At 41.3% G+C, this 53,966-nt stretch overlaps 4 protein-coding genes, 1 long non-coding RNA gene and 1 other non-coding gene across 6 annotated transcripts; 2 read left to right on the top strand and 4 right to left on the bottom strand.

The window, feature by feature from the left end:
- Positions 1 to 7,833: 7,833 nt before the first annotated feature.
- Positions 7,834 to 23,681, top strand: LOC131243634 (short-chain dehydrogenase TIC 32 B, chloroplastic-like). The gene is made up of 8 exons (XM_058243127.1): positions 7,834 to 7,993; positions 14,730 to 14,961; positions 15,433 to 15,512; positions 18,351 to 18,504; positions 19,109 to 19,187; positions 19,797 to 19,881; positions 20,707 to 20,753; positions 23,236 to 23,681. The coding sequence occupies exons 1-8, from the start codon at positions 7,876 to 7,878 to the stop codon at positions 23,407 to 23,409; spliced, it is 969 nt and encodes a 322-aa protein (XP_058099110.1). The 5' UTR covers positions 7,834 to 7,875; the 3' UTR covers positions 23,410 to 23,681.
- LOC131244889 (U6 spliceosomal RNA) lies at positions 12,702 to 12,803 on the bottom strand. The gene has a single exon (XR_009170660.1). It is a non-coding gene; the product is annotated as a U6 spliceosomal RNA (small nuclear RNA).
- On the top strand, positions 20,761 to 22,551 carry LOC131243638 (uncharacterized). The gene is made up of 2 exons (XR_009170145.1): positions 20,761 to 22,219; positions 22,277 to 22,551. It is a non-coding gene; the product is annotated as an uncharacterized LOC131243638 (long non-coding RNA).
- A 6,950-nt stretch (positions 23,682 to 30,631) lies between the features above and the next one.
- Positions 30,632 to 31,350, bottom strand: LOC131243636 (histone H2B-like). Its single transcript, XM_058243128.1, has one exon. It carries the CDS (start codon positions 31,265 to 31,267, stop codon positions 30,812 to 30,814), a length of 456 nt encoding a protein of 151 aa, XP_058099111.1. The 5' UTR covers positions 31,268 to 31,350; the 3' UTR covers positions 30,632 to 30,811.
- Positions 31,351 to 33,994: 2,644 nt separating this feature from the next.
- Positions 33,995 to 42,433, bottom strand: LOC131243637 (glycine-rich RNA-binding protein 4, mitochondrial-like). Its single transcript, XM_058243129.1, has 4 exons — positions 42,240 to 42,433; positions 35,155 to 35,223; positions 34,932 to 35,041; positions 33,995 to 34,159 (listed from the first exon to the last, which is right to left on the bottom strand). The coding sequence occupies exons 1-4, from the start codon at positions 42,394 to 42,396 to the stop codon at positions 34,112 to 34,114; spliced, it is 384 nt and encodes a 127-aa protein (XP_058099112.1). The 5' UTR covers positions 42,397 to 42,433; the 3' UTR covers positions 33,995 to 34,111.
- A 1,797-nt stretch (positions 42,434 to 44,230) lies between these two features.
- On the bottom strand, positions 44,231 to 46,317 carry LOC131243633 (histone H2A). Its single transcript, XM_058243125.1, has 2 exons — positions 46,029 to 46,317; positions 44,231 to 44,701 (listed from the first exon to the last, which is right to left on the bottom strand). Exons 1-2 carry the CDS (start codon positions 46,236 to 46,238, stop codon positions 44,459 to 44,461), a joined length of 453 nt encoding a protein of 150 aa, XP_058099108.1. The 5' UTR covers positions 46,239 to 46,317; the 3' UTR covers positions 44,231 to 44,458.
- Between the last annotated feature and the right edge of the window lie 7,649 nt (positions 46,318 to 53,966).

Genomic DNA, 53,966 nt, shown 5'->3' with positions numbered 1-53,966 from the left:
TGGGCCATATCCCATGAGCCTTTGAAGACATCACAATGGGCCTTGCATATATCAGGATGGGCCTCAACAACAGGCCCCAAATACATCAAGGTGGGCCTCCTCAAATGGGCCTTATAAATATCAAGGTGGACCACATCGTATGGGTCATATGCATATCCAATGGGCCACACCCAAATACAAGTGGTGGTAATGATTTCCACCACTAAATTTCTAAGGCCCACCCTAATATTTATTCCTCATCCAATCTGATTATAAGGCCTCACATACCTGAATTAAAAGGAAAGACCAATATCATATATGGTCCCAAGCTTAGTAGACCAAGGGTCTTAATGGTGGGCCTTCAAACCCACTGCTTTCTATAATGTGGTCCACCTATTCCTAGATCTGTCTCATTTCTTTGAACTCAGGCTATAAAATGAGCTTTCAACTGGTTGGATGACTTGGATGCAACACATGCATCATGGACCATGGATCTGATTCATTCTTCAGCTCATGCTAAAAAAAATGAGCTTTCTAGATGGTTGGAAGGCTGGACACCACACATGCATCATGATGGACCCCACTGTCATGGGACGGTGTGGATAAAACACATGAAGGGGGGTCCCACCGTCTGCCTGGACGGTGTAACTAAAACACATACATCACCTGTGGCTCCAACCGTCCACTGCCTGTGGACGGTATGAATAAAATATATGCATCATTGTGGGTCCCATGTGGGGCCCACCGTAATGTTTGTTCACCATCCAATCTGTCCATGTGGTCACATAGACCTGGACGAAGAGTAAAAACAATTTTCAGATTGATCCAAAACTTCTGTGGACCCAAAATGGGTTTTCAAAGGTATATGTTCAATCCCATTGTTTCCTTTGATGTGGGCCAACTGAGTTTCAGATTGGGTCGATTTTTGGAGGGGGGCCACTTCAAGCAGGGTCCCACCTAATGGACGGATTGGATGGCAAATATACATCACTGTGGGGCTTAGGTTTGGGGACCCACGGTCCCTGGCCGCCCGTCCAGCGCGGACGCCGCTGGCGCCCTCTGACAAGTCAGAGGCAGCAGCTGCTGCCTCTCTCTCTTAAAAAAAAAAATTTTGAAAACCCATTTTTCAAGGGTTTTTCATACGTGGGGCCCGCATCAGGTAGATCTACCGCAGCCATTGGTCTCTACGGACCATAACAAATCCGTAGAGTCCAATATTGGATATTTTTTGGCATGAAAAAAAGATTCAAGTGAATTTAAACGGTGAAAACCACTGTTTTGAAAGGTATGGCCCACCAGATGCTTGGATCGGCTTCATCTTTTGGCTCAATGCCTAAAGTGATTTGAAAAATGGAATGGACGGTGTAGATTAGTCTCATACATCAAGGTGGGGCCTACATGTACCACCCTCTCCATGGCTTGAGAACCAAGCTAATATTTTTTTTTGTTTTCCCACTCCACGTCCAGACGCTGGACGTTTTTGGGCATGCAAATATATTTAGAGTGGGCCCTGCTTAGGTGGGCCATCACATGGCTGGGTGGTGTGGAACATACACATACATACAGTGGGCCTCACCTATCAATGACTTGGATCCAATACATGCTTCGTGGTGGGGTCCATTCAAATGGGCCACACGGCCATATCATCGCATACAATTAAAAAAAAAAGGAGAGAGGGAGAGAGAGAGAGAGAGACGGAACACGTGTGATGGAGGGACCCCGGCACTATGGGCCCTCCCTTGCATAATTTAAAACATACATCAAGTGGGTCCCAATACATGTGGGCCTACCAAATCAAGGATCAACGGTGGAGATCCCTTCTCCACTCAAATGGACGGTCCAGATGACCTCTTTTCAAGTTAGAAAATAAACATCATGATGGGGTCCATGGGGAATGGCCCCATCATGGAATGATCATGAAGATCAAGATGGGCCATCGGCCACATCTTAGGGTCCAAAGTGAGATCCATACCATTGATCGGTAGGCCTCACTTGGCCCATCATAAAACATGAAAAATCTAGTCTAATAAGCACCCACCGGTCAATCTTCTCGGTCCGTTGGAATGCCGATCTCCTTAAGCTTCACTTTAACGGTGGAAGATGGGAAATGAATGGTTAGGATGGAGGATTTAGGGATGGGAAAGTGGGCCACACACATGCACTCTCTCACATGGAGAAGCTTGGACGTGAGCTCTCTCTTTGGTTGCTTGGAATTGATTTGAGAAATGAGAGAGAGAGAGAGAGATGGGATGTAAAGAGAGAGAGTGATGGGTGTGAGTGATGGGTGAGGTGATGTGTACTTGACTAGCATGGGTGTGTAAGAGAGAGGGTGAGAAAGGGTTGACTTTGGAGAGAGAAAGCATGGGTTGCTTGTACTTGACATGAGGTGATGGATGGGATTGATTTGACATATTGTAGAGATTCTCTTGGGATTGCGAACGCGCGGCGTTTTCTTTGAAATAAACGCCGGCTCACATCTTCCTGCCAGGGTATCGGATTGGTGCACGAGTCGCGGCGTTGGAACCGCGGCGACGATGCGGTCGCAAAGGTACAAGTCTTGAATTAAGCCGACTCAAATCTACAACATACGACTTAGGGTCGATCGCAACGTCAATAATACGTCACAGGTTGCCGAAATTCGACAAGAAAGATCGCGGGATTCGACGGAACAGTACGGACTAGGATACGGGTCTTACAGCTTCGGTCTTGGCCCTATATATATGTTTTCGGATAGGTTTTGTGGAACCCATTGCAAGTTTTTGTTGAAATCCACTCTAATCATTCAAATGTACATTTAATTTTAGGACATGGCCCTAAGATGAGAGAAGAAGACATCAAGGGTAGACCACATTAAACGAAACAACTCAAAAAAAGAAAAAGAAAAAAAGAACCATTGTTGTATTTATTTGGAGCAACGAAGGTCTAGGACGAAGATAAAATCAAAACCCTCCGAGGTCTTGGGATGCCCCCGATTACATAAATGGATCAGGTCTCTCAATAAGTAGGCTCAAGCATAGTTAGTGGGACCCATAATTCCTCCTTTGAAAAAACTTTTCCAATGGCATTTTTATCCTCCTTGAATTTGTCCTACTTTAGGGCCATTGTTGGTAGAAACCAACTAAGTTTTGGTCAATTCTTAAAAGTAAGGCTAAACAGGGACCGAGGTCGAACAAAGAATTAAAAGCGTATGACTTAGAGTCAATACACCCCTTTCCCCGGGGGCTGTCATTTTCTTGTCTTTCTTTATAGCGGCAAACTTATGACGAGCTCGACTGCGACCCCGGAACAGCAATGTCGATACGACCCTGATCGTAGGGCCTAACCAGATGCATGAAATTTATATCCACGCCGTTCATATACTTTTTCATATTATTTTATATCTTCATCATAAAAATTAATAATATAAAAATTTCAGGTGGACCACACCACAAGAAAGAGTGGTTGTTGAACACCCGGCATTAAGCACTTCTTAGGGTCCACCGTGATTTTTTTCTGGCCATCGAATCTTTTGGTAATGTAAAAAAAACCTAGATGAAAGAAAAAAAATATTGATCCAAAACTTTTGTGGCCCACAAAAGCTTTTTAATGGTCAATAACTACTGTTTCCTATGGGGTGATGCACCTGAAATTTTTATCTTCTTCATTTTTTGTACAAAGCTATGAAAAAAACAGATGGACGGCATGGATATAAAATTTCATGCGTATAGGTGGGCCCTACGGTCAGGGTTGCACCCACATTGCTGGGTGGGTCGTAGCCAACTCGATCGAGCAAGAAACTTCGTTCTTCATCTTTGAAGAATCTCCGACGTCGGTGCTGGAAAAGATATGTGAACCCCACAATGGTGTATTTGTTTTATCCACGCCGTCCATACATTTTTCTAGCTCATTTAAAGTATATTTTAAAAAATGAAGCAAATCCAAATCTCAGGTGGACCACACCACAGGAAAAAGTGGTGATTTAACGGCCACTATTAAAACCTTCGTAGTGCTCGCTATAATGTTTATTTTCCATCCAACCTGTTGATAAGGTCACAATGACCAGGATGAAGGGAAAACACAAATATCAGGTTGATTCAAAACTTTTGTGGGCCCCAATAATCTTTTAACGGTGGGCGTTCAATCACCACTGTTTCCTGTGGTGTGGTCCGCCTGAGATTTGGATCTCCCTCATTTATAGTCTCACGCTGTTAAAATGATCCGGCAAGATGGATAGGCGGAGTGGATAAACCATATACATCATGGTGGAGCCCACATAGCTTTCCCAGCATCGACTACCGTATCTGAATCGAGAATCTGCCGTTCTATGATAACTCTAGACGACCTAAGAAGTGGGGCCCACAAATGTTTTATCCACTCCGTTCATCCGTTTCTCCAGCTCATTTTAGTGTATGAAACCAAACATGAGGCCGATCCAACCTTCAGGTGGTCCACACTACAGAAACAGTGAGGATCGAACGCCCTCCATTGGAAAATTCGTGGGACCCACAAGTTTTAGATCAAGATGATTTTTTTTTCACAATCGAAAATAAAACATCACGGCGGGCACTAGTTCCGTTTTAACGGTGGAGCTGGCGAAACACATGCATCATGGTGGGCCCCACATATCTTAAGGCTGCAGGAATCTTCCCGCAGGCAATCCCCATCCAAACTCAGTCAAAATTCCTTTGATTGCAAAATCCCAACCATCCAATAGATGAGACTTTTGTCCAAGAGCGGAGCCGTTGCTGACTGGATCCGGTCCTTCAAAAGCGGAAGGCCCTTCAGGCACGGTGGAAAAGGGCGAATCCCTGAATGTGGGGCCTACCTTGATGTATATCCCTTACATCCATGCCTTCCATCCGTTTTGAAAGATCATTTTAGTAAATTATCTCAAAAATGAAGTAGATCCAAGTCTCAAGCGGACCACTCTACAAGAAACAATGGTTATTGACCATTAAAAACTTATTGAAGGCCACAAAAGTTTTTCATCAAGTATATATTTGTGTGGTCCCTTCATCTAAGTTTTTTGACCTTACCAAAGGGTTGGATGTAAAATAAAAATTCCGGTAGGCCCCAAGAATTTTTAATGGCGGGTATTCAATCACCAATATTTCCTGTGGTGTGGTTTATGTAGGAATTTTATCCTGGATCTTGCCTAAAATGAAATTTCAAAACGGATGGAAGGCATGGATGTAAGGTACATAAATCAAGGTGGGCCCCACAGTCAGGGATCCACCGAACTCGAAAGACTCGGGATCCACCGAAGCCACGTCTCGGTGTAAAAGCGTGTCGCAACTGTCAAGGACCGACTTCACGTTTAAGAGGAATTACAGTGAACTTGGTGCATGCGTATGTTAACAGTATCCAGATGCATCCATATTGTATGTTGTATGTAAGGGCCCATATTTCGATGATCCAAACCGTTGATATGATGGAAACCACAATGGATGGCTGCATTCTGTAATTTTTTTCCAATATCAAAATCGTAATCCTATGATCGGTAACCTAAATACACCGCGACGGACCGAAATAATGACGATTTATTGGACAGATAAGAGCCAAAAGATATTAAAGTGTATTTATTCATCGTCAGTCCGCATGTGAGCCATTATATCAACGATCATGAGAAAAAACACGGGGCAGATTGAAAATTAAAGTTGGCCACATGACAGTAAAAAGTGGCTAGGGAAATAACTACCGTTGAAATCTCCATAAGTCCACAGCGATTTTTATATTGCATACATCCAAACCGTTCATAGGGTCATTCCTAATGGGGTAAACTGAAAATATGAAAATCTTAGTCAACTTCTGTGGCCCCATGAATGTTTCAACGGTGGACAATCAATCTTTATTGTTTTCTGTTACGTGGACTACTTAATTTTTGCATCTTTCTAATTTTATTTTTTTTTTAATGTCCTGACATAAGCGGGCGAAACAGATCAACGGAGTGGATTTCTCATCAACATCACGTTGCCCCCACGATCGCAGGAACTTCCTGTTACAGGGGATGCACGAGGACGGCCATCCATTATGATGGAACGCGGTAGATCACTTTGGGCCCACCTTGATGCATTTATATTATATCCACGCCGTTCATCCGCACCCCCATCTCATGAAACCTAAAATGAAGCAGATCCAAATATCAGCCAGAGCACAGCACTGGAAACAGGGTGATTGAACGCCCACCATTAAAAAATTCTTGGGGGCCACCAAAATGTTTATTTTACATCCGATCTGTTGATAAGGTCACAGAGATGTGGATGAACGGATCACACAAATATCAGCTTGATCCAAAACTTTTGAGGCCTACGGGAAGTTTTTAATGGTCAATCACCGCTGTTTCCTAAGGTGTGGTCCACCTTAGATTTGGATCTGTTGAATTTTTGGGCTCGTGGCCTAAAATGAGCTGAAGAAATCGACGGATGACATGATTATAAGACAACATCACGGTGGGCCCCACAGTCAGCGATTCACCAAAGTCGCGTCCATTATGATCCTGCACGCGTGCGCGCACCTTTAATCTGACTGGAACGGATTGGCTACTCCCCCTGACACCAGCCAATGGCTGGTGGTCGGTGCTCTGTGGGCCCCATCATGATGTATGATTTTCATCCATGCCGTCCATATATTTTCACAGATAATTTTACGGTATGAGACCAAAAATGAGATATATCCAAATCTCAAGTGGACCACATTACAGGAAACAGTGTTGAATGAGCGATGACCATTAAAAACATTTTGGTGGTCATAAAAGTTTTGGATCAAGCTGATTTTTGTTTTTCCCTTCATCTGAGCCTGTATGACCAAATCAACAGATTGGATTTCAAATAAACAGTACAGTGGGCCTTAGGAGGATTTTAATGGTGGATATCTAATCGATATTGTTTTCATGTGGTGTGTACCACCTGAGATTTATATCCCTCTATTTTTTAGGCTAAAGCTCTAAAATGATCTTTAAAAATGGATTAACAGAATGGATGAAACACATACATCATAGTACGGCCCACATAGCACCGACCACCAGCCACGGGGCTGGTGGCTGGGGGAGTAGCCAATCTGTTTCCTAATCTGACAACTAGCTTGATACTCTGGCTGAGTGTGATGGATGACACGCAGGCAGTTAGAAATTATTGCGAAATTACCATCGTGTCATAAAAAAAAATTCAAAATAAACCATCCAAATTATGTATACCACGGGTGTATCATGTTCCGAAAATTAGTTAGATTGTTGGACATCTATTGGACGGTTAAAAACTAAAAAACAAAAAATAAAAAATAAAAAAATCCAATAGTATTGTTTAAGAACCAATTATTAAATGTCATCTATCAAATGACCCCCTTGTAGAGTTTAGGATTATTCAATCTAAGGCTCTCCACAGCCGTAGGTTCCAATAGTATATTTAAGAAAAACAGGTCTTACGGTTCAGATTTTACTATTTTCTTAACCAATCCGATTTTTCCGCCTGTGCAATTTTTAAGTGCGGGCGTATCAAGTATCATACGCAACCGGAGTATCAAATAACTCCTTTGCGTAGATTATTAAACCAGGAACTTTGGCTCCTGGTAGCGGTAGGTTTCCCGATTTATTTTGAGTTAATATTTTCCACGTGTCAAATTTCTGAGTGCCTGCGTATGAAGCGTCCCACGCAGCCAGAGTAAACGAACTCCGCCTACAATTCCAACTCCGCATTTAATTCCCCACCGCTTTCGAACTACTACCCAACTGTAAAATCTCATACGTTCTGCCCCCTCATGCATTTGATTTTTATTCTCGTGAGTGAAACGTCATCATCTTCCCATGCATTTTCTTTCCTTCAGTAATAGTCTTTATATCTAAAGCTGGAAGAATTCTTTATAAAAGGGGTTGTGTGGTTGGCTTTTTCTTTCGTGTGTTGAGAGAAAGAGATAGAAAGAGAGATGGGGTTATTGTCACTAATCACAGGGATGGCAGGGCCAAGTGGGTTTGGATCTGCTTCAACAGCTGAAGAGGTTACTCAAGGGATTGATGCCTCCAATCTCACTGCCATTGTTACAGGTTTCTTTCTCTCTTTTTAATTAATTAATTAATTTTTATTTTTTATTATTAACCAAAAGATATTATTATTCTATTCGTTGTTATTGTCGCTGTTGCTGCGCTGCTGTTTTTCTCCAACCCTTATTGGAATATACACCAATGCTTTCAACGGTTGTTTATACAATTATAGAAAGTTTGTATTGGTCCATATCCAGAAATGGAAAGGATGGTTTTGGTATCTTGATTTGAATAGTCACAATCTGAATCATGAAGTAAGATAGGACTAAAGTTCATACCTACACCAAAATTCAATTCAGTCACATCTTACTCACATGAGAAAAATACTTTCCATATGAGTAGATTCGCATCGTGCGATTACTCTTTTATAGAATCGATTCATGATCGAGCCCTACCCATTTGACGAACTCCTCACATCTCCTATATCTCCCAGCCTTTCCCCTCGTGGGAGAAAACCGCCCCCAAATTCACTTTATGAGTACTATATCGTTCTATTACGGTTCCACACCATTGCTACCACATGGTGATTTCTCACCGTTGGTTCTGGTTACCTTGGAAAAATAAACCCTTTGGAGAATATATTTCCATTCGTTTGGGCTGAAGGGAAGGAAGCGGATTGGCTGGTGTACCAGACACCAGCTATTCGTGTGGTGCGAAGACGAGCGCCGACGCTCCTCGAGCGTCGAGTTGTACGAACGGTTCAAATGAGATCAAAGTTACATGGCCCCCGCAATGATGTATTTTAGAGTATTAGACAAAAAAATAAAAAAAAATCATATCCAAATCTTAAATGGACCACATCAAAAATAGTGGAAAGGATAATGATTTTCACTGTTAAAAAATTTGTAGGGCCCACCCTAATGTTTATTTTATTTTCCATCCAAGGTCAAAAATATATGGATGACGAGGGAAAAAACATTTCATATTGATCCCAAACTTCTGTGACCCCGAAAGGGTTTCAATGGTAGACGTTCAATACCCCTACTTTTTTCTTCTTTTTTTTTTTCATTGTGGTGCACTTGATCTTTAAATCTGTCTTATTTTTAAGGTCAAGATATAAGACGAGCTCGCCAAATGGATGGACGGTTTGGATATAACTCATAACTCATGATAATACCCATAGAACTTATTGACGTCAGTACATCAGCTACATAGCTGGTGTGTGGCACCCCAGCCAATCCGCTTCCGAAGGGAAGTGGTTAGGTTGATTGAGTAAAAAACCATGTTTGGGAAGAGTCCCACCAATGCCCGGCTTTTCAGGTACTTTTGTCTGCTATAAGATTTTTATACGACTATATCCATGTGGAGACCACTAAATTATTCATTTTGTTGGCTTGACCTGTCGCAATCTACTTTATGTGAGTGCCACGTATAGCTCATTCCAACCTAGTGTATTTAATAATAGGGATAGAGTCAAGAGCTTTGTTGTGGTTGTTGCTGCGGAACCATTATCTACTGGGCGCGGGCGGATTAGATACTGACAAGGTCAGTATCCAAATCGCTACTGAAGTGACGTCACCAAGCTCTGTGGGAATGCATGTGTTATATCCATACCGTCCATTCATTTGGAGAGATCGTTTTATGGGATGATAAAAATAATGAGATAGATCTAAAGTTCAAATGGACCCACTATAGAAAACAGTGGGGATAGTGACATCCACCGTTCAAAACTTCTTAGGGGCCACAGAAGTTTCCAATCAAGCTTATATTTTTGTTTTCACCGTTGGGTGTATTATTAAAGAAAGTATCTAGTGGTCCATATTCAAAAGTGGAAAGGATGGGTGTATTAATTAATCAAGCTGGGGCCAATGGAGTTGTTGATGTGTGGTGGTGAGGTTTTCTAAGCCCATATGGGTGTAGAGGTCTTCCCCTCTGTAGTCGAGCAGATGTGCCATATGGCACGTGTGTGAGATCAGAGATTTTAATGAGGTGGGCCATACTGTTTTGATGTATTGGCTCTTAAATCAGATTGTTTCACTCGTTGGGACAAATTACGAATGGATGGTTAGAAAAAAGAAATTTGTTTGAGGCCCACATGATGGAAAGCTCGGATCTGTCACAGTCGCTTGGGTGTAGAATATGGAAGCGGATTGCGTAATGAGTAAACTCTGTGGGGTCCACCGTGATTTATATATTTTATTCACTCCGTCCATCCATTTTACCAGATAATTTTAGGATTTTAGCCTGAAAATGAAGTAGATCCAAACCTCATGTGGACCACACCATAGGAAACAGTGTGAATTGAACATCTACCATTGAAAATTTGTTGGGGGCCACAGAAGTTTTGGATCAAGCTTTTATTTGTGTTTTCCTTTCATCCATGACTGTGTGATCTTATGAACATGTTGGATGAGAAATAAACGTTACTGTAGGGCCTAGAAAGGTTTCGACCGTGGAAATCTTTATCCCCTCTGTTACCTATGATATGGTCCACTTGATCTTTGGATATGCTTAAATTTTGATCTCAACCCCTAAAATAAGATGGAAAAAAGATGGACGGCGTGGATAGACCAGATACATTCAAGGTGGGCCCAACCCAGTTTACTCGGTACGATAAACAGCGTATGAGTAACTCAGTACGCAATCCGATTTCGTAGAATATGTGCGCGGATTGCGTCCTACCACTGCCCGGACAGTAATCCGTCCGGGCAGGGCTCTCTGGGCCCACCGTGATGTAAATGTTTTATCCACGCCGTTCATCTCTTTTTCAAATCATTTTAATGTATGATTCCAAAACTGAGGTAGGTACACAGCTCCAATGGACCAAAAAGTGGGGATTGAACGTCCACCATTAAAAAGTTCATGGGAGCTATAGAAGCTTCGGATCAAGCTTATATTTGTGTTTTCACTTCATCCACGTCTACATGAACTTATTAATAGTTTGGTTGGTAAAAAAAACATTACATTCGCCCTTAGAAAGGCTTCAATGGTGCGTGTCATTATCACTGCAGCTTCCTTTGGTGTGGTCCACTGGAGCTGTAGACCTAACTCATTTTTAAAATAATAACTTAAAACGGTCTGATAGAAGCGATGAACGGCGTGGATAAATTACTTACATCGTGGTGGGCCCCACAGAACCCTGCCTGGACGGATTACCGTCCGGGCGGGAGGGCGGGGGTAGGACGCAATTTGCGTCCGCGGCTTAGCAACTGAAACTGAGTTGGCTACTGAAGTGACGTCACCATGTTCTTTGGGCTCCACCGTGATCTACGTGTTGTATCCACACCATCCATCCATTTGGAGAGATCATTTTACGGCATTATACAAAGAATTAGGTAGATCCAAAGTTCAAGTGGACCCCACTACAGAAAACAGAGGCCCACCATGATGTTTATTTGAGATCCAACCTGTTTATAAGTTAACAGACATGGAATAAGGGAAAAAAACAAATATCATCTTGATGAAGAACTTTTTAATGGTAGGCATTCAATCCCCACTTTTTTGTGGTGGGGTCCACTTGAGCTTTGGATCATGCCCTAAAATGCTCTCCAAATGTATGGGCAGTGTGGATACAACACATACTTCATGGTGGGGCCCACAAAATACCAAGTTCCTGGAATGGTGAGATTTGATTGGGTTATGTGCAGTGTGAGACGAAGGCATTCAAAACATGTTTGAAAGTTGTTCAGTCGATTATAATACACTTGAGTTAAAACATTCAAATCAAATCTTACCCTGTAAGAACCTTACGTAACTTCTTGTTTCTCCGGCCTCAACGAATCCTTCCTAATAACCATATGGACACACCCATCTTCCTACATTTTCTAATTACTAGCATAGTACCAGAAATGAAATTCTAAAAAACACGAGTAGGAATTGATCAGTTTGTACTAACCATTCTCATGTAATCCAGACCATTGATGTGTTAGGACCGATGTCGACAGGGGTTGGCCAACGTTCATCGGGATGGAGTGGCTCTAACCATTCCATTTGCGGCCCACAAGTAAATTGTTAACTCAAAGATTGAATTAGCTACCATCTTCCAACAGGGAGAATTATGGGGAATCAATGGCCTGGATCATCGAGCAATGGGCCCAAATACTCCATACTCAAGGATCAGAGATCATATGATTCCTCATCAGGAGTGAATGTTCTTGTTTGATATGAATCGGGGCAGCAATGATCCAATTGGATTTAACCTTATATTGAGGTGGGCCATTGAATTATAGGAGGGACCTCTGGATTTAACCCAACCTCAATATTTATTTGATAGGAATTCGCCACTGTTGGATCAGGATTATATTCAGTTTTGAAGATAAATGTAGGAAATGTATGGAAAACGTGTATTAACCCGCGATCCATCGGTGGCCCACCTTCTGATGAGGGTGATCTTCAACACATGAAGAATCTCTTGATCAAATATTAGAATTAGACCATATGTGTGGCCAGCAGAAGAATTATGTTAATCTGCTTTTTTAGAAAAGAACAACCAGCATCCTCATTCAACAAACATTTGTCCCACCTAATGAATGGACTATAGCCTAATTCATGCGCAGGGGATAATCACAGTGGGTCCTACCTGATGAACAGTCTTCAGATATTGCACATGTGCAATGTAGGCATTTGGTGATTCATGTCTACAAGTAATATCCCTAGTTTAAGTTGGATTTACCTTTATATGTCCTCCATCATTGGTAATTCTTCCTCGAAGCTTTCCTTGATCTTTTCGAACTCTTATCGAAGCTTCCAAAAGATTTCTACGAGTATTGTTATGCTCTGATAGCATTTCTTGATTTGTGCATGTCATCCTTGTGTGGAACAATGCTAATCTTCTTTGTATCATTCCAATTTTATTAAATGTCTTTGAAGAGATAATCGTACTCTGATACCAAATGGTATAAACCCATATCATTCCAATTTTATTAAACGTCTCAGAAGAGATAATCTTACTCTGATACCAAACGGTATAAACCCAAAATAAAAGATGATAAATTAGAAATAGACCATTAATTGATAGAACAACCACTTTGATGGAACTAACCTGCTTACAAATGATCTAAAAATCTCCTTCCTTCCCAAGTCTTTTTTTTTTTTTTTTTTCAGATGGCATCAGTAAGGGGACTTCATTAAACTCAAGCTCTCAAAGAGGCAGACATACAGCCCAACCAGGGAACATCTAGGAACAACACCTTTGCTCACATTACAATAACAACCAGGACCATTCCCTACAAAACTCAATATTAACTCCTTAGTGATTGTCTGGATACCTATAAGTTATGTAAGTGGGAAGTGACTTAAGTATAGAGCTGGGCATCGAGTCGAGTCGGATTGAGTTAGGGTTGACCCGACTTGATCCGGTTTTGAAATAGGCCTGACCCGAACTCGATCCGACTCCGTACCAAGTCCAGCATGCCTGACCCGATCTGAGACTGGGTCTGGCTTGGACTGATCCGGACCGAGTCCAACCCGGTCAGAAATACCGAGTTAGGTCGAGTTGGCACCGAGTCGGATCAAGAGATTGAGGGAGGGAGTGAAGAGAGAGAGAGAGGGGGGGGGGGGGGGTGGAGGGGGGGGGAGGAGGGGGCGGGTGGTGGGTGGTTGCCGGGCTTGGAAGAGGAGGAGGACAAGGGAGGGAGAGAGAGAGTTTGGGATTGGGTCGGGGTCGAGGTCGGGTGCGGCAGGTAGGGTTAGAGATAGTTAGAAATTAGCTTTTATATATATAAATATATATAACCTGAGTCAAGTCGGGTTTCGGATCGAGTCGAGTCGTCCCGTGCCCAGCTTCACTTACAACGTAAGTGGTGTTTATGGAGGAAATTCACTTATAAGTCACTTACAGGCAAAACTACTAGGAAGTTTCACGGGGCTGGAGGTGAGAAGTCACTTCCCTGTAAACAACTTACAACTGTAAGTCACTCTCAAGTGAAAGTCACAACTTACAGGTATCCAAACGACCCCTCATTGTAAGTCACTTACAATTGAAAGTCAAAACTTTAAAAACCTATAGGTATCCAAACCACCATTTATTGTAAGTAATTTACAACCGAAAGTCACTTTTAAGTGAAAGTCACAACTTAAAAACTTACAGGTATCCAAACAAACCCTTATTATAAGTAATTTACAGCTGAAAGTCACTTTCAACTTACAAGTATCCGAACAAACCCTTATTGTAAGTAATTTACAGCTGAAAGTCACTTTCAATTGAAAGTCACAACTTAAAAACTTACGAGTATGGAAACGAACTCTTGTTGTAAGTAACTTGCAACTGAAAGTCACAACTTAAAAACTCACAGGTATCCAAATGATGCCTTATTGTAACTTACAACTAAAAGCCACTTTCAAGTGAAGTTACAACTTTAAAACTTACAGGTATCCAGACGACCCCTTACATGCAATGTCCTTCCACACAAACTATCAGGAAGCACAACTTCCATAAGCTAGATGATCAACTCTTTCTGCATCCATCATACACATTCAACAACCATTTATGATGGTTTTTCATCTATGTTGCAATGATGCACTGTCAGCACCTTGTCTGGCCTACCAAACACTGCCACTCTGGGGGACCGTTCACCACCCATGGCCAAACCATTGGGACTACCCTGTCATACAAGGATTAGAGAGAAAAGCTTCTTCCTCTTGCTCTAGAAGACCCAATAATCTTACTGAATTTCCCTCCTCGTTCGCCGTTAGAACAATTCCTAATGTTGTTGATCATGATCAGAATGCTAGCTATCTGAATTCTTCCACACAAGTAAATTCTAACCATTTTTCAAATGAAAATGATGAAACAATCCAGGTGGAGCAAGTGGAATTGGCGCGGAGACAGTGAGGGTGTTGGCACTTCGTGGGGCCCATGTGATCATGGCAGCAAGGAACATTGAGGCTGCAAATGAGATGAAACAGCAGATCATCAAGGACAATGGAGCAGCCCGTTTGGATGTTCTGAAACTTGACCTCTGCTCTTTGAAGTCAGTCAGGGCATTCGTGGATGATTTTAATACCATGGATCTTCCCCTCAACATCTTAATGTAATCTTTCTTCCCTTACATTGCTTATTCTCTTCGATCGTAAAACAGAATTGCAGATGTGGATGCATAAAAAAATCTCCCAGTTTTGGAGATCCTAACACTTCAATGCATTCCCTAAGAAAGAAAATGTACGAAAATAGGCCAACAATTGTGGGGTTGGGATCTTTCCATCTGGGATATTTTTTGGGCTTCCAACATCCATGATGGGGACATCAGATCAATGGTCCTGATCACCAAACCATGGGCCCCGCATGTTTATAATCCTGCGCTTAGCAGAGTACACATTTGCTAAGGCTCATCTCCCTCCATTTCCTCTCACATGAATGCTGTCTGTCTTATATTGACATGAAATAAGCCTGGTTTTCAATCTTCATACTTCCATAGCTTTTATTTTGTTTGAAATGATCATGTACGTTGGATCGGTTATGTTAATTTTGAATTGAATCAGAACCTTATTGGCCTAATTTTCAGAAACAATGCTGGTGTCATGTTCTGTCCTTACGAACTCTCCAAAGATGGAATAGAAATGCAATTCGCAACGAATCATCTCGGTGAGTATATACAGTTTAATTACAGTATTATGAATTTATTCCCGAATGAGAAAATCAGTTTCGGATATCAAAGGTATGGACTCGACTCAAAAATCTGTCAAGCAGAGTAACTCGGTCAAGTATTTTCAAGTCTTGAACACCAAGACTCAGTAATAATATTTAAATTTTATAAATATTGTTGATCTTGATAAGTTGAGTAGAGTTGTTTCCTGTTTCAACTTAATTGTGTTAGTTCATAGTAGTTTTGCATTCATCACATTCATCTTGAAAGTCATAACAACTAGTAGTCTAGTTAGGTAGAGTTTGGTTCAAGTCTTCATTGTATGCCCACGAGAAGAGGTAGAGGTTTCGGACTTCAACCTACCATGAATAACGAGCAGTTATCTGAGCAACTTGCTCAATTGATACAAAAGATAACCGCCCTAGAAGCGGGTCAAAGGCGTGAGTTTGCCCGCCTTGAGAACCAAATTACCACTACTATGACTAAAGTGGAGCAACTAGAGGCGTCCCAAAAGGAAAACCCCGCTGTAGGGGAAGATGCACACTCTCAAGTCGAAGGAATCATTGAAGAACGTGCTGCCACACGTGGTGGAAGTGAGGATAGAGATCGTGGTAACGGTCGTGGTGTGGTGCGAGAGGCACGAGCCACATGTGGTCATCAAGACCGCTATGATCCAGATGAGCGTGCCATGAAGAGTGTGAGAGTTGAGGCCCCGAGTTTTGATGGGCGCTTGGATCCCAAGGCGTTCCTTGACTGGGTTGCTGACATGGACCACTACTTTGAGTGGTATGGCATGTCGGAAAACCGTCAAATGCGGTTTGCTAAGATGAAGCTTGTGGGTCAAGCCAAACTCTTTTGGACCAACACCAAGCGTAGGATAGAGAGAGTTGGTAGAGCCCCTATCACACATTGGTATGAGATGAAAGAGAAGTTGAAGGAGAAGTACCTTCCTCTCTCATACCGTCAGAAGCTCATTGACCAATGGCAATCCTTACGCCAAGGGTCAGTGCTACTACATAGACTGTAGAAAAGTCAGGTAGACGCATGACAGGAGCTTCCACCATCTTCCTCTTAATTTCTTTAAAAGCCTTGACGGCGGCTTTAGACCACACGAACTCTCCCTTTTTCATGCACTCGGTAATGGGAGTCATGATTGTGCTAAAACCCCTAATGAACCGACGATAAAAAGTTGCTAGGCCGTGAAAACTTCGCACCTCATGAATGTTCCTTGGTTCTGGCCACTCAACTATGGCCCTGACTTTTTCAGGGTCTGCACGCATCCCTTCAGATGACACTATAAATCCTAAGAACACAACTTGGTTAGACATGAATGCACATTTCTTAAGATTAGCGTACAACTTTTCCTTCCTAAGGACACTACAGACCTTCTTTAAATGTTCAAGGTGTGATTCCTTAGTGGTACTATAAATAAGAATATCGTCAAAGTACACCACTAGGAATTTTTCCATGAACGGCCTCAAAGTTGGTGTCATCACCCGCGTGAAAGTACTGGGTGCGTTAGTCAAGCCGAAGGGCATGACCAACCACTCATACAGCCCATCTTTCGTCTTAAACGCCGTCTTCCACTCATCTCCTGGGCGTATACGAATTTGGTGATATCCACTCTTGAGGTCAAGTATTTTCAAGTCTTGAACACCAAGACTCAGTAATAATATTTAAATTTTATAAATATTGTTGATCTCGATAAGTTGAGTAGCCGAGTTTTCTGAGTTTTGTCGAGTGGAATCGACTGTGTCAACCGAATCTTGGAGTCTTGACCGAGCATGGTTTCAAGACTCGCCCGATTCGGGTGAGACTTGGATGAATTGACTTGGAATCAGCACTACCCAATCTGGTTTGATACCACAAGTCGCCCTCCCTGAGTCACCCCCAACTAGGGCAAGTCGGGCCAATACACACCCTGACTTGGGCGATTCATCCGAACGAGTTGCCTGAATCTCCAAGTTTAAAACCCATGTAATCAAGCCGTGACCAAACCGAGTTTTTCAATCACTTGGTCACACATACCAACAGTTCCATGGAGGAGACTCTTGGGCACTGCCCATGCACAATGGGACCTATCAGATCAACAGTTTAGATCATAGTTTAAAGTTCCAAAAACTTGAATCAACTCGATGTTCATTTGGTTTGGGTCAGCTTGAGGACTGACTCTACTCAACTCGATATTTAATAATAATAAATAATTATATTCATAATTGTAAAAACTGACTAGAATAGTTAATTCAATGTAAGTATTATAAAATGAGATATCTAATATCAAAGCATTATGTGGCCCAGTGGTAGAGAGTGTTACTACTCTTAACACAGGTTCATCAATTTCACAAGCCAAGTGGTTGGCTTGAGTTGACCGTTTCATGAGTCGACTCGACAAGTCTTCCCCAGTCCGGCAAAGTCAATTTCATGACCAAGGTTCCTAAGGACTCATCTCGAAACCTCAACAAGTCAATTGAGTTGAACAAGTTTGCAAGTCGACTCAACGAGTCTTCCTCGGTCCGAGCCAAGTCAATCTGAGACTGAGTTTCCTAAGGACTTGGCCGAGTTTTGAGTCAGCTCATAGCCATTTAAGAGGTTTGTGATTTGAAATTTCCACTCTTGAGTATTATTTTTCAAGAATTTCCAAACACCACTCTTTTGTGAATTAATCTTAATTGAAGCAAACATGATTTTCTTTTATGTAATATGTTTTGTAATAGAGAAGTCAGGGCCACCTCCGCATAAGCTGCACGACATTGTCGTGCGACCCACCACCACACACCATCTATTATTTTGCAGTTGAATATGGAAAAACTCACCTCCATTCCTTCCTTTGATATCAGGTCATTTTCACTTGACAAACCTTCTCCTTGAGAAAATGAAGAACACAGCTAGATCCACTGGGACTGAGGGACGAATCGTGAACCTGTCATCCATTGCGCATATTCACACGTACAATCAAGGGATACGATTTGATAATATCAACGATCAGTCTGGGTACGTCAGTTCTGAAAAGATTCCATATCATTGGAAATAAATGGGTATATATTCATGGTACTTGTGTTATAAAATGAATCAATTTCTTACATTAACAGACTTATGTGGGGCTGGAGCCATGTCTGTGTCATTGTAGCCCACATCGCATACATGATTGAAAACATTCATTTGATGGGTCAAACAGTAAACGATCTGTAGACCTAAAATCATACTTCAAATGGACGCTAAAATGCAGAAGTTAGCAACGGCTGACATTCAGTGAGAGAAAGGTCCATTTATCAGATGGTTAGAATTTCTTTTTATTTTTTTAGTGGCCAATCAATAGCAGAATCTGCAGCATGCCTGGTAGAAGTCATCGTACCCATCTCATGTGGATTAAGGTATTCAAAACGGTTATGTAACAGCCGTAACATAATGGTAACAGTTGAACCTACTGCGCAATACAGGTTTGTAACGCCCCATCTGAAAATTGGCTGATAACAGGCATGTCACGGCTGTAATGGACATGTTTCAGGCCCACGTGAGGCCATAAAGGGCCAATACCAGCCGATAACATACTAACAAATCAAGGAGCTGAAGTTTCTGTTCTGTTTTCTTTAATCAGATATTCGGACAAAAGGGCATATGGGCAATCTAAACTAGCAAACATATTACATGCCAATGAATTATCTCGACGTTTACGGGTAATGTTTTTTATTTTCTTTTTTGTATTTTTTGATTTATTATTTTGAGCAATCCTCAGGAAGCTTTATGACAATGCTGTATCTCTTTAGTTTAGATGGGAGGGTTTTGTCGAGTGGGCCCACCCTATAGATGAAATGGCCCAGAAATCAGGCTCGTCAATTCATCAGATGGACCTCACACATACAAAAAGGATAAAAAAAGGGATGATTTAAAGAGAAACTCCAAGTGTGTTCGACGTATTTCAGTCCAGGTCATCTACTCAGTGCTGTCAACAGGATCATGCCTTAGCAAAGATCTCTCTTGGATGGGAATCACAACACTCTTTCTGCTATTCAAAATAATGAAATGCGGTACAAAAACTTATGGGTCTTCATCCATTGGCTCGAGTGATTGGACCCACTCATTATCAGCTGTGGACTCATTCAATACGATAGTCGGTCCCACCACTTCAGAAAATTGAATCCAAGGACTCCCATTCTCTACCTCTCCATTTGTTTAAGTTCTCCATTTGTTCATTTATCATTGGAAGTATGATAAATTCTTGATTTTTTATATATATATTGGTACATAAGAACCTACTGACCATATTTCCATCTATCCGAAAACAGGCAGAAGGCGCAAATGTCACTGCAAATTCTGTTCATCCTGGATTAATAATGACGAACCTCATGAGACATTCCGCCCTTCTAATGAGTATGGGGTTTTTTTTTTCTTTTCCTTTTTTTTTTCTTATTCAGTTTTCACTTACGGCTGCATTTGGCTTGCTGTAAGCAACATAGTTCACAATATTTGGGATTTCTACTCTTAGTATAATTTCCAAAAGTATGAGACGATGCTCGTGTGGATGTCGAAGAGCTCTTTGGTTTCAGTACAACACAAAAGAGCCCATTTCTTGATTTTTAGGAACTCTACTAAAGAGTAGGATTCCTGAATCACAGACATCTTCAGTAGCCTAATGCAGCTTCTTGAGAAAGCACAAACAACTGCAACTAACTGTGATCAATGCTGTAAACAGTTTGAATTCGAAGTGAATCTATGCAAATCCAAATCTGATCAGATTAAGAATAACAGATATCTGAATTTGAGCCAATATCTGATGGATCCTAAAAAACACTATTCGTATTCAAATTCATTAAATATTCAAAAATTCAAATTCGATCCAGCTTAGACTGCTAATGCATTTTTCATTTTTTTTAGTTACATAATCCATTAGTGAATAATGGATTTTTTTTCCCCGTGAACCTCCCATCAATCCTAACTACACCTTTAAAGCATCACCATTAAAAATAGATCAGATCAGATCTTTATATATGTGTCGAATTGGATCTTTTTTTAATCAGATCATGCTATATCCAAATCCGATCCAATTATAAACGATCCTGTTTTCTGGATCTGAATTTATTCCGATACATTCGATTAATGATTCAAATCCAATTCAATAGGATAGATTTTTGAATCGGATCCAGTTCAAGATTCAATCCATTGACAGTTCTAACCATGATGTTCTACTTCTTGCAGATGTGTTGAAAGTATTCACAATTTTCTTATGGAAGAGTGTGCCACAGGTATGCAAGCACATGCTCAATCACATTTCATGAAATTACAAAGAAATTCATTGCAAGGATATTCATAGTATATCCTTAAGCATCAATTTTGTTCAGATTAGGACCAATGACTCAAGTGATCCAGGTCATTTATCTGATATGCCCGGAGTTGATAGACCATGTCTCAGGAATTTCCCAGATTGGATAATCCTAGCCATACAACCTCTGGTCCTTTTGCCATCATGAGTGGACCATTGCTGTATTTTTTTTTCTAACTTTCTATTCGTGGACCACCAATCAAAGGGTTTGGGTTGTACGGGTGATTTTGGTGCGTCCCCTATCCAAGTTGGGTACCATCAGATCAACAGTTTGGATCACCATCTTTCCTTATACAGCCATATTGACTCAAGCCACAAGGATACACCATGCATATCCTCAACAAGTGAAAACAGATTTATCAGTGTGTTTGGTTGCATGAAATACATGATATTTCATCATTAATCAGTCTAATTCGATGCTAATTTTCATGGGATTTCATGAAATTCGGTTCAACCAAAACAATTCTTATAAACTGTTCAGAAGGAATAATTAAAAGATTTTTTTGTAATTACTCGTAGATGAAAGAAATATGAAGCTTTTTTCTCATTTGAGAATATGAATAGTGACCCAAACCTGAAATAGTACAAGACAACATTTCAAACCATTTTAGCCCTACGCTAACATATGTGTGATGGAATAACTCCAAATGTCCAATGGCTGATCATTAACCAATTACAGATTAAAATTTCATCATTTTCGTCAACTATGGGCCATCGATATGGTGGCTCACAGGATTGACGATCCTGATTACAATATTTGTGGTTAGAAATCCTATCATCTTTGATCATTCAAAGGAGTCTTTGTATCTTTTCTGAATTACTGACTAACATAAACCTCTGATAGAAAATAAGGCAACGAAAACATAACTATCCAACACAAGAATTCCACGATGAATTTATATGAATCTCTAGTGAAAATATGCAGTTTCCTTGAGCTTGGCGGGGCCCACCAATCAGACAGTCAGATTGCGACTATCACGCAAGAGTAGTATGTTAATATCTGAGGCTCTTGGAGAGGTTGTGATCTCCTGAAACTGTTGCATGGGAGCTCTCGGTGATTAATGGAAGTTCTTGATCAGATCGTCTTCATTTCCATTGATGTCTTTCTGGCTTTTGTGATTGCCAGTCACAACATCAATGAACAACTTGGCAAAAATCTCACCGATCATAGATCCTCGCCATCCATGCAGAGCTGGATTAGAAACAACATTCGCAATTTCAACTAATAATAGGAGATGAGATTCGCCAAGTACTAGTAATTTCACAAGTAGACCACCTGTAGTGGGACCTAGTAGATGAACGGTTCTGATTGCCACGATGGTGGGATAGAAAGGAAAAGTTCTAAGTGATTGAAGATCGCGTCGATGGTTGAAAGATACAAAGAAAGAGGTCTGTTAATTCCACACGCCAGGACCCTTGTACAAGAATTGAGATACAAAGAAAGAGGTCTGTTAATTCCACACGCCAGGACCCTTGTACAAGAATTGAGCTTTCCATCTGGTTAGAACAATGATTAGATCTGAAATAAACAGAGATTGGGACCATTGATCAGTGTCCAAAAGATGAGGAAAGCAGTCTCTTGAGATTGGGTATCACTTGGAGATTTGCTCTTCCTGACCGTAAGATTTTCTTTAGTATTTCTCGTGATTTTCTAGTGTTTTCTCCAGTATGTTGCAATGGAGTTGCTAATCCCCTCTATAAACTCTGATGGACATTCCCAACGATCAGATCCTCAGTACCCCAAAGAGAAACATCCTCCCTCATGCTTTATAAATGCTAATCCCCATTAACCTTCGATTTTAAATGTTGAAAATGAATTTTACAAAATAAATATCACTTATAATATTAATATTATGTTAAAAATAATTTTTAGATATCTAGATTAAGAGACCATTGTGGGGATTACCGGGTCGCTAACATGAACAGTCAGGATCAAGAAGGCCTTATGCCAGCATTGATCCAACAGCATCTTCTGCCTTAAAAATTCAGATCATCCCACCCCTTAGGTGGACCACACATACAAAGTAAACAGACAGTTAAATATTCAGACCATCAATCTAGAGCTGTGAAATGGCCTGATTTTTACAGTGTAGCCTACCTAATGATATAGGACAATGCATTAATCACCCCACAAGACCTCTACTACTTTAACGTAGGATAATTAACCACTTACTCTAAAAGCCCGAATTGATAGAGCATGGCAAATCAATCCCTTAATCTCATAGCGCAGGCCCCACATCCCATGGGTTAGGACCTCGGCCGAACCCACCTCATGGGCCCCACTTCACATGGCCGCTGCATCTCACAGGCCACCCCACTCGAGCCCGGTGTGAAAATTCCCCTGCATTACCTAACAAAAAGCTCAGAATTTCTAACAGAATCATGAAAACAACGCATGTTTTCAGGGAGCAGCTACGACATGCTATGTCGCACTACATCCAAGCCTGAAGAACGTGAGCGGTAAGTACTTCCTCGACTGCAACCAGATGGCTCCGAGCAAATTGGCCAAAGATGAAGCATTGGCAAAGAAGCTGTGGGATTTCAGTAACAAGCTGATCAGCTCGGCACAACAGCCCTGAAGTAAGATTATTGCCTTGATAGGATTATACTAGTAGCCTTATGTTTTCCACATCTCTGATGATAGAGAGAAAAGAAAACAGAATTCTGCTATTGAATTTCAGTTTCTACAGTAAGGATGTTGCAATTACAGTGTTTATGTATGCTACATTTCTATCCAAGTTTAAGCACGAAATGTCACTCTCGTCTTTACGAACAGCCTCGAAATTGTATGATTTACGATTTGAATCTTACGGCTCGGTATGAATTATATCTGAGAGAAATCTTACATGAATTCTGCCATTTATCAAGTAAATGCTTGTGATCGTTAAAGGTAGCAATGGCCAAGGTAGCCTGATTCATCTGAGGAGCCCGACCGGGTTTCGATGGGCTGGGCTGGGCTTGGGCTTGGGCTTACATGCATGGCCCGATCAATAATCAGGTGGGGTTTGGGCTCAAGTAATTTTACCCCGACCCGGCCCAGCCCGTGCATGTGTTGTATGTTACAAATATGTCGTTCCAATCCTTGGTCAGGCGATCCATTCATCTGAACCGTTGGTTTCATTCCTCTAAAATGTTTATTTCTTTGTGCCTACATGGCCCACTTGATCAAACGATATATTAGAAATAGTTGATTGGGAAATAAGGATCATGCGCGTGCACACACACACACGTATATATATGGGGGAAATGGTTCTATGCGGTCGACCTCATGGGAACTTCCCATGAGATCGAGCTATGTGGGCCCCACCGTGATGCGTGTCAAAAATCTACCCCATCAGTCAAATGCATCATTCCATGGTGGGCCTCGGGCTTAAAAATCAAGTCAATCCATGACTTGTGTGAGCCACACCACATACAAAAGTTGAGAGGGGTTACCCTCCCGTTAAAACATTCATAATCATCTGTTGAGCCCACCGAGATGTGGTTCACAAACCCAGCCCATCCATTATGTGTCCCGCTTGGATGAGGGGTTAGACCAAGTTTCAAATGCATCCAAATTTTAGGTGGGCCCCACTAAGTGCTTTTATATGTTTTAGGCACGTCTTCACATGATTTTAAATGGTATGGCCCTATATATATATGAGAAACGCTCAGCTACACACCGGTTCGTACATCATTACGTGCGAACGTTGTTATCAACCATTGAATAAGGTAGACGGTCTGGATGAAAGTGCTCTTATGCGCGAGTTTGAAAAAGTGATGCGCAAGTTCACAAGAGTGAGTTTCCCTCTCTTTGTATCACTAGATCATCTGCCTTATCCGACAGTTAATAGCGCAAGGTTCGCACATAATGACATCCGAACCGGTGCGTAGCTGAGCGTTTTTATATAGATATATTAGAACGTTTGTTAAGTCCCCCGAAATTGTTCCTGCTACTGCAGAAATTACTGTCAACATCATCATGCCAAGAGCAATTTTGCAAGTATTGGATGTGGGCCGCACTCGGCTTGGAGTTGGGTCCTTGGCAGATGGTTCAGGTCCATTAATGGGCATGGTATCATTGTGCCCAAAGCTTTGATCTGGACTGTCCATTCACCCCATTACAACGTTGTCTAGGGGTGCCAATGGGCCGGGTTTGGATCATGCACGCCCTGCCCTGAGTTCTGTGGGCCCGACCAAAAATTAATTAAATCCCCGTTTACGAAGGTGAATTATATTGATTACGTAGGTCGCACGTGAAAAATGAAAACCAACGGTCTAGATGCAAACATGAATCTGTGGTATGTCCAATTATTGCAACAGATTTTTTGAAACACAGAACCATGGTTAAAAGAATCGGTGACTCGGACCGACTCGTGAGTAAGTCGAAACTCGCCCGAGTCAGGTCCAAATCGGCCAGAGTCAACCGATTCGGGGTGACCCATGGTATCAGACCAGATCGGATCCTACTGAGCCCGACTCACATCAAACTCGTTTAACCATGGAAGGAAGAACAAGGTGGGTGACAAAGATGCGATGGCAACCGTTGGATTGAATCGGGAGAAAAAGATTAAAATTAAAAGAAGCTGAAATGGTTTCTCTTTTGGGAATGGTATGATGAGAAGCATCTCACTGACGAGCAGGCGAACTTATTAGCATGCGGATGGAAACGTAGGTGGGCCCAGCTTTACAAGTTGCATCGGATTCCTACGGGCGTGCACGTCGTATTTTTATGCGCTAGAATCGATTTCCTCTCAGAAAAGGGCTCTGTGGGGCCCACCTTAATGTATGGGTTTTACCCACACCGTCCATCCATATTTCCATATCATTTTTAGGGTATGAGCTACGGCTGTGTACTGGCCGATTTTGAACCTCACGGTCAGGGAAACGGATTGGCTACTCCCCTGACACCATCCCTGTGGCTGGTAGTCGGTGCTCTGTGGGGCCCACTATGATGTATGTGTTTCATCCATTTTTAAAGATCATTTTATGGCTTGATTCCAAAAATTAGAGGTATATAAATCTCAGGTAGACCACACCACATGAAAACAATAGTGAGTGATTGGATATCCGTCATTAAAATCCTCCTAAGGCCCACTGTACTGTTTATTTAACATCCAATATGTTGATTAGGTCATACAGGCCCAGATGAAGGGAAAAAACAAAAATCAGCTTGATCCAAAACTTTTATGGCCCCAAAATATTTTTTAATGGTCGACGCTCATTCAACACTGTTTCTTGTAATGTGGTCCACTTAAGATTGGAATATACCTCATTTTTTGTCTAATATCTTAAAATAATATGTAAAAATAGATGTACGGCATGGATGAAACAAATACATCATGTTGGGGCCCATGGAGCACCGACCACCGGGCACGGATTGGCTACTCCCCCTTGACACCAGCCACGTGGCTGATGGTCGGTGCTCTGTGGGCCCCACCATGATGTATGTGTTTCATCCTTTCTGTTCATACATTTTTACAGATCATTTAATGGCGTTATCCCAAAAATGAGAGGTATATAAATCTCAGGTGGACCACACCACATGAAAACAATAGTGATTGGATATCCATCACTAAAATCCTCCTAAGGCCCACTGTACTGTTTATTTGACATCCAATAGGTTGATTAGGTCATACAGGCCCAAATGAAGGTAAAAAAACAAAACTTAGGTTGATTCAAAATTTTTATGGCCCCAAAATGTTTTTTAATGGTCGACGCTCCAACACTGTTTCCTATGATGTGGTCCATTTCAAATTGAGATATACCTCATTTTTGGTCTCATACCGTAAAATGATCTATTAAAATAGATGGACAACATGGATGAAACACATACATCATGGTTGGGCCCACGGAGCACCGACTACCAGCCATTTGTTGGTGTAAGGGGGAGTAGCCAATCCGTTTCCGCCGGGGAAGCGGATTGGCTGATGTACCACACATCACCCATGTGGCTAGTGTGTTGACGTCACCAAGTTCCGTAGGTCCCATATTGAAGTATTAGTTATATCCAAACCGTCCGTCCATTTGGTAGGCTCGTCTTAAGGCTTGAGCCAAAAAATAAGATAGATACAAAAATCAAGTGGACCACACTGTAAAAAGAAGTGGATGATTGAACGCATACCATTGAAACCCTTTTGGGGTCATAGAAATTTTGGATCAATGTGACCTTATGAACAGATTGGATGGAAAGTAAACGTTACGGTGGGTCCTACGAATGTTTTAACGGTGAGAATCATTGTCCCACTGTTATTTGTGGTGTGGTCCACTTGAGCCTTGGAAATTACTCATTTTTGGGATTAAGATCTAAAATGATCTCACCAAACGGATGAACGGTGTAGATATGATAAATACATCATTGTAGGGCGCATATAACTTTGATCTCCTTTTAACCGTTCGTGCAACTCGAAGCTCGAGGAGCGTCGCACGACACGTACTCACACTAGCTAGGTAGCTGGTGTGTGGTACACCAGCCAATCCGCTTCCGACGGACTAACCATATTCAAGAATTGTACGCGGCAGATAACAAATCTCAGGTGGACCACACGGAAACAGTAATGATTGATCATCAGTGAATCCATCCCGACTATGGGGCCCACTGTGATGGATGTGCCTTGTATCCGCGCCGTCCATCAGTTTCGATGGCTCATTTTAGGGGAGCGGATTCAGTGCGGCCCTTACTGTGGGGCCCACATTAATGTATGTATTATATATCCACACCGTCCATCTGTTTTGCCAGATCATTACAGTGCATGAGCCCAAAAATAAAGCGGATCCAAATCTCAGGTGGACCATTCTACAGGAAAAACAGATATCAGCTGGATAAAAACGTGTGGCCCACAGTTTTTAATGGTCAATCACCACGGTTTCCAATGATATGGTCCAACTATGATTTGGATCTGTTACCGTTTTTTACTCATGCCCAGTGCCCTAAAATGATATAGAAAAACGGATGGACAGTGGATATAGAATACATACATCAAAGTGGGCCCCACGGTGAGGGTCGCACCTAATCCACTTGTTCATTTTAAGGTATGATCTCATATCCAAATCTCAGGTGGACAAACACCGGTGGTTGACCGTTAAAAACTTGTTTGGAGAACAAAAATATTGGCTCAAGCTGATATTTGTGTGGTCCCTTCATCCAGGTCGCTGTGACCTAATCTACACGTTGGATGGCAAATAAACATTTCCATAGGACCCAAGAAGTTTTTAATAATGTATTTCCTGTGGTGTGGTCCCACCTGAGATTTGAATCTGCTTCATTTCAATAGTGTGTTTCCTGTGGTGTGATGCCACCTGAGATTTGAATCTGCTTCATTTTAATACTGCGTTTCCTGTGGTGTGGTCCACCTTAGATTTGAATCTGCTTCATTTTAATAGTGTTTACTGTGGTGGGCCACACAGTCAAGGATCCACCAAAGCCATGTACTCATTACACACTTCTTCGAATCTACAAAAGTTATGCATCGAGCTGATATTTCTGTGTTCGTTCCAATCCACGCAAATAAATGTTAGAATTTTTTATAGTGTGGTCTACCTTAGGGCCTATTTTGGATGCCTATAAATTCTTTTAAGTTACTTACAGTTTATCCTATTTAGATGTAAGTTGTAAGTCACTTACAAATTTGGATAATTTATAGGTTAGTTACATGTAAGAAATTGTATATTTATACAAGACAGAACTTGAAATATGAAATCGTTTCAAAATGTTATAATCACAAAAAAAAAAAAATCTTAATATTAAATATGTTATTTTGTTAAGCCCATTTAGATAAATATTTAAGCTGATTATTAAGCTAAACCAATTATCAAATGAGTCATAAAAATGAGCCCACTAATTCAAAAGAGAAGAAACATTATAAAATAGTGTTAGATTACATGATCAAATGCTACAACTAGAATTCATGGCTCTATGATCCAGACTATTGACTTGGTGGGCCCTACTCAGATAAGGCTATAAGAATTAATTCAAATATTCATCTTGATGGGCTTAATAAAATGATAGATTTGATCCCATTCTTTTTTATACGATAATAATATTTTAGAACAATTCCCTAACCTAAGTTCTGCTCAATATAAATATACAACTTTTTACCTATAACTTACATATTACCCAATCAAAAAAATTTACAAATAACTTACAATTTATATCTAAACAGATTGCTTATAAATAACTTTCACTCGTCCGTGATTTACATGTAAGTTACTTACAACTTAAAAAGAATTTACAGGCATCCAAACAGGCCATAGGGTAGACCCCACTATCACGGCCCCATTGAATCCGACCAACCACAAATAAAAGTAAAAAATAATTTAAAAAAACTTGTAACCCCGACTGCAAACAGTAAGAGGGAAAAAGAGGCACATAACAGCCCTAATTTGAGAGAGAGAGAGAGCGCACTTACCGAAGCTTCAATGTCTGGAGCTTTGTTGTAACGGAGGTATGTTTCCCCTTTTTTTTCCTCTCATTTTAAAAATCAAACCATTGGCGTGCAAGTCACTTAGAGGGAAGTTACTTCTCACCCCCAACCCTTAAAGTTTCGTCGCAATTTTACTTAAAAGTGACTTACAAGTTGTAAATAAGTTATAAATAAATCTTAGGTTTAACTCTGCCTCATGTTTTAGCCTCTGCCCAGCAAAATGGACGAACGGCGTGCATAAAACACATGCATAATGTGGAGCCCACAGATTTTCCCGCACAACAAGCACATGCAAAAGGACCGATGTTGTAAATGTTACTTTCCAAGTCGAATATCTCCTTGCTGATTTATGCGAGGCATCCAGGACAACCTTTACCGCAGGAATTTCCATCCATGCGAAACGATGGGCACCACTGAAATCAATGGACCACCAATGCAAGGCCCAGAGTACAGGTCCGGCCCACCTAATGACCAGACGAGCATAATCCTCGTCGTGGTGCGCCTCGAAGTACATTGTCACGCTTCTTGACATGTTTTATCCCAACGAACGGCTAAGATGGTGTCCGATCAGATTCAAAGTGGCGGAACCGCATTTTGAAAATGAAAAACCAAAATCGCAGAATCCCGCCAGAGAAACTCCACAGACAAGAAGAAGAGACTTCCACTGGGGGCTGAAAGTCGGGTGGGTTTGGTGACGTTGGTGCTCAACCTAGCCCAATCCAAGGTTCCTATACTTCAACCCTAATTCAACTCAAACCCAACCTCAGATTGAAAATTATCAACCCAAGTCCAACCCAAGCAGCTCCTTCAGGTTGTCAGATACATGTTGATATTTTTATTATTATATTAGTCTACCATATTTCAATTTCAATAGACATCTTATTTTTTTTACATATAATTTTATTAATTATATATAGTTATTTATGGTAAAGAACTTCATTTTTTCCAAACAAAAAATGCTAAAAATAGAAGACAATTACTCCTTTCAAAGTTTCAAAGGTTGCGTAGCACGCAATCCATCTGGGAGAGAAATCCGTGTATCTTGTTAGCTTGAGTCAACGTAAATGACGTAACGACCCGCACTAATGAGACCCAAAGGCATTGAAATTTCCTGTGCCTTCAACACAGACGGATTCAACACAGACAATCCGCATTCAATTACAATCTATAACTTATATAGAGATCGGGTTCGGGTTCGGTCAGGCAAAGGCCTCAACCCTAGCCCAAACCCAATGTCAGGTTGGTCACGGGTCGGTGAGGTTGAACCCGACCGACTTTCAGCCCTACCTTTAAGTCAATAGAAAAAGGGGAAGGGGGGCGGAGAAGCACCAACCAGCGCACGTTAGCAAATACCGAGAAACACATGACAAACACAATAATCAAGAAAAGTCAGAAGATATGGATCGAAGAAAAAGCATTTCTATTTCAGATTTGAAAAATTCGCCATATGAACAACAAAACATCAGTAAAAAGGAAAACCAAAAAAGCTACAAACAAGGAAACCCTAATTCTCCATATGGATCTACCCCTAAAAAACGCCAGCGATTACATTCATGCCATCAGCAGCATCCCCGCATCTTCAAGAGCTGGTGAATTTCGTAACAGCCTTGGTGCCTTCAGACACGGCATGCTTGGCCAGCTCTCCTGGCAGAACGAGACGAACAGACGTCTGAATCTCCCGCGAAGTTATGGTGGGCTTCTTGTTGTAGCGAGCCAGCTTGGAAGATTCCTGAGCAAGCTTCTCGAAGATGTCGTTGATGAAGCTGTTCATGATCCCCATGGCCTTGCTGGAAATGCCAATGTCGGGATGGACCTGCTTCAAGACCTTGAAGATGTAGATCTTGTACGTCTCTACGTTCTTCTTCGATCGCTTCTTCTTCTTCTTGTCTCCGCTCGCCCCACCGCCTTCTTTGGGAAGTCGCTTCTCGGCCTTGGGCTTCTTCTCGGCAGGAGCTTTCTCAGCTTTCTTCTCTTCTGCTGCCTTCTCAGAGGCCGGCTTCTTCTCCGCGGGTTTCTTCTCGGCCTTGGGCGCCATGGAATTGCAGGATCGTAAATAAGATGAGGAATGGAAGAGAGGGAAGAGATTGGATATTTCTTTGGAAGATGAGACTTGAAGGTGTTTCCGTTTTGTTTCTTAATTTATAGAGGATGCGGATGGGCTCTTATTGGATGTTGGTGGGAGTCACGGATTGGTGACGTGGCGTTGATCGAAAGCGTACTTTCGGGAGACGGGAAGCGTAATCGACGGTTTGCAGAGATGGGAGCGTCTGGCTTTGGACTTACGAGCTTCTGACGCGTGGGGGGTTCCTATTGGGTGATTTTGGTAAAAGCATGGATCGACGAGTGGACACGGATTGCCTACCGACGCTCGGCAGTATCAGGTGAGGCACGGGGTCCACCTAGGTGGTGGACCCTGGGACCCCTGACTGCGGGGCTCACAGTCATGTACGTGCCTTAAATCCACACCGTCCAACCATTTTCAAAGCTCATTTTAGGGCATGATCCCAAAAATGAAGCATGCTCAAATCTTAGCCGCACCACTGGAAACAGTGGTGATTGAATCCCCAACATTAAAAACTTCATGGAGTCCACCGGGAGATTTGGATCTGCTTCATGTTTTGATCATGTCCTAAAATGATTTTTCAATATAGATGGTCACCGTATATTTAGTCACATACATCAAGGAGGTCCCCACAGTCAGGGGTCCCACCCACCTAGGTGTATCCGGGGTCTCGCCTAATCCGCACCCCTGCCGCTGCCAGTAGCCACCAGCTCTGTGGGCCCCACCATGAAATGTATTCTATCCATCCCGTCTTATCTCTTTTTCCACGTCATTTTAGGGCATGAGCCCAAAAATGAGATAGATCAAATCTCAAGTGGACCACACAACAAGAAAACAGTCGTGATGGAACGGCCCCACCATGTAATATATATTTCCCTAAACCTGTTGATTAGGTCACACAGACCTGGATGAAGGGAAAATAAAAATATCAACTTCATCCAAAACTTCCGTGGCCCCAATAAATTTTTAATGGTAGGCGTTCATCCAAAATGAGATTTGGATCTGGCTCATTTTTTGGTTCATGCCCTATAACGATTTGGAAAAACGAATGAACGGTGGAGATACAACAGATACATCAAGGTGGGGTCCACGTAGCTCCATCCAGTGGCTACTGACTTCTCACGGCCATCAGTCTTACCTATTGAATGCCAGTCCTCATCTGATTTTGGATATTGGGCATGCACGCTTGCGAGAGAGATACAAGCCAATCCCCCAATGGGCGGGCCCAATGAGAGCTTAAAGCCCAAAAGTCTCATGGATTGGACCATCCTAACCGTACGTTCGGATGACTCGTAAAGAAAGTAAATAATAGATGGTCATGAAAAAGAACGGTAAGCGCAACCCGTCGAATGCACTTTGAAAATGTGCTCAGACTCTCACGTGGACACTTTGAACACACGAGCAAGAACGACTCGGGAGGTTTTCCTCATTAGGTAGATTCCGTATGCCAAAAGCCAGCCTGATATAAGGATGGCAATGGGCCACCCAAAGGTTTGCCCTGGCCCGTACCCGAATTGGGTGCAATCTTCGGTGGATCCTTGTCTGTGGGGCCCACCGTGATGTATGTGCCTTATATTCCCGCCGTCCATTTGTTTTGACAGCTTATTTTAGAGCATGATCCCAAAAATGAAGCGTATCCAAATCTCAGGTGGACCACACCACTTTAAACAGTAGTGATTGACCATTAAAAACTTCTTGTGGGCCACAAGTTTTTTAATCAAGCTGATATTTGTGTGGTCCCTTCATTCAGGTCTTTGTGACCTTATGAACAGTTTGGATGGCAAATAAGCATTCAACTGAAACTTCAGCCTATTGGATGCATAAGTGGGCGAAAACAGCTCAAATCCAGTCACTGGTATGATTCGCACAGGCGCTGAGACCGTCGACAATGCCTGTCACCCAAACACGCCCTTAGTTTCTTACTAACTCTCCATGAATTTTATTAATTTATCCATTTTATAGTACATTTTTATGTTTGAGTTTCGAGTCCAGAATCCATCTAGTCTTCCAGTCAAACTATAGTGTAAAAAACTCAACTGGATGTTCATTCAGGTCAAGTAACTCAAAGACTCGACTCAACTCGGTAGTTAATAACAATAAATTAAAAAATAGTAGGAAGAGGAAGGAATCTTTAAATTAGTTATCTTTTGTATTAGTCTCATAAAATGAGAAACTAAGCAGCATGGTGTGGCGTAAAGGCCATGACGTAAAGGTAACAGTGGCAACCATTACATGTTACGTGGTCGTAACAGCCATTATGGTAAAGGTAATGGTGGTGGCCGTTATGGCCACCGTTACCATTACAGAATACCTATCTAAGCATGGTTCGACTCCTTCCTTTTGTTTTTTTACTCTTAATTAAAAATGTCCTTGACAAGGAAAGTGACTTGGCTCAAGTTGCATCAAATCGACTTGACTCGTCATCTTTCCAAGTTAGAACCGAGTCACCCTAAGATTCAAGTTTACCAGTGACTATGCTCGAAATCTCACCAAGTCGAGTCAAGAAAGTGTTAGAACTATGCTGAAAACAATCCAATGGACGAACTTTCAAGGCAAGTCTAGTTCTCATATGCGGCAAATGCACTAACCATAAATGCCAAAATTCTTTCTACAGGATGAACAAACGTTCAACTGAAGGGGATCAATTATTTTCAGCAACTGATGCCACGCAGTCTTATGTTAATTGCAAGCAACTGATGCCACGCAGTCTTATGTTAATTGCAAGCATTTTCTACACATATACTTACATAAACCAGGAACAAAGAGTAACGAGAAACTTACGTGCAATAGCCATCTTCGATTCGGGGCATGTTCATATCATCCTTTTTTGGCATAGACTACACGGATGTTTCTACCATCGAGTAACTGAAGAAAGCAAGAGAGCACCACTCAATATCACGAAACATGCAATGTTCCATTGGGCATATTTCATAGCAGACCGACCACAATCTAAAGGAAGGGCAAGTTGCTTGATTGGTTCGAATCCAATTCAGGGGATGGTGCTGACGCTTCTCTTCTGCAAGGCCACTCCGACTTGATAGACGGTTGAATAGCGTATGCATGTGGAGTCCACCTCTTGGTGATCAGAAACATTCAAATGGCAAGCCAGCAATGGATGGGAGATACCCCACGGTTCTTCCATCAGATGATCTTATCAATCAGAATTGGCCTTGTCAATTGTGGAGAATCGGTTGTAATTTCATCAGATGGCTAGGATCATCCATGGTATGTTGTTATGGAGCTGTAAGGGACATTACATAAAGGTAACGGTGGCAACCATTACATGTTATGGGGTCGTAACGACCGTTATGGAAAAAATGACCTGTAACCGCCATTATGGCCCCCCGTAACGGCTGTTACGGGGTAGATACAGGTTTGTCAGATTTTCTATTTTTTTTTCAGAGAGAGAGAGAGAGAGAGAGAGTAATGACCGTTACAGCCCGTATCATAAAGGCATTGTTACCATTACAGAATACCTTGGGATCATCCAGATTGAGGGCTCAGGCTACGGAAAGGTGGGTCCCACATGTATCACTGCTAGGTTAAACGAAAAGACACTGTTTCTTCCAATGGAGGATCATGTAGTACCGCATCAGGACTCTGAAGTACATGCACAGTGATAAAGTTCAAAGCTTACCTGATCGTCCATTTCTTGCAGTGCTCTGCTCGCTTCGCTCTCCAAACAGAACCACACGAACCCAAACCCTTTAGATTTCGCACTTGTATGATCACATATAACTTTAACTGCTAGATGGACAAAAAGAGAATTATGATGGTGATGATGGTGATGATGGTGATGATTTCGAGGTCATCATAAATTGGCTAAAGAAACTAAGGGCATTTGGATCTAATCAGATTACCTTCATGGATTTCACCGTACCGTTCAAACGCGCCCTTTAAGACGGTCTCATTGGTATCATATGAAAGGCCTGCATAAGAACAAAATCCATCTTAGTTTTTTATTCGACTATCCATGGAGGGCAGCGGTAGCAAATTCGTGTGTGCGTGGAAGGAAGCATCTGTTTCAAGATGCTAGCAAGTAAAAACTGCTACGAAGCAGGACTGGGAGCACAAGTCCAAAGAGTGATTTGAAGTGAGAGCAGCACTTGAGTAGAAGGTTCATGCAATTAAGGATTCTACATATCAACTAAAGATCTAGGACCAAGTGTGGAGTACCATTTTGATAAATGGTATCAGCCCTACAAACCCCTGATTTGGTGAGGGATCCAAACCATCCAATTAGTGGACCACCTCTTGAATAAGCCAAAACCCAAACTTGTGGGATTGGAATTTTGTAACCATCTGATAAATCAGCCATTTTTGGATGGTCAAAAGCGGTACTCAGATCAAATGGTTATAAACAGCATTTTGCAGATTTTTTTAGCAGCGACCCATCTGTGAGGTGGCCTATCAGTTCGCTGGTCCGGATTAATTGACAATCTCCCCAATCTTATGCGTGTTGGGGTTGATATATTTGCCCCACGCCCATTAGATCTGGCGTTGGAAATAAGTTTTGCTCCTAACTCCGCATTAGATAGTGAAGGAATGTGTATGCACAGTAATCATTGACTCACATGTACCCGAAAGGTTGCTTCCCTTCTTTTGTTTTTTTTTTTAAAATCATTTGTTTAAGGCTCGATGGTCGTCGAGCCCAACAGTCGCACATGTTTAAAGCCAAACAATCAAGTTGGGTTAACCCAACAGTTACAACTTTTCTAAAGGGTGTCATTACACCCTTGTAAGTGTCTATTCAAAGTCTATTTAAAGACTTCAGTCTTCACTTCCTCCGATTTCATTCATTCATTCTCGACTCTCTGTTCTATCTCTGGTTTTCTTCATATCTTTTTCTCTATTTTGAGTTAAGGCTGCGAGGTGGTTTGGGCCCATGTGCAACGTGTGCACATAGTGACAGGGTAGCAGTCATGTATCCTAAAAGCTGATTGTTCAAGATTCTGGTTGTACTAAGGGACATCGTCCAAGGAGGGCAGATTCAAGTTCAAGTTGAGTGATTCCAAATCACGCAACAAATTATCTATATAGTTTTCCAAACCCAAAAGTATACAATCCTGAAGTAGAATTATTGAAAAACCATCGAGGACTATGGCTACCATGAAAGTAAACCCTACAACTACGTTGTCCAAAATTGAAACCATTCTCTGAGCAACCCTTCAAAAGATGGAAACAGAAATTGACATTTGCCCCAGACACTCTAAAGGTTTTATATATATTGTTTGAATCATTCAAGTTTGATCTAGGGAATGAAACTCATAAGAGACATGTCCATAGTTGCAAAAATTATATTCTGAATACCCTCTCCAATGAGCTTTACAACATCTATATTTCCCATGCCTCTACTAAAGACATTCAGGTTGCATTAGAAAATAAATATGTATTGGAAGATGCAGGGGCAAAGAAACATGTAATCACAAATTTCCTTCATCATGTGATTAAGGATGATAATCCAGTCACCAACCATATTAATAAATATCAAAATCTAGTTCATGAACTCATATTTGAAGGAATGAAAATGGATGAAGTTTTCCTTCGAGGAGCTATCATGGAAAAATCACCTCTCCTAGAAAGAACATAAGAATAGAATAAAACACAAGAAAAATGCCATGTCAATGGAGAGTATCATAGTACACATTAAAATTGAGGAGGGCAATAGAATCCAAGACGAAAATGAGATTGTAAATGAGATGGCCTCAAAAGCAAACCTGGTGGAATCAAATCAGGCAAACAATGAGAAGAAAGGAACTTGTTCTCACTACGGAAAACTAGGGAATCATATTATAGATTGCAGGCTCAAGAAGAAAATTGGAAAACAATTTAAGAAAAGGGGGAATTGTTTTCACTGTGGAAAACCAGGACATCATGTCGCAGAATGCAGGCTTAAGAGGAAGAATACCAAGGCCTAGGTTAATCCTGCCAAAACTGAAATTGAATCAGATATGATAGTAGTTGTTGTTACAGAAGTCTATCTCGTGAAACAACATGGAATGAGTGCTAATGTCAGGGCAACTCAAAATATCTACAATGATCAAAGCATGTTTACCTCCTACCAAGCGATGGGAGATGAAGAATAAGTATTCATGGGAAATGCATGAATATCACCAGTCGTCGAGAGAGGAAAAGTGTTTCTAAAGCTTATATCTAGAAAGAATCTTCCCTTGAATGACATCCTACATGTACCTAATATCAAAGGGAACTTGGTCTCTGGTTCCCTCCTCAACAAAGCTGGGGTTGAACTTGTGTTCAATTCAGACAAACTTGTTCTTACTCAATAAAAAATAAAAAACTTGAGACCTTTGTAGGGAAGGGTTATTGTAGCGACGGATTATTTACTATAAATGTATCCTGGAGGTTGATTGTCCAAAATTCCAGTTGTACTAAGAGACATCGTCCAAGGAGGGCATATTCAACTTCAAGCCAAGTGATTCTAAATCACGCCTCGACTACAAAATTCCAATAAGTTTATTTCTACTTTTTATATTTGTTTAATCAACATATAGTCTACATAGTTTTCCAAACCCAAAAGCTTTCACATGTATCGGGGAATGTATCGTTGTTTGAGGGAAACATTGAGAAATGATGGAAACTTTCAATAAAAATTCATAATATGTTGAAAGAGACATGATTACACACTTGAAACTCGAAAGATCAGAAATGACAAGCAAGCACAACAAGTTTCCTGTGTATAAGGTTCTAAACTATACGTTGTCTAACAAAAGTGATGCACTTATATCCTAAACAAGTTCATAGAATTCATAAATCATACAATACGAGAATGAAAAAAGATTCCCCCAAACAAATTTTGGAGAGAATGGATTTTTGTGAGGTTTTTTGCAATTTTCTTTCAAAATTCCAATGGGGGAATGTATCATAATATATCACCGATACATATTGGGTATTACAATGTATCGCACGTTGTTGTAGGAAAATTGGACCAACCAATGAGAAGAGGTCACGTCGGAACATTGCACTTCGTCAGGTCAGTCAGCAACAAATGCAACTGGAGGCTCGACTCCCGCACCTCAGACCGGCATAATCCCAGGTCGGCACAATCCCGGGTCAACCCGACTCTCCTTCCACCAGGTCAAACCTACTCTCAGCGGTATCTACACGAAATCCTAACCAAGAATCTAGGAGAACAGTCGGCATGGAGATCCGCTTGAGATCTTCACCGAGAATCCCAAAAGATCCCCACGACATATACTGAACTCAAATCCTACTACAATACATCCCTGCTAAACAAGGAGATCTCTCCTACGCTACCGCCTCTCCTCAACTATAAATAGGAACGCCTCTAATAGTGAAAGGTACGCACAATCTCTAGCCTAAAACCCATTACTCGACTAGACCCGGATTCCATACTTGACTTAGGCATGGAGATCCGCTTGAGATCTTCACCGAGAATCCCGGAAGATCCCCACGACATATACAGAACTCAAATCCTACTACAACACATCCCTGCTAAACAAGGAGATCTCTCCTACGCTACCACCTCTCCTCAACTATAAATAGGAACACCTCTAATGGTGAAAGGTACGCACAATCTCTAGCCTAAAACCCATTACTCGACTAGACCCGGATTCCCTACCTGACTTAGGCATGGAGATCCGCTTGAGATCTTCGCCGAGAATCCCGGAAGATCCCCACGACATATACAGAACTCAAATCCTACTACAACACATCCCTGCTAAACAAGGAGATCTCTCCTATGCTACTGCATCTCCTCAACTATAAATAGGAACACCTCTAATGGTGAAAGGTACACACAATCTCTAACATAAAACTCATTACTCGACTAGACCCGGATTCCCTACCTGACTTAGGCATGGGAGGGTCCCCTGTACTAGCTAGGGTCTCCTTTGTTTGTCTCATGTGCAGGTACACGAAGGTCCAGGGAAGGCTAACCAGATTTCTGCATCAACACATGTAATCAACAATTTAGGGAATTTTATTAGTGCGTTATTTTTATTTTTATTTTTTTTTATTATTTTTTTTGCAAAATATAGAAATTTAGATATTTTGTGCAATACATGGGAATTTAATAACTTCTTCTCTAGATTGTATTAGTCGCATGCGATATCGATGATATTGGCCGATATATCAGCTGATACTATTGATATTTAAATCACTAGTGGTGATTGGTGACTGGTGAGAAAGGATAATTGAAAATCTCATTTGAAAGGTTTTCACTGATGAACTTTTTCTTTTGCCAGAACTAATATAATTAATTCTATGAATAGAACTGATAAATGATAATAGATGATATTCCCTGAAGAAATGCAAGAAAATGTAACGGTGCGCTCTGCGCATAGGGCGCTGTGTAAGGGTGAGAGAGATAAGTACCTCCAACGAACAGTTTCGTGCAAGCTTCTCGTCTAATCAATCTTATTGCAAGCGGGAAGGTTTCGTAGAGAGAGATTCCAGCCCTGAAACATCGCATTTCCCCTTAACCTGCGCACCCCTCAAAAGTTCAGGACGTGGCCTTTGGCATGAATGGAGGGAAGAACGGTGGAGCACACTAGCTATCGGCTCATGTTAGCGGAAGCCCAAAACTGATGGGAGTACATTTTCCGAACGGGGATTAGGTGAGACCCCGGCGTCACCAAAGACGGTGCAGCCCTTACTGTGGGGCCCACCTTGATGTATTTATACTATATCCACTCCGTCCATCCATTTTTTTTTCAGATCATATTACAGAATTATTCAAAAAATTAATCAGATCCAATTATCAAATGGACCATACCATAGGAAATAGTGGTGATTGAATGTACTACCATTAAAAAAAAATGAGCCCACATTAATGTTTCCTTAGTGTTTATTTGCCATCTAATCCATTGATAAGGTCAAATAAGTGTGGATTAAGGGAAAAAACAAATATCAGCTTGATCCAAAACTTTTGTGGCCCATTGGTCAATCACCATTGTTTCCTGTGGTATGGTCCACCTGATAATTGGATCTGTTTATTTTCGGGGAATTCCTCTAATTTATCTGGAAAAATGGATGGATGATGTGGATACAGAATATATACATCAAGGTGGGCCTCACAATTAAGGACCGCACCATCTTGGGTGAGTCCGGGGCCTCACCTAATCTGCACCCACATTTTATCTCCGTCGCCACTTAGGATCAAGCATTTATCGCCGCCCAATGGGGCCCACGACGCTTCAATGAGCGGAACCGTCCATGTTGTAAATCTTTGAAATGGTTACAAGCAACTGCATGAAACTTGGACTGGACGTATGATCTTTACCGTCACTCTATAAGAAATATGAACGATTCAAATCATCGGACCATCTCAGCATGTAGGCCCCGCAGGTGGTGACACACGCACGTTTCTGAATAGCGGCAGAGGCAAAGCGAACCCAATTGGATGGAATGTTATTTCACGAAAGGTGGGGACTCATCCACCTCAAATGTGGCGCCGAGCACAAAAGCATGTGTGCATTTCGTGTGTGTGCAAGAACCAGGAAGTTTGTAAGATCGGTCGATTTCTAAAGTACCCTTACTCGAGCCATTTGAGATCGTATCTTGCCCGTTCAATGAGAGCATTTGCATGGCTAGGCCCACCTCCACTGGTGAATTAGATTGGACGTGGATTAGGTAGTACCTGGTCAGGACCTCGCTGGAGATGAACGGTCCTAGTAGAGGCTATGTGAAGCCCACTGTGATGTGAAGGCTCAGGTGGACCACACGACAGGAAGCAGTGGTGACAATCATACCCCCGTGAAATCTTCCTAGGGCAGACTATAGTGCCTGGCTTTCTTTCATTTTCTTTCTTTTTTTCTTTTTTTTTGGGTTAGCTTGTTAGTACACACCCCACTGTCAGTACGCACTACACTGTTAGCCACCCCCACTAGGGAATCGATACCATGACCTCGTGTTGAAACTGGGCTTAAAACACACGTTCAACACACAATGGTATAGGAAGGGGATTGCATCCTACATAAGGCCATCTCTAGCCAAGAACAGGAGATCTGTGTAGGGGCCAACCGTGATGTATCTGTTTATATATGCCATCCATTCCTTTTCTTATATTATTTTAAGTCATGAGCACATAAATGAGTCAAATCCAAGGTTCAAGTAGACCAAATCATAGATGACCTTGCATTTAATGTGACACAAAAATGACTTGCATTTGATGATTTGTCCATTTAATGCAGCATATGCTTACTATTTGGTGTTAGTCTACTTGGAGTTAGATTTGCCTCATTTTTTGGATCACACCTTAAAATAATCTGAGAAAATAATCTTCCTCAAATAGATACATTACAGTGGCCCCTTACACTGATCTGCCCATTCCTGGCTCAAGAAAGCAAGGGTAGGACAGTGTGCTTCCAATGTATCAACCCAATAACATAAATGCTCACACACAATTAGTTGGACATCTAACTGATGGGTTTCTAGGAACCAATGGTGCTGATATCCCATCTTCTCTTCATCCAATTTGAAGACATCAACAGTCAAACAATGTAAACATACTGGGAAAACCTCTAAAGCTCATGCAGTGTGGCCCACCTAAGTTTCAGATCCACGGAGCTTGGTTACCTTGCTGCTGAAAACAGGTGCATGGGCCCCAGATGATACACAAACATGTTTGTGAAAGCCTCTCCGAATTTTAGACTCTCAATGTATATTTTCGGGCAATTAAAAAACAATAAAGCCAACCAACCTAAAATCTTTCAAGTGAGAGTAAAACAAGCTCCTCCCCCAAACAGGGCCTGTTTGGATGCCTGTAAGTTGGGTAAGTGGGAAGTGACTTACAGGAAAGTCACTTACAGCTGGTGTTTGGGGGAGAAAATTCACCTGTAAGTCACTTACAGGCAAATCTATCCAAAAACTGCAGGGCGATGGGGGTGAGAAGTAACTTCCCTGTAAGCCACTTACAGGCTCGACGGTCGGATTTTTAAAAAGAGGGGAAGATGGAGAAACGCACTCTCCCTCTCTGCAATCTCTCGCTTTCCCTCTCTGCAATCTCTCTCCGTCTGCAACGACCGCCCTCCGTCTCTGCAATCTCTCTCCGTCTGCAACGACCGCCCTCCCTCTCTGCAATCTCTCTGCAACGACCGCCCTCCCTCTCTACTCCTCCCCATAACGGTAGGGTTTGATCGCAAGGTTTGCTTTTCTGCTTTGAAAACGGGAGTGGATTAGGTGTTACTCGTACGCATGCTCACCTGTACACGTGCGCACGTGCTATCCTTTCCACACATGTCATAGGACTCTAATCCGAACGGTTCATGTGATGAAACATCCCATTAAACCCCCAGGGACTAATTTTCACTCCGAGCTAAAACTCTGGTGGGCCATAAAAAAGTGATATGAAAATCAAGGGAGGAAACTATTTTCTTTTGCCATGGCCCACGAAAGTTTTGGATCAATGTAAAAGTTAGGCCTTGTGGGTTTCATGGGATGCTTCATCACGTGGACCATACAGATTTTGAATTAACATCACATATTATGAGTTCTCAAAAAGTTCTCACAAGAACTCCTGCCAACTGCCCGGCTGATCCACCGTGATTTATGTATTTGATCCACCCCGTCCATCCATTTTAATAGTAAACTCTCTGGACGGTTTAAAGTAAGACATGTCCAGTGGTATATATACAATGGTACAATGTACACTCGTTAGACGGCTGGTTTGTTTGATGGAGGCTACCTTTATTCATGATACATTCATAGTGCACCAGAAATATCATCTGGATCACTAGAAGGTGGGTACACCTACATCGTATGCTACTTACCTAATGTGTTGCTGCTGTCGTTTAATAACAAACTGCCAATTTACCTTAAAAAATTCATATGCATTTAAGTAAAAATACACTACAGAACAAGTGTATACTCATTTTAGGATAATCCAAATCTCATGTGAACCCCCACCACAGAAACAGTTGTGACTAGTTTAATGAACCCATGGGCTGTTTGCCTATTTCTAATGGTGTGGTCCACCTAAGATGGATCCTGTTTATACATTTATTTATTAATATATTAAGGAAGGCTACATATGGATTCTTTTTATGCATTTATTTATTAATATATTAAGGTGGGCCACACAAATCTTATCCTAAAATGCTCCCTTGGATTCTTTTAATGCATTTATTTTTTTAATTTTTTTTTAATTATTTTCATACATTTAAATTCTAAAAATTAGACGGTAATGATAATTCTAATTTCGTTATATATAGACCATTTACACTTAATGGTATGTATTTCATCCACTTTTATGGCCCACTTGATAATTAATTCACCCTAAGAATTAGCTTAAATATTCATCTCGATGGGCTTAATAAAATTACATATTTGATCCCATGCATTTTTATATCATCATAACATTTTAAAACAATTCTCCTATCCAAATTCTGCTCGATGTGAATATACAAATTTTTACTTGTTAATAACTTACAGGTTTCCCAAACAAAACAAAAAAAAACTAACTTACCTACACATCAGCAGAAAAGATATATCTGCAAATGGTTATTGACCAATCAATGTGAGATGACACAACTCAATTGAGCCTACAATTTGGATGGTCTGGATCACTGCACATCAGTACCAAAGTAACAAAATAGACATGAGGATCATGGTTCCATAATCCATACCATTGCATTATAGGTTAGCCTCATGCTAGGATGACTCAAATCATCAATCCAAATTGGCAATAGGAACATGTGCGATCCAATGTATTACACATCTTCTACACTTAAGTGGGCCACCTAAAGCATCAATCCAAATTGGCAATAGATTCAAGGGTCCATCATGACCTTAAGTGAGCCACTCAAAACAACAGGCCAGACCCATTATCATCACATTATCATTCTAACTACTGAAATCATCTTCAATTTCAACACCCATGAACAATTTAAAAAAGATAAAATGAAATGAAACACAACACTCTTTTAAAAAAAAGGTTGGAGAAGGAAAAAAAGAAAAAAAAAAAAAGAGGTAGTGTCATTCAAATCTCTAACCTACATCAACACAACAAAAGAAAAGGAAATGAAATGAAGAAAACAAGTACAATTTCTCTTCAAATCTTCAATTCCATCTCCTCCCCACATCAAACCCTCTTGACTGGGACCCAGAGCAGTAGTAACATACAAGTAGAAGAAGAAGAAGAAGAGCAGAGATGGACACAAAAGAGGCTTGAAGAAGGGATTCAAATCAAGCCTTCTTTGGAGATTTGACAGCCTTGGTAGGAGACTTGGGCTCTTTGGCAGCCTTCTCTGCAGTTTTCTTTGGAAGAAGAACTGGGTTGATGTTGGGAAGAACTCCTCCATGAGCAATTGTCACACCATGCAAAAGCTTTCCAAGCTCTTCATCATTCCTCACAGCTAAGAGTACATGCCGAGGGATGATTCTGTTCTTTTTGTTGTCACGTGCTGCATTCCCAGCCAATTCAAGAACCTGCCATACACAGAAATAAAGTATATGAGACAAACAATACTACAACTTGCTTTCAAAGAGGGTAAAAGAAAAGTTAGGAATTTAGGAATATAGGAGGAAAACTTAATTACTCTGGCAGAGTGTTATGACTGATACACAGGCACTGAAAAGTTCCTGGGTCCCAATTTAAATGTACCATTAAGCCAGTAAATATGCCTATTTGGTCACATAACAATCTAATTGATGGACATTTAATTGGACGGTTGAGATGAAAACATCAAATAGTCAGAATTTCATCAAACGCTCACAAATCAAAGGTTAGGATTGCTGCAGCTAATCTGATTTCAGACTCTTGACTAATTTGTAGTGGGTCCCACAGCGTAGTCAGTTTAATTGAGCTAATGAATAACAGGTGTACAACTTTCCAATGCCTGCACATCAAGCATCATTCATTACAAGAGTATCACACATGTTCTTGATGCTTTCACCCCACAAAGCCACTTTTGATACTTTCAACTGCCCTACCTTTGTGCATGTTCTAATAACATAGTAGAAAGAAAGTTCCCCAAATGAAAAAGAAGAAGAAGAAAGGGTGTGAATATCAGGTAAGTGGAGAAAATGCAGTTTCATAGAGGTAAAGAGTTAGGAGGTTAGCTTGATTTTAACACCCACAACTTGTTCAAGCAGAGACCCATTTTCTACTTTTGGTGTTTGAAATATAAGATGAAGAAAAGGGGAATACATGCTTGAAAAGAGGGGGTGCAAATGTCAAATTTCATAGTAAAATGCAGATTACAGAACTGAAAGTATCAAAAAGTTAGAAAATGAAGTTTTGCATCCAATGCTTTAAGGGCTACACTACTTGAAGTGGGGTGACTTTGTAAAAGAAGAGGGTGTAAATATCACTTCTCCTGATAAAAATGCAACTGTTTTTTGGGAAGGGGAAAGAAAACTCTACGCGGGACAGCATATACTACTAAAAGCTACGCTACCGGCAATCCCAACCGTTCATTGTGTGTAGGCCCTAGTGTTGATGACAAAGAACCCTACCAATCAGAAATTTGATGGCTACGATGGTCCGATCAGTGTATCTTTTACCTAATAAAAACCCACAGCTGGGACCATGAACTGTATGGTCCGGCTGACTACATTTTCAGGTAGTCCCACAACTACATTTTCTCGAAATTAAAAGAACGTTTATTGAATTAATTTTTAAAAATCATAAAATCAGATCCAACCAAACGATGAAATAAAAAGGCAAGATGAAAAACTCAAACCCTTATAAACAAGCAACCCCCAAATTTTGACAAAACCACTACAGGAAAAAAAAAAAATTCCAGATCCCTACCTCAGCTGCAAGATATTCCAGCACAGCCGCGAGATAAACCGGCGCACCGGTCCCGACACGCTGAGAATATCGGCCCTTCTTCAAATAACGACCGATCCTACCGACCGGGAACTGCAGACCGGCCTTGACCGATCTGGAGACCGGCTTCTTCTTCGGACCGCCTCCTTTCCTTCCACCGGCGCCTTTCTTCACCTTTCCGGTCGACTCCATCTCTTTCTCGTGAATTTTTCGAGCTCAATATCTCGCCGATATGAAGATATGAGAAGCAGTGGGAGCGGATTGGGGGAGATGGGGATGTGGACAGTTATATATAGTGTTGCGTGAAATCCGTTTTTCGGATTGAGGGATTGTAGCCGTCAGATTCGTTTAGCGATCGACGGCTGCAGTTTTACTGCAAGGCGATCCGAGAGGTTTTAGAATCAACCAATGGGAGGAGAGCTTTCGTTAGAGGTTTGCAGCGAAAAAGAGGCAGTCGCGCGCGTGAAAAGTTCAGTTACTCGACGCTCGCACGTGCCAGTGTGAGACATGATGTGATAATCGAACCTCTCGTCATTTTGGGTCCTTTCTTCTAGACTCCCTTATAGTATAATCAGGTCCTTCCACCTATCTCCTGGTCCAGACATACATGTTGAATTTGAACCGTTGATCAATTTCTTTTAGTTCGTCGTTTTTTTGTGGAATTTTGGCCCATTTTATGATGGTTTGATCTTTGATCGGAGAACCTTAAGTATGGTTTCACCTAATGAACGGTTCAGATCTTCCATGAATTTAACACGTGTTGCGATAATGAGTGGTAACAAGTGCGCTTCGTGTGGACAGCATCACTCGTGGCGAGTGACAAGTGCTGCGACGCGTCTGTGGATCCCACTTTTACAAAACAGAATTTTCAAAAATATTCAGTCACGGACATGATTTGAATGAGCCGTGTGGTCATGTTCATCGATAGTAAAAGATTCATCACATGTGGACACGTGTATTGGTGATCTGAACCGTTGAATCTGACAACTATTGTAGTGGATAAAAATACTGAAGAGATCTCTTGGATTGTGCGGTCCAGATCCTTTTATATTAGTCATTTTAGCATTGAATGTGGACCAATGTTGTGCTTTTTTCTCTTGACCATCCACTTGTTAGCAACCAATACAACGATTGAAGTCTTGGAGCCGTTAGATTTGCTTAAACAACCGACTGTTGTGGTTTTATGCGCCGGCAATCCGTGCCGTTGGGATGGACCACTAGAAGTTGATATTTGGTGGGAGCCGATGCCTCGACGAGCAATGTCCATATCTCGGGATTGGCTGGGCCTATGAGGGGCCACCATGATGTATGTCTTTTATCCACACCGTCCATCCAGGTGTCCAATATCATTTTAGGTTATAAGCTCCAAAATTATGCAGATCCAAGGCTCCAGAGGACCACACGGTAGGGATTAATGCATGCCGTTGAATACTTATTAGGTCTTTTGATCAAGCTGATATTTGTGTTTTCCCTTCATCCCCATCTACGTCACCTTCCTTACCAATGGGTAAGGATGGCAAATAAACATCAGAGGGTGTTTGGCACATGGTATTCGAAAGGATTGGGTGGGATGAAATTCAAAAAAATGTAGCGATTAAATGTGATGGGAATTGTCCCCGCTTACCTTCGAATGGCATAGGACAAATGTCCCCGCTTACCTTCGAATGGCATGGGACAAGGCACAAGCCTGGCTCCGTGACGCCATGGTATGCTCATGTGTGTGACACACACACGGAAATGCTCACCTACGGACCAGTTTGTACGTACGAACTTTTTTGAGAACCCATCATACGTGATGTGGATCCAAAATTTGAACCGTTCATGTGAAGCAACACCTCGTGAAACTCCCTAGGACCAAGTTTTACTTTGTTCTAAAACTTTGATGGGCCATGAATAATGAAAACAGTTTCCTCCCTTGATTTGCATTTCTCTTTGCCATGGCCCACAAAAATTTTAGATCAGGGTGAAAATTTTTCACAGGGGTTTTCATGGGATTTTGCATCACATGGACCGTTCAGATTAGATACCCATGACACGTGTGCAAAGGTGCGCATGTGCGTAGGTGCGAAGGGGAGCATGACTCTATATATATATATCCACACCATTCATCTGTTTTGCAACCTCATTTTATAACATGGGCTTAAAAATGAGGTAGATCCAGAGCTTACGTGGACCACAACACATAAAGTAAAGAGAATAATGATGCCCACCATTGAAATCTCCCTAGATACACCGTGATGTTTATTTTCCATCCAATCTATTCATAAGGTTAAAATGACTTGGATGAAAGGAAAACAGAAAAAATCAACTTGACTCAAGACTTATGTGGCCCCAAAAAAGCTTTCAATGGTAGGTGTTCAATCCATGTTGCTTTCTGATGTGGGGTTCACTTGATCATTAGATCTACCTTATTTTTTAGCCCATGCTCTAAAATGATCTTAAAAAATGGGTGGACGGTGTGGATATAGCCCACACATCATGGTGGGACATACACAACTTGCTAACATTAAGACTTTTCAAAATTTTCAACGGCGGAAAGCAAAAAACTACACCGCCCTGTACCAAACACAATTCCATGTAATCTAATTCCACGTTGTCTTGTTCTTCCCAAACATTGGGTGGAATTAGAACGGAACCAAATGCAATTCCATCCCATCTAATACCATCCGCCAGACGCCCCTTCACGGTAGGCCTTAAGAAGGTTTCAATGATGGCGTCATTAGCACCCCTCTTCCTGTGGTGTGGGTCCACCTAAGATTTGTATCTGCCTAATTTTCAAGCTCTTAACAAAATAAGTGAATAGTGTATATAAAAGACATACATTATAAAAGACATACCATCTTAGACTTAGGCCCCTTGGCCTTAAGTTTCCTCAAATGCCCACAATGGCCCTCCAGGACTCTCTATTGATGTTAGGGTGGCCCTAACAACCCCTTGACCATCAAATTTGGTGTGTAAGTGTCTCATGGCCCGATGAGGGGTCATGCAAAGTTTGAGAACAAACGGATCACCGAATATGAGGTTTGATCATACGGTTCTGATCTTTAAATGGCCTTGTGGGTCCATTCTGGTTGTTGGGGCAGTTCTGGTGGCCCTCTAGCCATGAAACTTATAGGATAGGTGCTTCATGGCCCGATGAAGGGCCATGCAAAATTTAAAAACGATCGGATATAGGGTTTGGCCATACGAGTCCGATTTACGATCAACGGTTACCGTTCCACGATCGGGTCCCAGAGTTTGTGGACGGGTGTAAAAAAATACATTTGACCTTCACCGTAAACGTAGAAGAGATCCGACAGCTGAAAAGCCTGAAATCTCAGTTTTATTTACAAGTGCTATATTTTAATTCTGGCCTTGGGTGGGTTGCATTTAGCAAGTGCCACTGGAACGGCGAGGATAATAAGTTTCTGGGTGCCCACTGATTCCGTAGTCCGCGATGGACTACAAGCCCAGTGAGAGCTACGGTTCCCTAAATTTTTAGATTTTTCTGACCTTCCTTGATCGCTGTATGGCCCGCACGGGTTATTTGTAAGTGTAAACAGGTCATTTAGCTTGACGGCCCGAACTTGGTCATGTCATGACCTGTCTGATCTATTCAATTGAGCTAATCCTGTATTGATTTATTTGTGGTACCTCACCATGAGTAGTTTAAACGAACGGTCCTGCGGTAAATCCTATATGGACACTCCAGGACACTGTTCTAGTTGGACGAGACGTTACAAAACTGAATAGAATATAGTTTATCTTCTTGCCCGACTATCTCAACTAGTTATGATTCCCTTCAAAAAATAAAAGACGACCATAATGAACTTTGCACCTGCAGATATGAATAGCAAAAAGTGCATTCATCATACACTTAGCAACACTAAAGTAGAGAAAATAGGGTGATAATTCATGTTTAAGTGCCACTTTTTATCATAACAACAATACAAGCGCATGATTTAAAATGGATTACATGGCTTGCTCATTATTGAATATACATTCACTAAAGCACAAGATTTTCCTCATGTAAGCACGTGCGGTGGTCATCTAACTCATTAATCTCATAACTCTTGTAATAAATAAGAATGTTAAAATTTCTTAAACATGAGTTAGGTACTACCCTCACATGTCCCAGGCTTGGGATAGGTTAGGCTTTGAGGGGCCATCATGATAAATAGATTTTATCCACACTGTCTATCCATTTCAACATATCATTTTAAGTTATGAGCCCAAAAGTGAGGTACATATAAGGCTCAATTGCACCACACAGCAAGATGCAACGATGTTAATGACACCCACTGTTGAAACCTTCCCATGGCCCAACACAGTGACTTTTTTTTTATCACTTAGCCTATTTATAAGGTCATATAGACCCCAATGAAGGGAAAACATAAATATCAATATGATTTAAAAGTTTTCAATGGTGGCTGTTTAATCCCCATTGTGTGATCCTTGAATCTACATGAATTTTGTACTTATAACCTAAAATGTCATGACAAAATGGATAGACAGCAAAATGGATAGACGACGTGAATAAAATCCACACATCACGGTGGCCCCTCAGAGCCCTGACCTATCTCATGTTGGGATATGTGGAGGTAATACCAATACTGTGTTCAAATTTCTTGGGCTTGATTTAATTCACAAAAAGGGGAAAAGAAAAATCAGTTGTTTCCTAATAAACTAATTTTTTATTATTTGTCAAGCTTTTATTTGTAGAAATTTGTGGGAAACATTGTTTTTCACTTTCATTGTAGGTAAACAAATAAATTTATTTTCCTACCTCCAACTTTAAAATTTTTTTTTTAAAAAAAAAAATCCCGTTACTGAAGGAAAATGAATTTGTTTGGGGTTAAACTCACATGGAATGTGGTGAACCATGGCATAAAGTCAAATGATAAAAGCCAAAAAGGATCAAACATATTACTTTTGTGATAAAAATAATTGCTTAGAGAATTAGTGCTATAAACATGATGCTTGACTTTAAAAAAGTAAAGAATAAAAATAAAAGTAAAGTTTTTTATCTAATATATATTAAAGTATGATTGATATACACGAGTATTATTTGTGGATTAATTCATAATCAATGTTTATATTCTAAATTTTCTTAGAGAAGTTTCTAAACAAACAAAGGCTCGGTAATACAAAACACTATGTAATCATAAAGATGGAGATAAAGTTAAAAAAAATAAATGAGGCTAAATGTTTTAATTTTATTCATTTTAAACATGAGAGTGAGTTTACATTTGAATCTCATTAAAACTTCTCATATTCTATTAGGTTTAAAAGTAAAATACATACTTTGATTTGAAATTTAAATATTAGTTTAAGCCTCAATGCTCCAATGATGTGATGTGGATATTAATGTGCATTGTGACTATAAGTAATGGAAGAAAATAATAATAAAAAGAACATAAATAAAAATGAAATGTAATGCACAAATAATCACAAACTGGATAAAAGAGTGACATCACTTTAAAAATTGATTATATCGGTTGTGATATTTAAATAAATGAAATATATACTTGTCACACCCTAAACTCGGAAAACGGGCTCACAAAATTTTCGATCTCCGAATCCGGCGCTGACAGCCTCCGTAGTGTCCCATTCTTAGATCCAGGCACTCACATGCTAGATTCCGATCCTGGGATCCCACAAGAAGGATTTTCAGTATGATTTTTTATTTTTATTTTTTGTAATGGAGCATAACCACAAGCATAACCAAGTCACAAAACAACATCACCACATATCCACTATATCAAAAACTTTAAGTACAATGCGGAAAGAAAAATACAAGGTGATCAAAAAGCTACAAAATAATCTGATACGTGCTCCTGCCTCAGCGCTGCTACGATCCAACGACACCACGTAACGGTCATGCATAAGCTTACAGAAGCTTAGATGGTAGTGTAAGTGTGTGTGCAAGGCGAGTGCCAAGTATACAATATTATAGTAAATGTGAAAATATGCGGATAAGTCCATGAATGCTATCAGTTGTACCAAAGCTATGTGATGCAAGACATGAATGCTATCGGTCATATCAAGGCCATGCGATGTGAGGCCTATGTAGCCAAATGTCATATGCGATATGCAAAGCAAGCATGTCAGTACACATATCAGTACAGTTCCTCTCTGGGATATTACCGGGGTCTACTATACTCCATAGTGATTGCCGCCTCTCTAGCCGCACAGCCCAGCAAGCGGAATAGACCTCACTATCCACCTGACTAGTAGTTTGCCAATACCTACCCGGCTCGTCGATAGCAGACTCATTTGCGAGCTGGTCAAACTCAGCCTAGCTTATAGCCCCCTCACTCGAGCGGATAAGGCCACACCCCATTCCAACCGACCACGACACAGTAGGAGATGCGGCCTACTGGTATTTGACACTCGGGCGCTCGTGTATCCACTCGGTCTAGACGTTAGAGCAGCTCATGGTACCAAAAAAGTTTTGAAATTTCACTTAAGGACATCCTAAGTACCCATGTGCTAAAACCAAGTATTTTCAGTATCCGATATGGCCATCCATAATGTACCTGTGGAGCCACGACCCTGATGTCGCTAGGGCGTATAATGATCAAGTCACACATACGCGAGATGCATGAGTCACATCGTCAAATCATGTAGCAATCTCACGCGTACCGCGCGCTCATGTGGGGCACTCCGTCTCATAAGGAGTCCCGTAAATGTCTCAGCCCAACGGCTTATGCTACGATCAAATATTCCTCATATCAAGCATACATATAATGCGTATGGGCATGAATCATGGAGCTATACTAAGCATGTTATAAAGTGACGGACTATCAATAAGTATGGGCCTATCAATGGGCCCTAAGGAGAGTTACAATGCAGACATTTAACCAATATTGTACTTACAATGTGGGCGTCCCAAGGCATAGCTCGCCATAAAGGTCAACACATAAACCACAGTGAAATCACATTCAATAGGCCTTATGTATATCCCATTGGGCCTTGACCCATGGGTCTCCAATACATCAAATGGGCCTCACAACATGGGCCTCGTGTATATCAAGGTGAGCCTAAGCAACGGGCCATAACTACATCAAGATGGGCCTCCCCAAATGGGCCTTATAAATATCAAGGTGGGCCTCAACAATGGGCCACAAATACATCAATATGTATATATAATATATATATATAAATAAATCACCTCGAAAGATCAACTGGACCGCACTCCAAATAACAGTGGTAATAATGATTTCCACCATTAAAATTCTCAAGGCCCACCGTATCATTTATGCCCCATATAATCTGATCATAAGGTCTTAAAGACCTAGATTAAGAGGAAAAATAAATGTCTTATTGGTCCAAATTTGGTAGCCCAAGGGTTTAATGGTGGATGTTTAAACCCATTATTTTCTATAATGTGGTCCACCTGACCCTAGATCAGTCTTATTTTTAGTCTCAAGCCTGTGAGACAAGTTGGCCAAATGGTTGGACGGGTTGGATGCAACACATGCATCATGGTGGGTCCCACCGTCCAGGTGTGGAGAGTGTGAATAAAACACATACATCATTGGTGGGTCTCACGTGGGGCCCACCATAATGTAAATTTTCCATCCAACCTGCCGCTAAGGTCACGCAAACCTGGATGCAGAGGAAAAATAAATTTCATATTGACCCAAAACCTCTATAATACCCAAAAAGGGTTCAATGGCAGCCATTCAATCACCACTATTTCTTATGATGTGGGCCACCTGAGCCATGTATATGGCTGATTTTGCGAGGGGGGCCCACTGCCTTAAGGGGTCCACCAATGCACGGCATGGATGCTCAACACACATCACGACGGGGCCCACGTATGAGACCCCTGTCCCTGCCCGTTTCACTTCCAGCGCAGCAGGACGCTGCTGCGCGTCCTCTGGACGTTGCAGCAGCACTTGCTGCTTATATTTTTTTTTTTGGAAAACCGTTTTC

Source organism: Magnolia sinica, chromosome 4, assembly GCF_029962835.1.
Source record: "Magnolia sinica isolate HGM2019 chromosome 4, MsV1, whole genome shotgun sequence".
Lineage (NCBI taxonomy): Eukaryota > Viridiplantae > Streptophyta > Magnoliopsida > Magnoliales > Magnoliaceae > Magnolia > Magnolia sinica.
This window is presented reverse-complemented; position numbering and strand designations above follow the sequence as displayed.

Coding starts and splice junctions, on each gene's coding strand:
- LOC131243633 (XM_058243125.1), bottom strand. CDS start 46,238: ATGGAGTCGACCGGAAAGGTGAAGAAAGGCGCCGGTGGAAGGAAAGGA. Junction 44,702..46,028: donor TGGAATATCTTGCAGCTGAG/GTAGGGATCTGG, acceptor TGTGTATGGCAG/GTTCTTGAATTGGCTGGGAA.
- LOC131243636 (XM_058243128.1), bottom strand. CDS start 31,267: ATGGCGCCCAAGGCCGAGAAGAAACCCGCGGAGAAGAAGCCGGCCTCT.
- LOC131243634 (XM_058243127.1), top strand. CDS start 7,876: ATGGGGTTATTGTCACTAATCACAGGGATGGCAGGGCCAAGTGGGTTT. Junction 7,994..14,729: donor TCTCACTGCCATTGTTACAG/GTTTCTTTCTCT, acceptor GAAACAATCCAG/GTGGAGCAAGTGGAATTGGC. Junction 15,513..18,350: donor ATTCGCAACGAATCATCTCG/GTGAGTATATAC, acceptor CTTTGATATCAG/GTCATTTTCACTTGACAAAC.
- LOC131243637 (XM_058243129.1), bottom strand. CDS start 42,396: ATGGGGAGGAGTAGAGAGGGAGGGCGGTCGTTGCAGAGAGATTGCAGA. Junction 35,224..42,239: donor AGAGATTGCAGAGAGGGAGA/GTGCGTTTCTCC, acceptor GTTCTTATGCAG/GCCTTTCATATGATACCAAT. Junction 34,160..34,931: donor TGCAAGAAATGGACGATCAG/GTAAGCTTTGAA, acceptor TGCTTTCTTCAG/TTACTCGATGGTAGAAACAT.